Source organism: Lactuca virosa, chromosome 7, assembly GCF_052849685.1.
Source record: "Lactuca virosa cultivar CGN04683 chromosome 7, Lactuca_virosa_CGN04683_v6, whole genome shotgun sequence".
In the NCBI taxonomy this organism is placed as follows: Eukaryota; Viridiplantae; Streptophyta; class Magnoliopsida; order Asterales; family Asteraceae; genus Lactuca; species Lactuca virosa.
The window spans coordinates 123,992,644-124,064,732 of NC_136432.1; the positions used below are offsets into that span (position 1 = coordinate 123,992,644).

The window sequence follows — 72,089 nt, forward strand, 5'->3', positions numbered from 1 at the left end:
ATAAGGAAGAAGTCACACTCAGCAAACTTCAAGGACTCCTAAAGATCGTAGAAACAGGTCTTAAAGGTAAGTCGGTTGTTAACACTCATACTCCTACTCCAAACTCCGCCCTTGTCTTGGCAATCGGGAAAGGTAGAGGGAAGAAGAGGAAGAGCCCTTCGAAGGGTACCAAGGGTAAGAACCTTGATGGCTCTTCTTCAAGTGGAACCAAGAAAGTTTTTGTCACTCCTGCTTCTGACCTAAAAGAGGTTGAATGCTTCTATTGCCATGAAAAGTCGCATTGGAAGCGGAACTGCCCAAAGTACCAGCAAGATGTGAAGGATGGGAAAGTCAAACCCAACCATGCATGTATTTTCACTATTCTATCTAATAACTCACCCTATTCTAACTCTTGGGTCCTTGATACCGGTTGTGGTATTCATATATGTTCTGATTTGCAGGGACTTAAAAGAAGTGACTATGTGGAGCATGGAAAAATAAACTTGATCATGGGGAATAGGAAAGCTTCACCTGTCACCAAGATTGGAGTTTATTCTTTGTTGCTAAGTAGTGGGTTTACTTAAGATTTGAATAAGTGTTGTTATTCGCCAGAAATGGCAAGAAATATTATTTCCTTTCATGCTTTGTACGAACAAGGGTTTACCTTTTCTTTTGATAACGAAATTGGTGGAATAAATGCTTTCTTTAATAATGTTCTTTATTTTAAAGCATTACCTTGTGATGGTGTGTATGAAGCTATATCTGTTGTAGATAATCTAGGAAATAATGTGTTGTGTATAGATTCTTCTAGTAATAATAACTTGGATAAAGCATCATTATGGAATTGTTGTCTTGGACATGTGAGGAAGAAACGCATAGGCCAACTCCAAAAGGATGGAGTCTTTGAGTCATTTGACCGAAAGTCAGATGATAGTTGTGAATCATACTTACTTGGAAAAATGACAAAGTCACCCTTCACTAGTTCTTGTGCTAGGGGTGAAGGTTTGTTGGATCTGGTACACACGGATGTGGGTGGACCCTTCAAATCTGCCACAAGGGATGTTAATCGTTATTATTTGAATTTTACTGATGATTATAGTAGATATGGATATGTCTATTTAATCAAGCATAAGTCAGAGACTTTTGAAAGGTTTAAAGAGTTTAAACAGGAAGTCGAGAATAAATTAGGCAGGAACATTAAGATGCTTCGATCCGATCGTGGTGGTTAGTATCTTAGTACAGAGTTCCTAGACTATCTTAAGGAATGTGGGATTATGTCACAATTGACACCTCCCAGGACACCTCAGTTGAATGGTGTGGCTGAGACGCGCACTCGAACCTTGTTGGATATGGTTCGTTCCATGATGAGTCGAGCTTGCTACCAATCTCATTTTGGGGGTATGCCTTAGAGACTGCCACCCATATCCTTAATCTGGTCCCTACAAAGAAAGTTGCCAAAACTACTCATGAGATGTGGACTAGTAAAGTTCCCAAACTAGACCACATCAAGATTTGGGGTTGCGACTCATGATAAGCTCGAACCTCCAAGTGAGAGGTGTATTTTCATCGGCTACCCACATAAATCCTTTGGTTACCTCTTCTACAGACCTAGTGACAATGTGGTCTTTGTAGCAAGGAGGGGTGTCTTTCGAGAGAGAGAGTTCATAAGCCAAGGAAACAGTAGCAGGCAAATTGATCTTGAAGAAATTCAAGATTCAAGTGGTGAAGGAACTTCAAACCCTAGAACTCAACCTGAGGAGGAAACTCCTGTTGAGCCAATGGATAAGTCTGTACCTCTGAGGCGTTCCACAAGGGTTAGGAATGCACCTGAGCACTACTATGGTTTCCATATTACTACGGAATGTGAGACACTTATCAGTTATGAGACATTGGTAAGTCTGGATGAACCTAACAGCTACGCAGAAGCCATGGCAGGCCCCGAGTCTACTAAATGGAAAGAGGCAATGGACAGCGAGATACAGTCCATGTATGACAATCAATTTTGGAACTTGGTTGACAATGTACCAGGTCATAAGACAGTTGGGTGCAAATGGATCTTCAAGAAGAAGAACGACATGGATGGTAATGTACAAACTTATAAGGCGCGATTGGTTGCAAAGGCCTTTTCTCAAACTCCGGGAGTTGATTATAATGAGACCTTTTCACCAGTTGCAAAGATTAAGTCCATTAGGGTTCTGTTAGCCATCGCTGCATTTCATGATTATGAAATATGGCAAATGGATGTCAAAACCGCCTTCCTTAATGGAAGTTTGGCTGAGGATGTTTACATGAGTCAGCCAGAGGGTTTTGTCAATACAGAATACCCTAATAGAGTGTGTAAGCTCAAGAAATCCATTTATGGATTGAAAAAGGCACCTCGCAGATGGAATCTTTGCTTTGATGAGAAAGTCAATGAATTTGTGTTTTCAAGGAGTGAAGATGAATCTTGTGTCTATGTCAAGGCTAGTGGGAGTATAGTTAGCTTTTTGGTACTGTATGTGGATGACATACTACTTATAGGAAATGACATCCCAACCTTGCAGGAAGTGAAATCCTGGCTTGGGAAGTGTTTCTCTATGAAAGATCTAGGAGAAGCTGCCTATATTCTAGGTATAAGGATTCTGAGAGACCGGAGTAAAAGACTAATTGGACTTAGTCAGAGTACCTACTTGGATAAGGTCCTGAAAAGGTTCAGCATGCAAGATTCCAAGAAAGGAGAGTTACCCATCCGGAGTAACGCCAGACTGAGTAAAACTCAGAGCCCGAGTACTGAGGCTGAGATAGCAAAAATGAGTCGAGTACCTTATGATTCTGCAGTAGGTTCGATCATGTATGCTATGGCCTGCACTCGTCCTGATGTAGCCTTTGCTTTGAGCATGGTTAGCAGATATCAGGGGAACCCTGGCAAGGCTCACTAGACTGCGGTAAAGAATATCCTCAAGTACCTGCGGAGGACTAAGGACTGGGTCCTTACCCTTCGTAGGAGTGATGACTTGAGAGTTCTAGGGTATAGTGATGCTAGCTTCCAGACTGATAGGGATAATTTCTGCTCTCAGTCGGGCTGGGTCTTTACCTTAAACAGAGGAGCAATTACTTGGAAGAGTTCCAAGCAGGAGACAGTGGCTGATTCAACTTGTGAATCAGAGTATATAGCAGCAAGCGAGGCAGCAAAGGAGGCGATATGGCTGAAGAACTTCATTGGAGACCTTGGAGTTGTACCAGCTATAAACGAGCCAATGGAAATTTTCTGTGATAGTGAAAGTGCAGTTGCCTTAGCCAAGGAACCAAGGGATCACGGGAGATCCAGACACATTGACAGAAAATACCATTTCATGAGACATCGAATTGAAGAATGACTCCTCATGGCAAAGAAGGTATCATCGGATGAGAACCCAGCAGATCCCCTCACGAAGGGACTGGGTCGCGTTAAGCATCTCCAGCATGCTCGGAGCATAGGGCTGAAGGATGATATTAGTTTTTGTAGTTAGATAATTTTGAAATTTGTAAAGTGTAATTAACATTTGATGATGAATAAAAGTTGTGTTTATTTATGAGTAAAGTGTTGCTATCTTTTTCAATCGTTTACTATATTTCTTTTGCATGTTTTGACTCCAGAATAATTATGTGTGGTATATCATATTATTCGAATTCTCCACAGTCGGTCATATGTTGGAAATAGGTATGAATCAAGATTGTCATGAGTTAGTTGCAGAGGTCGAAGTTGTTGGACATGGCTACAACACTCATGAGTGTTCATAAGTTATGAGCATTGGATTCAACCCAAGCTCACTGGTATCAGTTCATGGAATTTATCTTGAGTGATCGTGAGACGGTAACATCATATAAGTCTTCAAACCTAGAGATATGACTTGTTGCCTATGAGATGGTTATGCATTGATCGTACGAAACCGCATTGGTAACTCGATGTTATAAAACGTACTTTTGTGTGTGATTCAACAAGTAGTAGAATAAGCATATGAGTCGAAGTTTATCTGTTCCTTCTTGGATTAGAAGCGATATCTGGGCCCGTCGATGATTTTGTTTTGAACTATGTACCGGGCCCGGTCAGAACCGAGTTGATGTGTTCAATTTAGTTCTATGTCAAACAAATCGGAAATCGGGAAACAAGCTGCTGGACAATAAGAAAGACATTGTTCCATGTATTTGTCCGGCTGACCTTGAAAGAGCTACGATTGTTGATCGGTTCCTGAAGTCTTACTTACAGATATAGTTCTTATACTTATCCAAGTGGGAAATTGTTGGATAAGGTGTCTAAGTCCATAACTATATTTGGTATGTACTTGACCCGACCCGGCATGGTCCATTTGGGTTGCATGGCATCATGCATTTGGATAGACTAAATGAGAGAAATAACACTTGTGGTTTATTAATATATTTTCTAATATATTAATAGTATTATTTAATTAGTATTGATCAATAATTAATTTGGAATTAATTAAGTGATCAAAAGATGACTAATTAAATATATGGGTTGATTATGTAAATCATCCATAACTTGTATAGTGGGCTAAAGGCTCCATGGATTATCAAGTTCGGTTAAACCCATAGGATGCTCCATGGGAGTTAAAAACCCATGGGTCATGGAAATGAAGAGTCATGTTACATTAGGGTTTACATGGTGTAACCCTACATATGACACACTATATAAAGAACATGATGCACACCAAAATCGGCTGCACTGGAAAGCATAAGAGAGGGCAAGCCGATTTTTCAAGTGTTATACATTCACTCACAGTTATTCCAAAGCATTTGGTGCTGTGTGAAACATTTGAGGCATCGCACTTGGGGTGCTAGGCTCTCAAGCTTTTCAAGGAATCAAATCAACTACAAGGTATGTAATTCTAGCCATATTTTAAGTTAAAAGTTCCCTATGTATGCTAGATAGGATTATGAACCTTGGAAATCATATTTTGCATGTATTTTAGACAAACATAGATCCAAGGTTTTCTAGGGTTGCATGTACACTTAGGGGTGTTAGAATGCTCATAACCCATCAAAACAGTCATTCTAAAACGACCTAGTGTCGGTAGCATTAGGAAACTTCAAACATGGCCATTTTCATGTGCTAGATAAACCCTCTCCAAATCCACATCATACATAACAAGACGCCGTTCGAATTAGCTCACCAAATAAGGAAACCCATTCAATCTCAGACAACAAACCCGACACAAATCCTTGAATCGCCCCATGCATCTAGACTCAGAAGTATCTATGTGAGAGGTACCACGCTCTTTCTTGGCCCACAATAGAAATAGGGAGCAGGAAGCTAAAGACATCAAGGATATTCCAGAGCTTTATAACCCTCCCGAAGTGTTCCCGTAAAATGTTTCGGAAATATCACCCAGATGCCAAATTGAGTTAGGAATCGACTCGACTCTCGGGGCCATTCCAGTAGCCAAAACCCCCCTACCATTTGGCACCGACACAAAAAAATATCGTCCGATCAATAGAATGACCTAATAAGTAAAGAATCCGACCAAGCCTCTAACCTCAGAAAGCACCCATCCGACTCATAAGAAGGAAAGACTAATTGTCTAGAGGACCACTGACTACTAAGAGTCAAACAAGCCCATCATCAAGGATCGATATCCCCCATTTCATAATCAACAACCTAATAAGCCAACTTTAAGGAACAAGCAAAGGTCGACATCCCACTAGCTCAGAATTCCATAGTAAGAAACTCCCAAACAACCTAAGTATTATACTGGCCAACTACACCACGCACAACCTTACCAAGTCGGTGATCGCGTACTGCAAAAGGTCTCCTCTTGGAAAGGGATGATACGCTTGGGAAGGTGTGTTAAATTGAACCCGAGATACATCGAACCCTGGAAATCCTTGTTGGGATTGGTCCGCCGGCTTATAGACTCCAGCTACCGACTGAACTCAGCAATGCACACCCTATCATTCATGTGTCCAATCTAAAGAAATGCCTATCTGACAAAACTCTCATTATCCCGCTTGATGAGATTGAAGTAGATGAACAAGATCATTTTGTCGAGAAACCCGTTGAAATGACATGGAAGTGAAGCAAACAAAGCAAAGTCGCATTCCGATCATAACGGTCCAAGGGAGTGCCAAGCCATTACTAGAGTTCACCTGGGAACGCGAAGACCAAATGATGCAAAAGTACCCCCATCTTTTACCTAGTTCTTGAAGACTACTTTAGAAGAAATGTCAGGACGCAATTCCCTCTAACGGGCGGATGATGTCACAACTAGCAAATTTAGGGTCCACATGGTGTTTCATGTTTAAAACCTCCTCTATGTAACCTTGCAACATCACATTAGTGAAATTCAAACTACAATGTTATTTGAGTTCATACGTTTATACATTGAGAATCAAGTCAAAACAGCCTTATGAAAGCCCAAAACTCGATCCAATAGCTAAGCCCAATCAATTTTGGACCTTGGTCCAAGAATTCTCGACCCAACACCCTATTGGGCCGAAAACTCTTTCCTTGGGCCCTTTTGGACCGAAAACATATTTTGGGCCTTCCATTGGACCAAAAACTCCCTTATTGGACCAAATAAGCCCGAAATCCATACAAATCTTATTTGGCCGAAAACTCATTTAAAAGCTTTGAGGACCGAAAACCCCATAGGGTTCGGTTAGGGTTGAACAAAAAAAGGAAAAAGAAATGGGGAAAAACTCTTGCCACCTCAATATTGTCCCCCAAATAACCAAGTGTTGGACCATCATGTATCTAGGCAAGTATCACCTCAAGCATCCAATCAAAATGGTCAACCCCCCCATCTCTCCTATTCCCGGCCCAAAACCCCCCCACCACACACACCACACCCATTTGCAATACGTCCCACTCCAAACTCTCTCAAATCCTCTCATTTTTCCCTCAAAATTTTTGAGACCATCTTCAAGGAAGGAGTTCACCTCAACAAAAAATCTTAGTCATTTCGTAAGAACTTCATGTAGCCATGTAATTCTAAACATTTTTATGATACCAACTTCTTGTTTACACACTTTTGTTGTGTGTTAAGTGCTTAGAAACACTTGAAATTTCGAGAATACCTTGAAGAGGTGCAAGACTAGGCTCGAAATCTCTTCACTTTCCTCTCTTCTACCACACGAAATCTTCAAGGTGAGCTTCATACCCCTACATTTTCATGTTTTCTTCAATTTTTAGGGGGGGGGGGATACAAGTTACAACACCAAAACATAATCTAAACTTAACCATCAGCTTTCAACAGAAACATTATGGTCCATTCACGGACTATTTTGACCATCTTAAACTCAATATTTTTCAAAAATGTTCAAGATGAGAATAGTTTAGGTTTATACCTTTCTAAAGGCTACTCGCACACATTCATACGATTTTTCTACAGATTTTTGCGATTTTTACAAAACTGCCTATCATTTCAGAAATGATTTCGGACCAATCTGTGAAGATGAACATTTTCACACTGGTTTGAAACCACTAAAAATTATATTAAAAATTATGAACAAGGTAGACTCATTTTCTAAATACTCAGAGTTTACGGATCCAAATTTCGACTTACGCTGATTTTTCTATAATTTTTCTAAAAGCATGGACAGAAAAGTCCAAAACTAGAAATTGTCTTTATCATACTAAAAGTTCTTATACTTGTGTTAGATGTAAGTTTATATGATATATTCTTTAAAACATATAGACATGTTAACTTATATCTATGTATATATATGATTATATAAATTGTCATGTATATTGTGTTTCGAAAGGTACACACAATTATTTAAAGACATAATTATCTTATTTTGCAAGTAAAAGGGAGTTATAGTTCATGTAAATCTGTTAATGCTCTTGTGAGACTTTCCTTTACCGTACCTACCTAGCGTACACCGTAAGTTCTGTAGTTATAACCAAAGTCTTCTGGATGGAGAGCGAGGTAATTGTGTATAGATCTATATGGGGTTGACACCCCCACACATGAGTTGTTCGCTACAGCTAAACGGGGCCAGTCTAGGGTGACAAATATTGTACTGAAACCGACGCCTGAAGAACATCATGACAGTCATATCAGTCACATCAAGCATGGTTATAGCGACTCAAGTAGGGATTAACAATACGATTTTGGTTTACGGGAAGCTTAAACTTCACCGATTTTATTAAACTATAAAACAACATATCATTGTTTAGTATACAGTCACTTACACTTTTGGTCTTAGGGTTTAAGACTACAGTTTTTCTTACATCAGGAAATATTGGATTTTCTAGGAACGTACACTTTACTTTTACAAATAAAGGATAACAAAGGACATGCATGCACATATTCATAGTTTTGGAACGAAACGAATTTATTTTCATAGAAAATATCGGATTTTCTGAAATTACTACGAGAACTATTCTAAAAAAGTACAAAACCATTTTTATACAAAAATGCTTATGAACTCACCAACTTTTTAGTTGACGCTTTTCAAAACGACTTGTATCCTCAGGGATCCACTAACAGGTAATCAGCTCTGCTAAGACATCAAGTGGTGCAAGCTTATGGAATTTTACTCATTTCGATGTATGTTGTCTGGTTGCTGTGTGTCATTCATATTCAATTGTTATGATATTATACAATGACGTCATCTGCCCCCGGACGATTCCGCCGTCCTGGTACGGGGGTGTGACATACTTTAATAAACTAGTTCAATTTATATAAAAGATAGTTTTATATAAAATAAGATATTTATATTACTAATTATATATATATATATATATATATGTTGGGAATTCTTTATAAAAAAATGATTGATTTTTATGAAGATAAAATATATGCATATATAAACTAGCCATGAGACAAATTTTGTCTTTTTTTGTGCACGCTTTTCTCGAAAATTATAAAGGAGACCAAGCATGTTTTTCTTTTGCCATGCTTGGGACAAAGTTGTCTCTCCTTTTAGTTTATGGTCTCCTTTCACTTTTTGTCCATTATATAAGAGAGAGCATGGAAGGGTTTTTGATACACTTCTTGCAAGTCTTCTTCTTCCTCTTCTTAGAGCCAAATCCGAGAACTCCATGCTCTCTATAGGATTGCGAAATTTCGGAATTTGAAAGCTCTTCTTCTCCTCCATTCTCTTGCATTTTTATGCTAGACAAATACCCTTTGTTGCTTCACCATTAAGCATATATTTGGTATATATTTAAAAGGCTTATGAACAACAAATTACATGTGAATACTAGCATGTTTAGATGGTTCTACTCTTGCTTGGTGGATACTTCTAGAAAACTCTTGTTTTAGAGTTTCATGCCACACTTGATCAACTTCCAACCTCCCTTGAGGATCAAAATCTTCAAAGGTTGTTATGCTTTCCCTTCTATGGTTGTTTTAATCTTTCTAACTCTTGCAAAATGGTCCTCGGTTGGTAAAAATCGTTTTAGTTTTATTCAACATTTTTAAAGCTTCCGTTGTCATTTTTACCGGTTGTGAAACCTGATTTTTGAATGAAAACCCAACAATTGGCATCAGAGCAATTTTTGCAAGATTAGTTAGATTATTTGTTTAGTTGATGAAATCATTGTTTTTGGAAAACATAGATGGTTTTTTCTTTGCAAGAAAAATTCATACATATTTTCCATGACAACTTTAAAATGTTTATAATTTTTATTTTTGACCAAAAGTTTACATGCATCTTTTTGGTCATAAAAGTTGTCTTAGAAGAACAAAGAGTTGTTTTATTTATTTTTGAGTATATAAATATGTATGATGTGCATAAATATCCATGGACCTTTGTGTTGTTACATGTGTTGATTTATTTAAAATGGTTGTAGTTATTTATTTATTCATATGGTATGTAATAATTAAATATATAGTTTTCTTTTGTTAATTTTTGTAAATAATAGATTAGTTTTAGAAATAGTTATTTTTATAAAAATGTAACAAGAATGAAGATGGTGGCCATTTTGAAGATCAAAAGTTTATAAAGTTGCTTTTATTAAATTTTCTTAAACTTTATAAAATTATTCTTTATAAACTTGCTACAAGGTGTTGAAGTAAGTGGGAGCACATGAAGACTTTACAAGATAAAGGTCCCTTATGTTCCTTTAGGAATGGACTTGATAATTTTGTGATGGCTCCCAAAATTATTACTATTTAATGGGTTGGTTTATGCACATATGTTATAATTGTTATGCATGGTTGTGTTGATTTATGTTTATGTTATTATTATTATGTTACGGTTGATAAACTAGTTTTTCAAATGCAAAATAATATTTGAACATAAATAAACATCACAAGGAGTGTGGTTTTAATTAAATTTACCTTTTAACATAAGATGCTAAAAGTAGTTTTACAATAATACAAGCTTTATCGTTAAAACTAGTAACCGATAAAATTTCGGGAGTAAAATTGTATAAGTTTAAAATTGAGATTTATAAACTTATCAAACTCCAAACCTTATTTTATAAAATTATGTTTTATTAAAAGTTTTCCAAATGTTCTAAAGCGATCAAAAAATATAACTTAATACTAGTTATTAATTTAAAATTTTGATCGCGTCAGTTATATAAAACCGTGTTTTATATATAGAACATTGTTAAAAATGTGATTTTAACATGAAATAAGTTTTTTAAAGTATACAATGGTTTATTGAATACTTGCCATAACCATGATATAACATGTTTTTTAAACTAAAATTATAAAAACATCAAAGCCCCCTTACAAACCTCAAATCTATGCAATCATTTTTAAAGAACACTCGCACGTCTCTTGTATGCACTAATGTGATAAAGGATACCTAACCGCTTGGGGTTATCTTTTGATGGACTAGGTGTTTTTTGTGATTTCTATAACTACGTTATAAGCCGATTACACAAGTTTTTCAATTTGGATGATTTGATCGAAAATCTCTTGTGATAAAGGATACCTAAGCAAGAGAGTTTCGACACATTGATGGGATCAAACATGTCTAATTAAATTTTTTATTAGCGATCCCATAAATCTAGGAATTATATGGTAAGATATAATTGATAATCGATATCTACCGGGTTGAATTCGGATGAATGGGATAAAGATTACCTAACCATTTATTTGTTTTGCAACTTGGATCTTAGACTTTGATAATTAATGTTTTTAGAAACTAAAAGGGGTATTAATTATTAAAGATTAGATATTGAAAATACTAAATGAATTTTGTTAAGATTTTGTAGATATATAATCCACTCTCATAACCATGAATTGTCATTTCTTTTTAAATCACTTAATGAAACAATAACATTCAATAGATATAACTTCAATGAATAGGTTCATGTCTTAAGAGACAATCTCATGAGAGATGTGAAATTGTATACATTTAAAGGACCTATTCCTAAACAAATTGCTTTGAGCAATAGACTTGAATATGATACCTAGAAAATGCATCACAGTGATGCTTAAGATGCTTCTAACATCATACTAGGAACAATTATTCATGACTTCTAGGAAGTCTTGGATAATATATATATATATATATATATATATATATATATATATATATATATATATATATATATATATATATATATATATATATATATATATATGTATATATGATAATATAATAGGTTAAGCAATATTCCATTTTGTTGGAATATTGATAATATATATATATATATATATATATATATGATAATATAGTGATATTTTGTTGGAATAGTGCAAGGCTAAAAGAGTCACCTTATGTGATCTAAAATGCCCATGTATTTTGGAATAAACACCATTAAGCCCAAGAAATCCAATAAGGCCCACATATATGGATCTTTTTTCTTTTGTGAAGAAACCGGACATTGGTAGAGGAACTGCTCCTCGTATCTAGAAAGAAAGCGTGAAAGAGACTAGTACTTCAGGTATCTACTGGATAGAACTCATACTTTTCTCTTAACGCTCAAGTACTTGGTACTTAAATGTTAATCTAGTATTGGTAACTTGATTGCAAATATTTATAGAAGAGTAACTAGCTGAGCACAAGCAAGTTGGAACTACACTCTCGAAGTTTAATTTATTATTTATGCTTAGAACATAAATTCCTTGTAATATAAAACAATATTTGTTTTGAAACAATATATGTTTTAAATTTAGCATGTCTAAATATTTATGTCTCAGTTATTTATTTTAATGTTTGATTATTTACTAGATCGTTTTTATAATGATAGTGATTGACTTCTATTTCTGAGACTAGATCTCTTAATAGAATTACAAAATAACTATCAACATTCTATAAATAAAATTAAGTTCTATATGCAAGCACTTTTGACATAAACTTGATTTAAATCAAACTTATCCATGACATTGTTATCTTTATTGTATAAATGAAATCCACATATTCCACCTTCAAAAAAGGGATATTTGAAGGCAAATAATGTAGTGTATTTGACATATGTGAATCTTATTTATATATAAAAGATTCCAAATAATATTTTCACTAAAGTGTAGAGAAAATAATTATTAAGGAACTATACACTTTGGTGTATGACTTCCTTTTCTAATGGATGTCTATAATTGAGCACAGGATACAACCCAGTAGTACCATCTAAAGCCTTTGTGATGATAAAGGGTGAATTAAACTTTACTTGATATAGTTACTTTCTAATCGGTAGAAACGTCCTTCTTTTAACATTTTTGGGATTATACTTCAATCACAATTAATTGTATCTAGAATACAAACACCAACAAATCACATAATTGTAAAATATTCTAAAAGGGCATTTAGATACAAACCCACCAAGAATAAGTTTCTTTATTCCTCTGAAAGTTGAGTTAGCAGAAAGCAAGCTTCTAATGACAAAGCAAGTAGGAGGCACGTGGAACTTGAAGTAGTTCAAGAACCATAGCCTGATGTAACAATTGTTGGCACTAGTTTCAATAAGGAATTATTGAACATGAATAATAACTATTCATAAATACAAATTGTTCACAGTAATGGTATAAATCATCTATGACTTGAGAAATGTAGAATCTCATTGATGAGTTCTTGATGGTTTCTAGTTAAACCATCAACTATCAAAATGTTATATTAGATCTTGGATCTGACAAATGACTTAGAGTCATGAACATTGAGATGTAATCCATGTTTACTAATCAAGTATGGGCTTGAGTAATCTTTCTCTCTATAGCAAGGCTAGAAGGAGTAAGAAATTCTTCTAGAAAGAATATATACATGGATATATATACATATTTAGTAATATTTGTTATATAAGGATTTTCTCATACTCATGTCATTGACAATGGTCCTTATCATACTCATGCCATTTACTATGATCAAACCTTTTCACAATTAGCTATGATTAGATCAACAAGGATATTATTTATTTTAACTTCATATATGAGACATAGCAAATAAATTTCAAGAAAGACCGCTTTCTTAATAGACTTCTACTAGAAGATATCTATATAGCTTAGCCTGGAGGTTTTCTTAATCCATGTTATCCTAAAGAAATGCGTAAGGTTTAAGATCCACTTGTGGACGTAAAGCAAACATCTCAAAGGTTGGAAAAGTCATTTTAATATAAAGAAACAAGGTATGCTTTTATATCAAAATGAAAAAGAAAGTGTGTGCGTGTTTACTAAGAACTAGTGAGACGATAGTGATATTCCTAATCTTTTATGAATGAGGCATACTTAATCATTTGAAATGTCATTCCGACTATGCAAGGTGTTTTTCACCTTGACTCGGAAAGTATTTCTAAAATGAAGGACTTAGGAATGACAAGATACATTCTTGGTGATGTAGCGATTTAATCGAGTATAAATGTAATCAGAGTAATCCAAATATTATGAACACAAAGAGTAAATAAGATATTGTTTATAGCTCACTTATACTTTCGAATACAGAGAGAATATTAGACAGAAAGACTTGGAAAAGTTCCCTCTATCTCTGAGTACAACTCCTATTTATAGGAGAATAAGAAAGTATACAAAAAATACTAAGGGCTAAACATCAAGACTTCGAAACTAACATGCCTTAGTAAATAGATAAGATGACTTTCCAAACTGACTTAAATCACTTCGACACATTACACCATATTTGACACTAACATTCTCCCCATTTGAGCAGTCGTATACCGTTCCACTTCCGAAGCTTGAAATAAGAACCTCTTAACTTTTCCTTTCTTGTCTTTTCCCGAAAAAACTAATCCCATTGGCTTTAAACAAATTTCACCATCACCAAACTTCTTCAAATCTTCTTGACTCTTCACAATTTCTGGAGCAACTTTAACTTCCTTTCCCAGTGCAGCACACAACTCAATATCAGTTAAGGCTAGACAATCATAGTAATTATCTATAAAGATTTTGATGTGACCAAGACCAAGTCTCAAAATCTCTTTGCCTGTCCCTTGAAGTTTCGAAGCGTCCATATCTTTGAGAATTAATGCAACTTGAATAAGATCATTCAAGTTCATCAATGGAAAGTCAGCAACTGAAAAATCACAAACCACATTGTTTGCCCTTAGAACATGAAATCGAAAATTCTGAATCATGTTTCCAAACATTACATCCTTAGCCACACTTATCACATGAACAATCTTGATAAGAGACCAAACTGATGGGTTTTGAGCATTCTAAAACTCATATGGTGTACATGCAACCCTAGAAACCTTGGATCTATGTTTGACTAAGATACATGCAAATAATTATTTTTCCAAGGTTCTTATCCTATCTAGCATGGCATGGGGAACTTGAATCAAATAAAGCTAGTAGAATTACTTACCTTGTAGTTATAGTTGATTACTTGGAGTTTTAGAGCCTAGCACCAATAGTGTGGATGCCTCAAATGGAAATCACAAATCACTACAAACTTGGAATTTTGAGAGAATAGTAATCACCTTTCTTGAAATCGGCCCTCTTACTTTACTCACCACAACTAGTGTGATTTCAAGAACCAAAGCCTCCTTTATATAGTGTGGTGGATTAGGGTTACATCCATGTAAACCCTAATACCCATGTCTTTTCATTTCCATGAGATCCATAGGTTAAAGCTCCACGGAGTATCCATGGACTTTCCATGCAAGCCTAGCCCATTCCAAATAAGCATTAGCCCACACTATATAAATACAAGAGCCCATATTTAATTAGTCATACTTTTGATCTCTAAATTAATTCTAAATTAATTATATATCAACACTAATTAAATAATATGATTTTATATTAATATATTAGAACTTATAATATATTAATAAATCATAACTTATACTATTCTCAAAAGATTATCCGTAAATTGTTCGGGTGAAGTGCAGCCCAAATGGACCATGCCGGGTCGGGTCAAGTACATACCAAATATAGTTATGGACTTAGACACTATCTCCAACAGTCTCCCACTTGGATAAGTCTAATAACTATAGTTGCAAGTATGACTTCAGGAACCGATCAACAATCGTAGCTCTTTAAACTCTGTTGAACTATGAAGCGCCATTTTAGATAAGTGATCATATAATCCTCTGTTGTAGATATCAGTCGGAAAAATACATGGAACATGGTCTTGCTTACTGTCCAACATTTGTTTTCCGATTTCCGATTTGTTTGACATAGAACTTAACTGAACACATCAATTTAGTTCTGACCGGGCCCGTTACATAGGTCAAAACAAAATCATCGAGGGGCCCATATATCGCTTCTAATCCTAGAAGGAACAGATAAACTTCGACTCATATGTTTGCTCTACTACTTGTTGAACTACACACAAAGGCACGGTTTATAACATCGAGTTACCAATGCATTTTCGTGCAATCAATGCATAACCAACTCATAGGCAACAAATCATATCTCTAGGTTTGAAGACTTATATGATATTACCGTCTCATGATCACTCGAGATAAATTCCATGAAGTGATACAAGTGAGCGTGGGTTGAATCCAATACTCAGAACTTATAAGCACTCATGAGTGCTGTAGCCCCGCTTTGTCTAACATCTTAGACCTCTACAAGCCAACCCATGACAGTCTTGATTCATATCTACTTCCAACATATGACCGACTGTGGAGAGTTTGAATAATATGATATAAAAAATTACATAATTATTCTGGAAGTCAAAACATGCAGAAAGAAATAATAGTAAACGATTGACAAGAGATAGCAACACTTTACTCATAAATAACAGCTTTTATTTATCATCAAATGTCAATTACATTTTACAAATTTCAAGATTATCTAACTACTAAAACTAATATCATCCTTCAGCCCTATGCTCCGAGCATGCTGGAGATGCTTAGCCCGAGTCAGTCCCTTCGTGAGGGGATCTGCTGGGTTCTCATCCGATGATACCCTCTTTGCCACGAGGATTCCTTCTTCTATTCGATGTATGATGAAGTGATATTTTCTGTCCATGTGTCTGGATCTCCCATGATCTCTTGGTTCCTTGGCTAAGGCAACCGCACTATTGCTGTCACAGAAAATCTCCATTGGCTCCTTTATAGCTGGTACAGCTCCAAGGTCTCCGATGAAGTTCTTTAGCCATATAGCCTCCTTTGCTGCCTCGCTTGCTGCTATATACTCTGATTCACAAGTGGAATCAGCCACTGTCTCCTTCTTGGAACTTTTCCAAGTAATTGCCCCTCCGTTTAGAGTAAAGACCCAGCCCGACTGAGAGCGGAAATTATCCCTGTCAGTCTGAAAGCTAGCATCACTGTACCCTACAACTCTCAAGTCCTCACTGCCACCGAGGGTAAGGACCCAGTCCTTAGTCCTCCGTAGGTACTTGAGGATATTCTTTACCGCAGTCCAGTGTGCCTTGGCAGGGTTCCCCTGATACCTGCTAACCATGCTCAAAGCAAAGGCTACATCAGTTCGAGTACACGTCATAGCATACATGATCGATCCTACAGCTGAAGCATAAGGTATTCGACTCATTTATGCTATCTCAGCCTCAGTACTAGGGCTTTGTGTCTTACTCAATCTGGCGTTACTCTGGATGGGTAACTCTCCTTTCTTGGAGTTATGCATGTTGAACCTTTTCAACACTTTGTCCACATAGGTGCTTTAACTAAGTCCAATTAGTCTTTTACTCCTGTTTCTCAAAATCCTTATCCCTAGGATATAGGCAGCTTCTCCAAGGTCCTTCATAACGAAACACTTCCCAAGCCAGGACTTTACTTCCTGCAGGGTTGGGATGTCATTTCCTATGAGTAGTATGTCATCCACATACAGTACCAAAAAGCTGACTATACTCCCACTATCCTTGATATAGACACAAGATTCATCTTCACTCCTTGAAAAGCCAAATTCTTTGATTTTCTCATCAAAGCAAAGATTCCATCTGCGAGGTGCCTGTTTTAATCCATAAATGGATTTCTCGAGCTTACACACTCTACTGGGGTACTCTGTACTGACAAAACCCTCTGGCTGAACCATGTAAACATCTTCAGCCAACTTTCCATTAAGGAAAGCGGTTTTGACATCCATTTGCCAAATTTCATAATCATGAAATGCAGCAATGGCTAACAGAACCCTAATAGACTTAATCTTGACCACTGGTGAAAAGGTCTCATCATAATCAACTCCCGGAGTTTGAGAATAACCCTTTGCAACCAGTCGTGCCTTATAAGTGTGTACATTACCATCCATGTCGGTCTTCTTCTTGAAGATCCATTTGCACCCAACTATCTTACGATCAGGTACAATGTCAACCAAGTTCCAAACTTGATTTGTCATACATGGACTGTATCTCACTATCCATAGCCTATTTCCATTTAGCAGCCTTAGGGCCTGCCATGGCTTCCGTGTAGCTGTTAGGCTCATCCAGATTTACCAGTGTGTTATCACTGATAAGTGTCTCACCTTCTGCAGTAATATGAAAACCATAATAATGCTCATGTGCATTCCTAACTCTGGTGGAACGCCTCAGAGGTATAGATTCTTTAGTCGACTCAACAGGAGTTTTCTCCTCAGGTTGAGGGCTAGGGTTTGAGGTTCCTTCACCACTTGACTCTTGAATTTCCTAAAGGTCAATTTGCCTCCCACTGTCTCCTTGGCTCATGAATTCTCTCTCTCGAAAGAATCCTCTTCTTGCTACAAAGACCACATTATCACTGGGTCTGTAGAAGATGTAACCAAAGGATTTATGTGGGTAGCCGATGAAAATACACCTTTCGCTTCGGGGTTCGAGCTTATCGTGAGTCTCGCGTCTCACGAAAGCCTCGCAACCCCAAATCTTGATCTGGTCTAGATTGGGAACTTTTCCAGTCCACACCTCGTGAGGTGTTTTGGCAACCTTCTTTGTAGGGACTAGATTAAGGATATGGGCGGCAGTCTCTAAGGCATACCCCCAAAATGAGATTGGTAGCGAAGCTCGACTCATCATGGAACGAACCATGTCCAACAAGGTCCGATTGCGCCTCTCAGCAACACCATTCAACTGTGGTGTCCTAGGAGGTGTCAATTGTGAGACAATCCCACATTCCTTAAGATAGTCAAGGAACTGAGTACTAAGATACTCACCACCATGATCGGATCGAAGCGTCTTAATGTTCCTGCCCAACTGATTCTCCACTTCTTGCTTAAACTCTTTGAATTTCTCAAAGGTTTCTGACTTAAGCTTGATTAGGTAGACATATCCATATCTACTAAAATCATCAGTAAAAGTCACATAGAACCGATTAGCATCTCTTGTGGTGGTTCTGAAGGGTCCACACACATCCGTGTGTATGAGGTCCAACAAACCTTCACCCCTAGCACAAGTGCCAGTAAAAGGTGACTTTGTCATTTTACCAAGCAAACAAGATTCACAACTATCATCTGACTTTAGGTCAAATGACTCCATTGTTGGATTAATGTCTAAGTCCATAACTATATTTGGTATGTACTTGACCCGACCCGGCATGGTCCATTTGGGTTGCACTTCACCGACACAATTTATATGGATAGTCTTTTGAGAATAGTATATTTATGATTTATATTAATATATTATAAGTTCTAATATATTAATATGGAATCATATTATTTAATTAGTATTGATCAAGAATTAATTTAGAATTAATTAAGTGATCAAAAAGAACTAATTAAATATGGACTCTTATATATATGGAATGGGCCAAGTTCATTTACGTTGGGCTAAGCTTTCATGGATGGTCCATGGAGCTTTTAACCCATGGATCCTATGTAAATGAAAGGTCATGGGTATTAGGGTTTACATGGATGTAACCCTAATCCTCCATATTATATAAAGGTGTCCTTGGCTCACAAAATTGGCACAAGTGTGTGAAAATAAGAGTGGGCCGATTTTAGTGTGCATACATATTCTCTCAAGTTCTTCCAAGGTGTTTTGGTGATTTGTGATTCCATTTGAGGCTTCCACACTATTGGGGCTAAGCTCTTAAATCTTGAAGACATCAAGCTACATCAAAAGGTATGTCATCTAACTAGAACTTTGTAGTATAGGTGCTTCATAATATTCTAGTTAGGATGAAACCTTGGAATAGTTAATATTTGCATGTATAATAGAGAAAACATAGATCCAAGGTTTATAGTGTTGCATGTACACCATAGGAGTGTTAGAATGCTCAAAACCTAACATCCATGACTCCATCCTTTTGGAGTTGGCCTATGCGTTTCTTGCTTACATGTCCAAGACGACAATGCCATAAGGATGCTTTATCTAAGTTAGTGGAAGAGTTAATGCATAATACGTTATTTCCTAGACTATCTACAACATATATAGTTTCATACACGCCATCACAAGGTAATGCTTTAAAATAAAGAACATTATTAAAGAAAGCATCAATACTACCATTATTATTATCAAAATAAAAGGTAAAACCTTGTTTATACAATGCATGAAAGGAAATAACATTTCTCGTCATTTCTGGCGAATAATAACATTTATTAAATCTAATGTAAACCCACTATTTAGCACTAAGGAATAAACTCCTATCTTGGTGACAGGTGAAGCTTTCCTGTTTCCCATGATCAAGTTTATCTTTCCCTGCTCCACATTCTCACTTCTTTTTAGTCCCTGCAAATCACAACATATGTGAATACCACAACCTGTATCAAGGACCCAAGACTTAGAATGAGGTGAGTTATTAGACAATATAGTGTATATACCAGAATGGTTGGGTTTTACTTTCCCATCCTTCAAATCTTGCTGGTACTTTGGGCAGTTTCGCTTCTAGTGCGACTCTTCATGGCAATAAAAGCATTCAGCCTCATTCGGGTTAGCAGAAGGAGTGACAAAACCTTTCTTGGTTTTGCTTGAAGAGGAGCCTTCAAGGGTCTTACCCTTGGTAACCTTAGAAGGGTTCTTTCTCTTCTTCCCTTTGCCATGCCCAATTACCAAGACATTGGCCGCAGTTGGAGTAGGAGTAGGAGTAGTAACAACCGACTTACCCTTTAGACCACTTTCGGCGGTCTTCAAGAATCCTTGAAGTTTGCTGAGGGTGACTTCTTCCGAGTTCATGTGATATTTCATGCGGAATTGATCATAACACGATGGAAAGGAGTGCAAAATGATGTCTATTGCTAACTCCTCAGGGAAGTTCACATCCAGCTTCAGTAAACGGTCCACATACCTTTGCATTTTCTGCATGTGGTCCGTGATGGGTTCACCATCCTTCATTCGGGTTGTTATCATGGAGGAGATTATTTCATATCGCTCTTGACGAGCACTTTGATGGTAGCGGTCCATCAAGTCCTGGTGCATCTCAAAAGGATAATAGTCCTCATAGGACTTTTGGAGCTCGGCTGTCATGGTGGCCATCATGATGCATGCCACTATTGTAGCATCTCTTTCATGTACCTCATATTCAGCAAGCTCTTCAGGAGTAGCAGTTGGCTCGGGTACCTTCAGCTCCTTGTCGAGAACATATTCTTTGTTCTCATACCGAGTGACCATCCTGATGTTTCTGATCCAATCTGTAAAGTTGGACCCATCAAAGATGACTGTCCCACAAATATTCATGAGAGAGAAGGAGCTAGTAGGGTGTCAGCCAAAAGCATTGTTATTGGAAGACATCTGAAAAGAAGAGGGAATAGATTAGATTAGATATAGAGATAGTCCTTAACAAAACACCCAAATGTAATATTAAGGCTAGAACCCAACGCAATATTTTATAACTTAGAAGAGGGATGCCGTAATCTAAGCTATAAGATATTTGAAGGTAGGTGAATGACGATTCACCAATTTCCACCATGAAAAAAGAAATATTTAATTAGGTTTTAATTGGTTTAGAAACTCCTAGATTCTTTGAGATTCATTGAACTTTCTTCAATGACATGTTTCAATCTTGAGTGTGCCCTTCAAGTTTTGTGACTGGGATGCCTAGGATCACAAAACAAGGTGTGAAGTAACCATGCAAATTACTTGGTACCCTTAATGTATTACCCCTCAATCGATGTGCAGGTTAACCACACACGCTCCATCGATACTATGATAAACATTAAGTCACCCTTTACCTACCTTGTTAAGTTCAAGTTAGTGTGCCGGTTAACCACACACGCTCCACTAACGACTTAAACAAAGTGTAAAGTGTAATTTCATGGATTAGCACCTTATTCACATTTTCCTAAAATAACTAAGATTGGGAATTCAATAAAGTTTAGTTACTTTAGTATTATCATTATACTCTTAATGAGAATTTATAAGTCCTTGTCCTACCCGTTCGGCTAATGACCCTCCACCGATCAAGGAAGCGGTGGGTGAGAGTGGACACCCATTAAGTTGCCATTTTATAGGCAACAACCTTATACCCCGCTTATAGACCGGCTTCGTGAATGAGGCGTACTAGCGGTAAGACGACTTGATCTTATACATATATAAATATTATTAAACTTATAATATTATAAAGTATAAGGGTTGAATTTTAACTTTTAAAATTCTAGGGGTTGGAACTAAAATTTTTAATATGACTTTACATGTTCCAAAACTTGAGGGCAAGTTTTGTAAACTTTCAAAACTTTTCATTTCTCATAACTTATGAGTTAATGGTTATTAAAAATGAAGACTCTTCATTTTTTGTAACATATGTGTTCTTTTAATGGTTATTTATAAATGTGACTTTTGGTTATCCATAACTTAAGAACTAGTTATGGACTCCATTAAAACACATAAAGATCAAGAATTAATCTAATCAATTATTAGCACATAATTTCTATGATCTTCTAAACTCATATGTTTATGAATGTTCATATCAAAAATTTCAAGAATCGTAAGTACATATACAAAACATGAAATTTTGATACGAGCTTTTGAACAAAACTTCGATTTTCAAGTTTTTTTTTTTTTTTATTTTTTTTTTTTTTGCATCAAGTATCAAATAAACAAACCAGGCTCTGATACCACTGATGGGTTTTGAGCATTCTAACACTCCTATGGTGTACATGCAACCCTAGAAACCTTGGATCTATGTTTGACTAAGATACATGCAAATAATTATTTTTCCAAGGTTCTTATCCTATCTAGCATGGCATGGGGAACTTGAATCAAATAAAGCTAGTAGAATTACTTACCTTGTAGTTCTAGTTAATTGCTTGGAGTTTTAGAGCCTAGCACCAATAGTGTGGATGCCTCAAATGGAAATCACAAATCACCACAAACTTGGAATTTTGAGAGAATAGTAATCACCTTTCTTGAAATCGGCCCTCTTACTTTACTCACCACAACTAGTGTGATTTCAAGAACCAAAGCCTCCTTTATATAGTGTGGTGGATTAGGGTTACATCCATGTAAACCCTAATACCCATGTCTTTTCATTTCCATGAGATCCATGGGTTAAAGCTCCATGGAGTATCCATGGACTTTCCATGCAAGCCTAGCCCATTCCAAATAAGCATTAGCCCACACTATATAAATACAAAAGCCCATATTTAATTAGTCATACTTTTGATCTCTAAATTAATTCTAAATTAATTATAGATCAACACTAATTAAATAATATGATTTTATATTAATATATTAGAACTTATAATATATTAATAAATCATAACTTATACTATTCTCAAAAGATTATCCGTAAATTGTTCGGGTGAAGTGCAACCCAAATAGACCATGTCGGGTTGGGTCAAGTACATACCAAATATAGTTATGGACTTAGACACTATATCCAACACAAACTTCCTCCTGCTCCTTTCCCAACACAGCATGAAAGGTCAGCTTCATATGTAGAAAGTCTTCTTCATTCTCGAATTTCTCAATAATCTTGTATTGTGTTGTGATGAACATCATTTTCATTGATTGGGAAATCAAGCTGATTCATATATGTGTTCTCTATTGCATAGATCATTCTTGATTTCTTCTCGAATGCATACATTTCATTGTATGACACTCTTGCTTAAATATTTTCATAGTTGTGCAACTTCTTTGGATCACCTTTATCCATTGTAGGAGGATCATTTTTACGAAGTCTCATGATGCTTTGAATTTGACATTGTTTCTCTAATTCGGCTTCTATCTCAGCTTTTCTTTCTTCTTTTGATTTTTCAATAACTATCACTTTTCCTTTTCCTTAGTAGCTTCTGAAGACTTAGGTTTCGAAGAACTTCCTTCACCCATAGAACCAATTACATTGCCTTTAGCAATTGGTCTTGTAGTAACTATAGTCGCCATTGTTGGTTCTGCCTTTGAAAATTTTGGTTTTGTTGTAGGAATTTGAGCTTTGAAAATCTTGTTGGATTAGTGTCTAAGTCCATAACTATGAATGGTATGTACTTGACCCGATTTGGCATGGTCCATTTGGGTTGCATGGCATCAGAACAATTGGATAGACAAAATGAGAAAAAGGATACTTATCGATTATATTAATATATTATAAGTTCTAATATATTAATATGAAATCACATTATTTAATTAGTATTGATCAAGATTTAATTTACAATTAATTTAGTGATCAAAAGGAACTAATTAATTATGGAATTTTATATATATAGCATGGGCCAAGTTCATTTAGGTTGGGCTAAGCTTTCATGGATAGTCCACGGAGTGTTTAACCCATGGATCCTATGGAAATGAAAGTTCATGGGTATTAGGGTTTACATGAACGTAACCCTAATCCTCCACACTATATAAAAAGGTCCCTAGTTCATGAAATGGCACTAGTGTGTGTACACAAGAGGGCAAAACCGATTTTAGTGCAAGTATCCTTATTCTCAAGTTATTCCAAGGGTTCTTGGTGTTGTGTGAACCATTTGAGGTGCAACACTTGGGGCACTAGGATCTTAAAGGTTAAATACTTCAAGCTGCATCAAAAGGTATGTCATTCTACTAGGTTCTTGTATTGTATATACTTCTTGTTATGCTAGTTAGGATGAAACCTTGGAATAATGAATATTTGCGTGTATAATAGAGAAAACATAGATCCAAGGTTTATAGGGTTGCATGTACACAATAGGAGTGTTAGAATGCTCAAAACCCATCAGTGTTATCAGAGCCAAGGCTTGTTTTTAATTATACTTGTTGCAAATTGCTGAAAAAATCGATTTTCTGCTGTTCTGGACAGTGGACTCGCCTAGTCCACAGATGGACTCACCGAGTCCATGCATAAAATCAACCAACTCGTCGAGTTGGTTCATGCATTCGATGAGTTGGACCCCCAGACAACATATTTTCGAGTTTTTTTGGCTGGAATTGGACTAGGAACATTACCCTAAGCTCTTTTTGAACATGTAAACCTGTTTTTGATGTGGTAATGTTCATGCTAATCTAATTTCATATATAATTGTCAATAGATTCATGTTTTGTATTAGTTTAATGATTAGGCTAATTTCATGAAAATTGTTTGATTTGAATTATCTTGTTCTTATGAATTGATTTAGATTAATAGAAAAGTTATGTGATAATATGTTTTCAATCCAAATTGATATAAAAGTTGTTCATAATATGTTTTTTTGTAACTTGTCCTCAAGTTATATGAAAAGTCACATTTATGATTATTAAAACTCATAAGATCTCCATAAGTTATGAAAATGAAGAGTCTCACTTTTTAAATGTTTTAAAGTCTTCCATAACTTGTCCACAAGTTATGGAACTTGAAGAGTTTTTCATTAAAACTACTTTAAACTCATAAGTTATGGAATTGAATATTTTTTTGAATTGTTCAAAACTTTCCCTCAAGTTTTGGAATTTGTAAAGTTTCCCCTCATGAATACTTTAATTCCAAGTTAAACCCTTAGAATTTTAAAAGTTAAAATTTAACCCTTATACTATTATAATATTAATAGTTAATACTTATATATACGTATAAGAACAAAGTCAGTCTTACCGTTAGTAGGCCTCATTCACGAAGCTGGTCTATAAGGGGGTATAAGGTTACTGCCTATAAAATGGCAGTTTAATGGATGTCCACTCTCACCCACCGCTTCCTTGACTGGTGGAGGGTCGTTAGCCGAACGGGTTTGACAGGACTCTAATTCTCCCTTCATTATAAGTATAATGATATATATAAAGTAACTAAACCTTTTATAAATTCCCAATCTTAGTTACTTTAGGAAAATGTGAATTTGGTTCTAACCCATGAAATTACACTTTGCACTTTGCTTAAGTCGTTAGTGGAGCGCGTGTGGTTATCTGACACACTAACCTAAATTTAACAAGGTTGGCACAGGGTGGCTTAAGGTTTTTCATAGATCGGTGGAGCGCGTGTGGTTAACTAGCACATCGATCATGTGATAAAAATTAAGAGTACCAAGTATATTTGCATGGTTATTCGCACCTTGTTTTGTGATCCTCGGCATCCCAGTCACAAAACTTGAGAGGTCACAATCGAGATTGCCACATGCCATTCAAAAGTTCAATGAATCTCAAAAGATCTAGGAGTTTCAAACCATCTAAAACCTAATACCTATTCCGTTTTTCATGGTGGAAATTGGTGAATCGTCATTCGCCTACCGTCAAATATTTTATAGCTTGGATTACGACATCCCTCTTCCAAGTAATAAAATATTGTGTTGGGTCCTAGCCTTAATATTTCATATTGGCTGTTCTATTAAGGACTTAAGTCGACTAACTTGAATTTCTCCCATTGTAGATGTCTAGTTCAGACAATTATGATCTTCCCAAATCTCTTGGAACAAGCTATCCTAATGAAGATGATGTCCCACGATTGAATCATGGAAATCATACTTCTCTTCCTTTACCTCCTCCAATTATTCACCAATTATTCTCCCTGACCCACAAGCTCAAAGACTTGAAAAGTTCAAGATCACTCAAGCTTGCTTGCAATGAAACATAAAGATGGAAGACCTGTGTGCACTCATGTCTTAGGAATGAAGTCACACATTGACAGGTTGAGAATGTTGGGTGTCATTGTCCCAATGAAGTTGGCTATTGACTGGGTTCTTCAGACACTTCCTGAGTCATATAGTGAGTTCATTAAGAACTACTATGTGACAGATCACGACATGACCCTAATAGATCTATCTTATTTGCTTGTTGCTGCTGAGTCAGAAATGATTTGGCGGAATGGTCAAGAAAATATGGGTGGAAGGTCTATTTCTGAAACTTCCATGGACATTGACAATGGTAACATTCGAAGTCCAGAAAAGCTTTCTCTTCCCAATGGAAAGGGATCGGCCTTGGTCAACTCGGTTGACCAAAAGGTAAAGAGAAAGGCTAAGTCTGTGATAGCCCCGTGTACCATTCCCGAAGAGTCTATATGTTTTCATTGGTGAGAGAAGGGGCATTGGTTACGAAGCTGCCCTAACTACCTGAAAGATCTGAGAGAAGGAAGAATCAAAAAGTTTGACTCTGCTTCAGGTAAGTCCATTATCTAACTCTGTTAAGTTCCTAGTTGATGATTCTTAATACAAAATGTTACTTGGTTACATTTTGATGTTTGGCAGGATTAAGCAAAGGGAAGGAAACTTAAAAGAAGAGTATGCTGAATCTAATCGCGAAGATGGATTTCAATCGCATGGTTCGAAGATCGGATTCTTGAGCTACTACTTAGGAGTTATGATAGATTCCTAGGAAATATGTAATATCATAGTTTTCATTTAAAGTTGCATTGTAAGTAAAAAGTTTCTTCCACATTTTATAAACAAATAAAATTTTGTTTTACTTTATTCTATATCTCCTTGCAATGGCATTTATGGAAAATTGATGTTTGTATGTTTCTAACAATATTGGAAATATGAAATTGATTCTTTCTTTTGTGGTAGTGTCTAAAATTACCAAATAAGGAAAGATTCTCATCACCCAAGTTTCAACTGGACTGAAATTTGGAATCATGCTAGTTGTATCGTATGATGAATGAGAATTTTCATCTTTGGAAAATTAAGACTAATTCCTTGTTCACATGTATATGTGAGTCAAGTGAAGGACTAAGGGATCGAGTACACATTCTTGTGCACTGGTCAAGTCCACCACAAAGATCGATAAGACTATTCGTCATGATTTACTAAAGTTTAGTAAAGATGGTTATACTTACAAGTTTAAGTATAATTTTGAAACATTGGAAAAGTTTCGATGTATGGTTGAACGAATAAGAAGACTTAAATTAGGCAGATAGATAAAAGTTTCTCAAATCTGAAAAGATGGGAGAGTACTTTAGAATCATGTTTTATGATCATCTTAATGATTGTGAGACCATATCACAATTCATCCTCTAAGGACACCTTAGTGCATTCTTATGGCTAAGAAGAGGAGTCATGAAGTGTTGAAGTGGTTAAATCAAGAAGATGATTCATACTTCGTTCCAAAACAAGTCTTAGAGTCATACTCCAAGATTGTAACTTGAGTGATATATCTTGAAGAAGGTTTATAACACGTGTCAAATGTAAGAGTAAAATGTGTTCTATTCTTGTACATTTGAAATTGATAAGTTGTGATATTTTGGATAAAAAAAAGACCAACTAAGGCCAATTGTGTGAAGTGTTTGTCTTGATAAGAATCCGCATTAACCCTTGAATGTTTGCTTTGTCAAGGAATTGTTCTTGACAAGGGAAGCTTATATGTCAAGAGGTCAGTGGGAGTCTTAAAGATCTTGGAAAAGTTTCAAGAACTAATCAAGAATAAAACATGTTTGTTATCACTAGCACACGACTTGAGGTTTGTAACCTATCGTGTTGACATATTCCTATTTTTGTGCCCATTCCAGTTAAAGTTGACTATGCATCTGAGTTCTACATGTTCTCAGTTGTTCGCATAACTACTTGGAAGCAATGGCAGGTCCTTGTGCTGCCAGGTGGCAAGAAGTGAAGACTACACAAGTTCCGTCCGTATGAGTTTGGATTTGTCACTAACCTTGTCTTGTGATTATGGTTTTGACAAATTCACATGGATAGGAACACATACACCATAAAATCTAAGTGTCATAAGGTTTCTCTCCGATTGATGAAAATGATGGTGAGGAAACGTTTTCAGTGAGTGGTTTTAAGTAGATAGCAATTGTGATATTTGCATTCTCAAAGTCGTTAGTGGAGCGCGTGTGGTTAACCGGCATACTAACATGGACTTGTGAGGAATGGAAAAGGTCTAAACACTTGTGAATATGATTATAGAATCCCTGTTCATAGTTCTAAAATTGTTTAGACACAAATGTGTGCTATCTTAGGAAAGGTGTATGATTTTGATAAAGTTTTATCAAACAATCTTATATAAGAAATCTGAACTTTGGTAAGAAAGTCAATAAAGTATTGATTTCTAGAAGTCCAGCTAATTTCTTAGTACATGTAAAAGCTAGTGGGAGCATAAGTGTTATGTCAATAATCATCATGTTAGTGGGAGCATGATAATTATAATAAGTGTTGCAAGTTAGCAATGTTAATTATAGAAAAACAAAAGTTTCAATTGGGAAAAAGTTGTTTTGCTATAATTAAGGTAGAGGAAATTATATTTCAAATCTAAAAGCTTAGATCATGAGATTTTAATCAAATTTAGTCAAGTATATATATGAATGTTTTGTTGGAATGGTTCAACATACGGAAATTCTATATATGGGAACATTATTTGCGTTCTAAAATTCGATTGTGATTACGACATCCCTTTTCATAATCTGAATTATGAGAACATGGCAAATAGAAATAGAAATATTATAGCAAAAGACTAGTCTAGTATCATGTCTTTATGTGAGACATCATGAATCTTGTCCCATATGCTTCGGATATAGGATTGATTGCATGTGCTATAATATTCATCTGTTCTAAATTTTTCCAAATGCCTAGGGCATTAAGAGGGAAAAAGTACTAGAATTGGATATGACTAATTTGATTAAGCAATTGTCGAGGACAATCTGAGGTTCACCAAAGATTGGTTGCTCATGGATAGTTGGAAGTATGGTGTAAATTTTTGGAGAGGACCATATTGACATATTCTGAAAAAATGCAACTCTTGTTCAGAAGTGATAGTCAAAATGGGAATATGGAAATGTTCCCATAGGTGGAAGTTATTCAATCTGTGTAAGATTAGAAAACTTAAAGCTAGAAGGATGTTCAAAGCAATGTACTTTGAATATGAGACTTTGGTTCCTTGGAATGATCTCCATTGGAATACTCTGTAATGTCTGTTGACAAGTCTTTGTGACTTTGTGCATAGTCATTACAAGAGGATCAATGCATATAAGTTTAGAATCTGACAGATTTTGGTAAATGGCAGGAATTTAGAATTCTTACATTTACGATAAGGATTTGGGATTGTGAAATGAGAATCACTGGAATTATGTTCAATTGATGTATTCCACAAAGTAAGGATCATAGACAAACATAGTGTGCATACTTGGTGTGTGGCATAACTATAGTTTGGATAAAACATAGTGTGCATGCTTAGAGCATGGCATGACTATTGCTTTGATTCAAGTATAAAGTTGATGATTTGAAACATTATGCAATTAATAATGTGTAATCAATATGGTGATAAATAAAAGTTGTTCTATTTATATTCATATGTTCTGAGACCATATTGGATTCGATTATTCTTGTGTTCCACTTTGCATGTTTTGACTTGAAGAATAACTAGGTCATTCTTCCCGAATGACTAAGTTATTAAAACCATCCACAATCAATAACCCATTGGAAGTAGGTATTAAGGCTAGACTGCCATGAAGTTGGCTTGTATATGTCTAAGGTGTTGGACATATGTTAACACGCTGTCGTACGCGTATTAAACAAGTAAATTATCACTGCTTGTTACACTAAAAATATAGCACATGGAAGCAAGGTCGAATCCTCAGGGACACATCCTAAAAGTCAATGCCTTTTTGCATCAGGCACATCTAGTCAAAACAGAAATTATAAAAGGGGGATTTGAATTAAACTAAAAACTAAAATTGCAATGATATTAAACTAAATTAAAATCAATAATAAAAACGGTTTCAGTTCTGCTGTGACTTTCCTAATCATGTAACTAACCCAAACTTGATTATTTGAGATGCATTCTATCTAAGCTGGTACTGAGAAAAACTAACAAGCTCTAGTAATTTCTCTTTTACCTAAATTAGTTAATCAAAACAAGCTCTTCGGTTACCCCTAACTTTTACTGTCTAATCAAACAAGCTCTTAATTAAGATCAGAAAAGTTGCATTAAGTTCTATGTAAAATTCCCAACAATACCCAATACTTCTCACAAGCTCGGAAGCATAAAGGTGTGATTTTTCAGTTTATAATAAAGTCAAATACCAAACACGGAACCGATTTATTACTTGTTACTTATTACCAGTTGACAAGAAGTACGAATTCTATAAATGATTAACTGGAATGATAAAACCCTAGCTAGGTGATCAGACTAACAAGAATCAAAATCAAGCATTCATTAAGAACAAAACTGAAGAATCTAGATAGAAACACAAACCAAAAACCAGATCTAATGATCAATCACATGAAAAGTACTAATCTATGCAGAACTGAAAACTAAAGTTTAGCCAGACATGACCAAAAACGAAATCAAACTAGATAAAAGAAACATTACTGATCAATCTATATAAACAAAATGTGTGAGATGATTCGCAGTCTTCAGATCTCCAAAAGTCGCTGAAAGAACTCAAAAATCGCCTTCTCAAGTGGGTTTCTTCGTCTGGAATCGTCCAACCCTGTCAACTGATTATGAGGGTTGTATTTATACTCAAGTTGGAAGCTTCCGGAACAAGAAACGGATAAAATGTGATCGCATGTATTGAGGTTGCGATCGCAGGTTTTGAAATAAACGCGTCACGGGCCTTTTTAATGAAGTAGAATACTATTTTGGCACTTTTTGGCCAACCTGCAATCGCATGTACACAACCTGCGATCGCAGGTTTTCATTTTTTGCTTCCAGATGAATTTTTGGCCCTAAACAACCTCGAATCCAACCTGCGACCTAACCTGCGATCGCAAAAGGGCCCCATCCGATCGTATGAAAGCAACCTGCGATCGCATGTTGTGCCTAAGACATCCGGAATTTCGTCTACTTTTCAGATCATTTTGAATCGCGTCAATCGGAGTTACAGTTCTCGAGATATGGTCAAAATACTGACAGGGGGTCAAAGCTGCTAGCAACATCCTTTAACTTTATATTGCATATTCTATCTTCGTGTGATCAATTCTATTGAATGTTTCTTGACCAAATCATCTTCCAATCATTCCTCAACATACTCCATAAGTTCCAAGCTCCATTTTAAGTTCCAAACGCGCATCCAACTGCTCCCAAATCGCTGCTCCACTCGAACTATCTGGAATTGACATAAAAACATGAGCAGTACGGGAATTCTAACAAAATACATGAGTTGAACATTGTTTATCTAAATGACATACAAATGTACAAAGTAGTATGCTAAAATTATAGTGAAAACTACCCTAAAAGATGCATGAAATGACATCTAACAAATCTCCCCAAGCTTGAACCTTACTTGCCCTCAAGTAAGAAGAAGATTAAACATTATAAACAGATGGAAAGATGTAGATAACCTAAAAAGAAATTTAGAATAAAAAGAAAATAAAAGCTTAAACTAAAATAATTCACTCTTTTTTTGTTGTTCACATGATCAGATTTCACAACGAGGAAGCTCCAATGAAATCGCTACCTAGACAATAGTCTCAATAATTTCATATTAACGATTCATATTTCATATTTAATTAGTTAAAAACAGTGTATTTTTTAAAAATCATTTCACGAAAATTCGTTTATAAAAACTTAGCTTGACCAACCCCTCCTTTTTTTCCGAACTCGTCCAGTAAACGCGGTAAGCTCCATTATGGACAGAAAATCTAAGCTTACCCCTATGATTCCACTATCGAGGGATCAATCTCATTATACCACACATCTTCTTTGTCTCGATCAAATCTTCAGATGTAACCTGGTTGCTTCTTGATTTCGACTTAAACTTGACTTGGATTTAACTTTGAATTGCAGATTTCTTCAAGTTGCTTGATATACCATTTCTAACATATATTTATTGACTGGGCATGAATTTTAGTTTGAGGCCCACCATATCTTCAATACTTTAAAAATGATAATAAATTGTGGGTATAACAAGAGTTCCCTCCCAACTTCAAAAGGCGCAGAAATTATAGGGTTTAGTACTTCAAGGAATGATAAGGGTTATCCAATCTAGGTTCTTTTTTGTCACACCCCGAAACCGAAGGCGGAAACGTTCCGGGGCGGAGGACGTCATGCGTAGTATCACAACAGTTGTATCATAGTAAGCGTAGTAAACACAACCATTACATTATAATAAGAATATTTACATTGTTCAGAAACATGGTTTATACATATCAGTATATATAGCAAAAGTAAAAGATGTAAATCCAAAACGCTCCATCTTCTCCAAAAGTCGGCAGAAGTACCTGTCTATTGATGCCCTGAGGATACAAGCAGTTTTAAAGAATATCAACATAAAGCTGGTGAGTTCATAAGCGGTTAATTCTAGTGAAAGAAATGTTTCCTTGATTCTTTGAAAAGTTGTTTCCCAAGAAAGTCCCATATTTTCTTATGAAAGATGTTTGATTTCCCATTAGTTATATGATAAACCATCTATTTATGAAAGATTGAGTTATCCCAAGAAAATCCTATATTTTCCTTATGCAAGATGTTTGATTTTTGATTCTGATATGAGATGTACAAGTATCTACCATACTTGTATCGTTAGATGTAGTTTCCTTGAAGTACCCTTGTTGCTCGCTCAGATTCGTATTAGCCTTATTACATAAATAAAACTAATAAAATAGGTAGTGAACTAGATCCTAAGGGTATTATGAATACCCTCTACTAACCAAATCGGTTATTACTTTGAGGTTAGTTCACTAGTTTCATTATTATCAAAAGTAAATTCTCGCTACCTAGGTTGTGAGTGCCATAACCGTACTTTGACTGGATAAGGCACGAACGGGGGCCAATATCTTTTATGAATTTGTCACCCCTGAACCTAACGGTTCCGCTGTAGCTAGCAGTGAGGGTGCGGGATAGTAAGTCCCATATAGATCTATACACAATAGTCACGCTCTCCCTCCAAGAGATTCTGGTTATAAGTCGTAGTCCTTCACTCACGAATCTGGGGGAGTGTTACCAAGGACATGTCTCAAACTTAGCCTAACGAACTTACAAGTAACAATTTTGAAAATCCTGTTTATGATTTGCGTGAATCCTTTATGAAATAATACATATTATGATAAGGTTCACAAGTTCCTTGCTTTAGATTTGAAAACTGTTTCTACGAGTTGATTTTCTAAATCGAGTGGTGAAACGGTTTTCTGTGTTTGAAAGCATATTAAACATGTAATTATTTTAAACAAAATAATATATTTGAGCACAAGTTTCCTTGTACTTTTGCTTGTATCCCCCCTTGAAAACATGAAAAACTCGGAAAAGTATAGGGGTATGAACTCATAGTTTATCGTAGGATCCGAAAGCACAATTGGTTACGAGTGTTGAGTGTCAACCGATGTTTCGTATGCAAGTGGATCCTATTACCATGTGATAACACATATGTGTGTTAGAATTTGGGTGTTTCATGACTAAACATGACGGGAAACCACCCTAAAGACTTGGAAATGCTTGTCGGGACCCTATATGATCAACTAAGGGAGGTGTACGGCCATATGAGTGGGTGTGCGGCCAGGCTGTGTGTGCAGTTGCACACAGGAGTGTGCGGCCGTACAGAGGGTGTGTGTCGCCGTACATAGGAGTGTGCGGCCGTACACTCCTCATTCGTGTCTGAAATGTCGATTTTGAGGTGTTCTTGTACTAATACCATGTTCAAATAGTAAATGGGGGCCAAACTCTTCACTTTGGAGAGTCTTTAAGGCGTGTGCGGCCACCTTATGAAGGTGTGCGGCCGTACACCTTCAAAGGACGAAGAACACGAAGAACACTATGAGTTTTAGGTTTAGATTCAAGTGTGTTACCACTATAACAAGCTGAATGATGAAGTGGTTCACGTTTTTGAGGCCTTTAGAGTGTTCTTGGATGTAGTTTTTAGAAAGAGAAAGTAGTGAGAGAAAGCCAAAGGAAAGGAATGAGTGAAGGGGTCTCCTCCTTTATATATGAGGGGGTGTATGGCTGGAGGGTGGGTGTACGGCCGCACACCCGTGTGTTCGGCCGTACACACCTCTCATGAGGGTGTATGGCACGATTTTGCTTCAAAAAGACATGTTGGCTCATTCCTAAACTCATTCCCAACTGTACTTAAGCTTAGAACGTATCATTACACCCTTAAATAGTGTTAAATGATGATAAAATCGAGATAATATTAACGGATCTTACAAGTTAAAAGTCTCGGGTTGTCACATTATTCCCCCGTTAGAGGGAATTTCGTCCCGAAATTCGAATATAGAATACAAATCATGAATTTAGGGAAAGAGATGCGGATACTTCAGTTTCATCTGATCTTCGTGCTCCCAAGTGAATTCCGGTTCCCGCTTGGCATTCCAGCGAACCTTCACTATCGGGATGCGACTTTGTTTCGTTCGTTTGATCTCTCGATCCATGATCTCGATTGGTTCTTCCATAAAGTTTAGATTCTCGTTGATTTCAATCTCATCGAGAGGAATAGTAAGAGTCTCGTCGGATAAGCACTTTTTAAGGTTCGAGACGTGGAAGACAGGATGAATGTTGCTAAGCTCTTAAGGTAAACGGAGTTTGTATGCCACGGGACCGATCCTAGGAAGGATCTCGAATGGTCCTATGTATCTTGGATTTAGCTTTCCACGCTTCCCAAAGTGTATCATGCCTTTCCTGGGCGAGAACTTCAACAGAACGTGGTCTCCAACCTGGAACTCCAAGGGTTTTCGTCGTATGTCGGCGTAGCTCTTTTGTCTATCTCGAGAGGCTTTCAGTCGTTTTCGGATTTGGACGATCTTTTCTGTGGTTTCTCGAATGATTTCTGGACCTGTGAGAGTGCTATATGGGACTTGTCCCTTGGCTAACTACGTGTCGCCCACCTCAGCCCAACATAGAGGAGATCTGCACTTGCGGCCATAGAGGGCTTCGAAAGGCGCAACCTTGATGCTGGTATGGTAGTTGTTGTTATAGGAGAACTCGACCAAAGGTAAATGGATGTCCCATGACCTACCGAAATCGATGACACATGCTCTCAACATGTCTTCCAAGGTTTGTATGGTTCTCTCACTCTGCCCATCTGTTTGAGGATGATAAGTTGTACTCATGTCCAACTTAGTTCCAAGAGCCTTCTGCAGGGACTGCCAGAATCTCGAAGTAAACCTGCTATCTCGATCGTAGATGATGGACACAGGTACACCGTGCAGTCGGCCTATCTCTTGGATGTAGATTCGTGTCAGTCTCTCCATTTTGAAGTTTTCTTTGATTGGCAGGAAGTGAGCGGATTTAGTCAGTCGATCGACTATCACCCAAATGGCGTCGTACCCACTCGGAGATTTGGGTAGTTTGGTGATGAAATCCATAGTAATCCTCTCCCACTTCCATTCGGGAATTTCTGGCTGTTGGAGTAGACCTGAGGGTTTCTGATATTCGATCTTTACTTTGGCGCAAGTCAGACACTTGCTCACGAATGTAGCGATCTCCGCTTTCATGTTTGGCCACCAATATAACTTCTTTAGATCGAGGTACATCTTGTCCGAACCTGGGTGAACGGAGTATCTCATCTTGTGAGCTTCGTTCATTACAACCTCTCTGTAACCACCGAAGTTTGGGGTCCAGATCCGGTCCACGAAATAATAGACTTCGTCTCCCGTGATCTCTAGGTTCTTTTCCATTCCCCTCAAGGCTTCACCCGGCATGTTCCCTGCTTTTAAGGCTTCCAGCTGAGCCTCCTTGATTTGCACGGATAAATGGGAATGGATAGTCATGGTCAGTGCCTTCACTCTGCGACCTGAGTACTCTTTTCGGCTGAGGGCATCTGCCACCACATTGGCCTTCCCAGGATCGTAGCGGATTTCGCACTCGTAATCGCTGAGTAGCTCAACCCAACGCCGTTGTTGCATGTTCATCTCCTTCTGGTCGAAGATGTGTTGTAGGCTTTTATGGTCAGTGAAGATAGTGCACTTGGTTCCGTAGAGATAATGTCTCCATATCTTCAGTGCGAAGACCACTGCTCCCAATTCTAGGTCATGCGTTGTATAGTTAACTTCGTGTACTTTCAGCTGTCTCGAGGCGTAAGCAATAATTTTTCCCCGTTGCATGAGCACACAGCCTAGGCCCTGTTTGGATGCATTACAGTAGACAACGAAGTCCTCCGTTCCTTCAGGCAGAGACAGGATAGGTGCGCTGCATAGGGCCCGCTTCAACGTTTGCAACGCAGTGTCTTGCTTTTCACTCCAACAAAAGGGTACGCCTTTCTGAGTCAGAGTGGTTAAGGGTTTGGCAATTCTGGAGAAATTCTGGATAAATATGCGATAGTAGCCAGCGAGGCCCAAGAATTGATGGATTTCTATGGGCGTCTTCGGTGCTGACCAGTTCTCTATCGCTTTGATTTTGGAGGGGTCCACGTGTATGCCTTCCTCGCTTACCACGTGACCTAGGAAGGTTACTTTTCGAATCCAGAATTCGCACTTTGAGAATTTTGCGTAAACCTTCTCCGCCCTTAGAGTTTCCAGCACCAACCCCAAGTGCTGTTTGTGATCACCCTCGCTGCTGGAATAGACAAGTATATCGTCGATAAATACGATGACGAACTTGTCCAAGAAAGGACGGCACACCCGGTTCATCAGGTCCATGAACACTGCCGGTGCGTTGGTTAGACCGAAGGGCATTACTACGAACTCGTAGTGACCATATCGAGTCTGAAATGCTGTCTTAGGAACATCACTCTCATGGACTCACAGCTGATGGTACCCTGATCTTAGATCTATTTTAGAGAAGTAGCTGGCTCCTTGAAGTTGGTCGAAGAGATCGTCGATTCGAGGAAGAGGGTAACGGTTTTTGACAGTGAGCTTGTTCAGCTCTCGATAGTCAATGCACATCCGAAAGGATCCATCCTTCTTTTTCACGAACAAGATCGAGGCTCCCCAGGGTGAGGAACTCGGTCTGATGAAGCATTTGCTGAGCAGCTCATTGAGCTGACTTGATAGCTCCTGCATTTCTGCGGGTGCTAGGCGATATGGAGATTTAGCTACGGGAGTAGCTCCGGGGATTAAGTCGATACGAAACTCGACTTGGCGTTCGCGAGGGATTCCCCGGAGATATTCGGGAAAAACATCGGGAAAGTTGCAGACTTCGGGGATGCTCCCGAGGTCTTTAACTTCCTGTTTCTCGTTAATGACATGGGCTAGGAATGCATAACACTCCTTTCGCAGGAGTTTCTGGGCTTTGATGCACGAAATGATACGGAGGTTTGAACTGAGTTTATCGTCATAGATCATGAGGATATCAGCACGATTGAGACGGATGGCTTTTTCGAAGATTGAGACGGATGGCTTTTTCGAAGATTGAGACGGATTGAGACGGATGGCTTTTTCGAAGCCTGGATTGAGACGGATGGCTTTTTCGAAGCAAAGGATATTAGCACGATTGGAGCTCAACCAATCCATGCCGATGATGAAATCGAAGCTTTTTATGGAAACCGACATAAGGTCGATGGGAAAAGAATGATTGTTTAAGGTAAGAGTACAACCTACATATATATTATTAGTGCTCTCTTTCTCACCGTTAGCCATCTCGACGGTAAATATTTCAGTTAATGGTTGAGGTTTATGCCTAAGAAGATGTTTGAATGCATGGCTAACAAAACTTCTCTCTGCACCAGAATCGAAAAGAATACATGCATAAGAGTTGTTGAGGAGGAACGTACCTGTCACAACGGTAGGGTCAGCCACGGCCTCTTCTCCTCCCATAGATAGAACTCTCCCAGTGTTGCCAGTTGTTGGTGCCTTGGGGCAGTTTCTCTTGTAATGCCCAACTTCTCGACAGTTATAACAGGCTTGACCAACACCAGTTCCAGAGGCCTGATCGGTTGGTTGAATTGGTGTTCTGCAATTTCGAGTCAGTTGGCCTTTCTTGCCACAGTTTTTGCAAAGTAGTTCACGACATGGGCCAGGGATGTGATGATGATCATTGCACTTACTGCACCAAGGGAGGGTGCCAGTATACCTATTGGTAGGTGCTTGAGTTGCAGGAGTAGCAGCAGGAGTAGTAGCAGCGTGGACTGCTACCGTGTGTTACTTGTTTGAGCGTTCCTGCGAAGATTGGCCCTTTTTCTGTCTCCAGAACTTTCTTTTCTCACCACTCCCTTTAGCCGGTTCGGGAGTGGCTGTCATTTCATCGAGATCGACTCCATGATCTATGAGTGTTTGTGCCAGTCACTTAGCGCTGTCAAAGGTGTTTGGCCTAGCAGCCAGGACATTTCCTTTGGTGGGTTGGGTTAGTCCCCAAATGTATCTTTCTATATTTTTGCTTTCCGGGGTGACCATTCCCGGGCAAAGAAGCGCTAGGTATTCAAACCTAGAAGTGTAGGTAGCAATGTCGGAACCCTTCATCTTTAGGTTCTAGAGTTCGTGCTCTAATTTCTGCATTTCGCCCTGAGGGCAGTACTCAGCTATCATGAGTTCCTTTAAGTTCTCCCAACCCATAGCGTTTGCCACTCGTAGGGTTAGGGATTTGACCCGACGATTCCACCAGGTCAGTGCCCTGTTGGCGAAAGTGTAAGCGGCGAACTTTACTTTATTGACCTCCGAACAGGAACAGATTTCGAAGATGGACTCAATTTTCTCGATCCATTGAGTCAGGGAAATGACACCTCCAGTGCCGTTGAAGGATGTGGGTTTTGCGTTCATGAACTCTTTATAGGAACACTCCTTCTGGTGTACCTGACCACCTTCATGACTTTGGGGATGAGTACCACCTCCGTCACCACCAGATCCGCCAGGATTCATCTGTGACATCGCGGCTGTCACAGCAGCAGTAACAGCTGCTTGGAACATAACGGGATCGAACTAAGGGGGCGGTGGTGGTGCCACGTCGTCATTCCTTCTGATAGGTCTTTTACGGGGAGGCATTTTGTTCTAGAATCAATCAGGAAGAAGAGGATGGTAAGTCCTCTGGAATCGAATCAAGAGATATAAAGCAAGATGTATCTCAATATGATGGTTAGAGTGTTCTACTAAGCGATAAGCAAAGAAAGGTTACTGATGCAAGTAAGTTATCGCTAAGAGGAATGAGTAGCAACACTTGGAATGAATTTCTACGAAGTATTCGGCTCTGACTAAAATACTCCTATAGTATTTTAAGTTGTATGGATACGGGGTAAGTTTTAGGCCTGTTGCAACACCAAAGTCACTCCCAAGCACATGTTGGTCATGTCTCGAATAAATATAGATGATCAGACTATATTGACCTAGACATGATTACATAACTGCCCAGATTTAACCACAGTGTTCAACATCCAAAATACTTTTGTTTTGTTCTAGTCAGGATATTGTTTCTGGTACGTAGGTATACTTGTATACTTTTGTAAAAATACTCATATTTTGAAAGTATACTTTTAATTCAGAGCACTATAGCCCCTTAGTGTTTATAGTTGTATACCATGTAAGGTTCGGTATACTTAGTTCACTATAAACAATAACTCTGATACCAATCTGTCACACCCCGAAACCGAAGGCGGAAACGTTCTGGGGCGGAGGACGTCATGCGTAGTATCACAACAGTTGTATCATAGTAAGTGTAGTAAACACAACCATTACATTATAATAAGAATATTTACATTGTTCAAAAACATGGTTTATACATATCAGTATATATAGCAAAAGTAAAAGATGTAAATCCGAAACGCTCCGTCTTCTGAAAAAGTCGGCAGAAGTACCTGTCTATTGATGCCCTGAGGATATAAGCAGTTTTAAAGAATATCAGCATAAAGCTGGTGAGTTCATAAGCGGTTAATTCTAGTGAAAGAAATGTTTCCTTGATTCTTTGAAAAGTTGTTTCCCAAGAAAATCCCATATTTTCTTATGAAAGATGTTTGATTTCCCATTAGTTATATGAGAAACCATCTGTTTATGAAAGATTGAGTTATCCCAAGAAAATCCTATATTTTCCTTACGCAAGATGTTTGACTTTTGATTCTGATATGAGATGTACAAGAATCTACCATACTTGTATCGTTAGATGTCGTTTCCTTGAAGTACCCTGGTTGCTCGCTGAGAGTCGTATTAGCCTTATTACATAAATAAAACTAATAAAATAGGTAATGAACTAGATCCTAAGGGTATTATGAATACCCTCTAGTAATCAAATCGGTTATTACTTTGAGGTTAGTTCACTAGTTTCATTATTACCAAAAGTAAATTCTCGCTACCTAAGTTGTGAGTTCCATAACCGTACTTTGACAGGATAAGGCACGAACGGGGGCCAATATCTTTTATGACTTTTTCACCCCTGAACATAACGGTTCCGCTGTAGCTAGCAGCGAGGGTGCGGGATAGTCAGTCCCATATAGATCTATACACAATAGTCACGCTCTCCCTCCAAGAGATTTTGGTTATAAGTCGTAGTCCTTCACTCACGAATCTGGGGGAGTGTTACCAAGGACATGTCTCAAACTTAGCCTAACGAACTTACAAGTAACAATGTTTAAAATCCTGTTTATGATTTGCGTGAATCCTTTATGAAATAATACATATTATGATAAGGTTCACAAGTTCCTTGCTTTAGATTTGGAAACTGTTTCTACGAGTTGATTTTCTAAATCGAGTGGTAAAACGGTTTTCTGTGTTTGAAAGCATACTGAACATGTAATTATTTTAAACAAAATTATAATTTGAGCACAAGTTTCCTTGTACTTTTGCTTGTATCCCCCCCTGAAAACATGAAAAACTCGGAAAAGTATAGGGGTATGAACTCACAGTTTATCGTAGCATCCGAAAGCACAATTGGTTACGAGTGTTGAGTGTCAACCGATGTTTCGTACGCAAGTGGATCCTATTACCATGTGATAACACATATGTGTGTTAGAATTTGGGTGTTTCATGACTAAACATGACGGGAAACCACCCTAAAGACTTGGAAATGCTTGTCGGGACCCTATATGATCAAATAAGGGAGGTGTACGGCCATATGAGTGGGTGTGCGGCCAGGGTGTGCGGCCAGGCTGTGTGTGCGGTTGCACACAGGAGTGTGCGGCCGTAGATAGGGTGTGTGCGGCCGTACACAGGAGTGTGCGGCCGTACACTCCTCATTCGTGTCCGAAATGTCGATTTTGAGGTGTTCTTGTGCTAATACCATGTTCAACTAGTAAATGGGGGCCAAACTCTTCACTTTGGAGAGTCTTTAAGGCGTGTGCGGCCACCTTAAGAAGGTGTGCGGCCGTACACCTTCAAAGGACGAAGAACACTATGAGTTTTAGGTTTAGATTCAAGTGTCTTACCACTATAACAAGCTGAATGATGAAGTGGTTCACGTTTTTGAGGCCTTTAGAGTGTTCTTGGATGTAGTTTTTAGAAAGAGAAAGTAGTGAGAGAAAGCCAAAGGAAAGGAATGAGTGAAGGGATCTCCTCCTTTATATATGAGGGGGTGTATGGCTGGAGGGTGGGTGTGCGGCCGCATACCCGTGTGTGCGGCCGTACACACCTCTCATGAGGGTGTATGGCCTGATTTTGCTTCAAAACGACATGTTGGCTCATTCCTAAACTCATTCCCAACTGTACTCAAGCTTAGAACGTATCATTACACCCTGAAACAGTGTTAAATGATGATAAAATCCAGATAGTATTAACGGATCTTACAAGTTAAAAGTCTCGGGTTGTCACATTTTTAAGGAATTCAAGGAAATTATTTTCAAAACACTGTTCGTTTTCCATCCCACACTTCCATTGTAAAAATTATCCGACTCTTATGTTGGTTTATATTGAAAACATTTAAAGCACTTGAAAAGATAATTCTTAAAATTGATTGAATTAGACTGTTATTTTCGGTAACTATCACACTTCATATTAACCGAGCTATCGAATGTAAATAATATCCTCATCTCATGTAAAAAAAAATTTAAGATTTTAAAGATTTTTTTTGAATGCATAAAATACAAATCAAAATAACTAGAAATAAAATCTTTTTGGGTTTTTTATTATGAATGCAGAAAAATAAAAATAGAAAATAAAATATTGTTTTTTGGATTTTTCGAATTTTTTATATGCAAATGCAAAAGAATAAAATGCAATAATAAAAATAAAAATTGAAAATTTTAAATGAAAAACAGAAAAATTAATTTTTTTTTAACAAAAATGCAAATTTTTTACACTAACCCCCTCCCCAAGCTTAAAATTATGCATTTTCCTCAATGCTTAGAGAGGAATGAATAGCTCAATAAAGAAATTAAACAAAAATTTGCAGCTATGAAAGAATGTACCTGATAAGTTTGCAGAAATCTGATTTTGACGATGAATGTTGACGAAAAATCTGGATTTCAGAAACTCTGTCGATCCTCTGATTTCCCCAAGCTTGCTTGGGACTGCGACCATCTCTTTATTGAAAGCGGAAAAATAAAAACTAAACATCGGGTTGCCTCCCGGAAAGCCGCCCTTTTTTAAAGTCGTTGGCTCGACTTTGCCTGACCAGATTTATGAACTGGTGTGGTTGGGACTTCTCTGAAGCTCGACTCTTTTTCTTGTGACTCCAGATCCCTTTAAATATGGCAAGATGGGTGCATCTGGAACTTGCTCAACAAACTGGAAAAAATCTACATTGTCTTCAGATAAGTCCTTCAGATGATTAGACTTCTTGCATTTTCTAATATTCTTCTTCTTCCCAAAAATCTTCTCTTCAGATTCTTTAAACTTTCTTCTTTTCAGATTCGTATATGAAATCACATCTCCCACCTTTTCTTTGTCCAAAAACATTTTCCTTTTTAGATTTTTATTTGATTTTTCTTCCGTAGTAGATTTCATCTCAACCTCTTCCACCTCCCCAAGCTTATCTTCTGCCAGCTCCTTGGTTATACTATAAGATGAATTCCTGTCTAAAAATTTTTCTTGCACAGAGACATTACAAAACTCCCAGCAGCCCTCTAATAAAGGACTGTTGGTACCCATATAATTGACAAAAATATTTTCAGAAGGAAAATCATCATTATTAATTTGAAAATTAACAACTTCCTCATCAAACTCCATTGAAATCATGCCATTAAAATATCAATTTTCGTTTTTGTAGTTTTCATAAAAGGTCTTCCAAAAATAATAGAGTTTGTATCTAAAGTGTCCAAGTTTCCCATGTCCAAAGTGTAAAAATCAGCGGGAAAAATAAGATTATCCACTTGGACAAGAACATACTCCAACACACCTTTTGGGTGTACTGTCGAGTGGTCAGCCAACTGTATAATTGTCCCGGTCTTTTGTAAAGTTCCCATTTTTAATTTTTCAAAAACAGAATAGGGAAGGACATTGACTGAAGCTCCTAAATCAAGCATGGCTTTTGGAAAATCAAGGTTCCCCAATTTACAAGGAACTGAGAAAATCCCCGGATCCTTGCACTTTGGAGGCAAACCTTTTTGCAAAATTAAAGAAATATTTTTGCCAGCTTTTAAAATCTCATTAAATTTCAGTTTTTTCTTTGAAATATATAAATTTTTCAGAAATTTAGCATAGCGAGGGATATGTTGGATAATATCTAAAAGTGGGATATTTACCTCAACCTTGCGAAGAATTTCCATAATATCTTCATCATCTCTTTCGCGCTTCGTGCTCCTCAGTCGTGATGGGAAGGGTGGTAGTGGCTTGTATTCTTTCAGAATTGGCTTGGGTAGTGTTGGAGTTTCTTTTCCTTCCAGATTTTCAGATCCTTCTTCAACCAAAATCTCTTCATATTCTTCCTCTTCTTTTTCAGTATCTTTTAAATCTTCTTCTTCGACGAGAACTTCTTCAAACTCTTCCTCAAAATCGTTTTCTGGTTCAGATGCGCTTGGGCCTTCATATGTTTTCCCGCTTCTCAAGGGAATGGCACTGACGTTGTGCTTCATATTGTTTTCTGTGTGCCCTGGTAATTTTCCTTGAGACTCTAGACGACCCATAGAAGTGGCAAGTTGAGACACATGCTGCTCCAGATTCTTAATACTAGCTCTAGTTTCGGTCTGGAATGCTTGGGTGCTCGAGGCAAGACTCTTTACTATATCTTATAAGGCCACACTGGAGCTACTGGGTTGATGTTGCAAGTTTTTATTCTGCAAATTCGAGTTCTGAAAGTTGGGCTGAAAGTGAGAATTTTGATGAAAATTTGTCTGCTGAAAACCCGGTTGCTGAAAATTTCGTTGTTGTTGAATCCGGGTGGAGGCTGAAATTGTTGTTTCTGCTGATAATTATTCTGAAAATTCTGGTGGTAGCCCCCGACAACTTTTACTGCAACTATATTTTCTTGCAATATTGGGCACATGTCAGTAGGGTGATCAGTCTTCAAGCAAATCCCACATTGTTTCTTTGCAGCTGCTTTTTCTTTGGTCAGGAGCAGAAGAGCTTTCGTCAATTCAGATATCTGAGCTTCCAGATGAACATTATTGACTTCCTAGACACCCCTTGGTTGATCTGGATACCACTCGTCTTCATTTCCAGAGTGTTTAGACTCGATTTCCAGCTTTTCGATCAACTCTCTAATTTCAGTTGGTGTCATATCACCCAAAGAACCACCACTGGATTTATAAGGCGTCTTTCCATGGGTGTCAGACCTTCACAGAAACAGTTATAGAGCTGGTAATCACTAATTCCATGTTGGGGGCAATGGACCAACAACTTCTTGAATCTCTCCCAGTAGGTATGTAAAGCTTCTCTTTTTCCTTGTTTGATACCAAGGATTTCTCTTCTGAGACTGGAGACTCGCGTTTTTGGAAAATATTTCTCTAAGAACAACTTCGCGAGCTCTGTCCAAGTGGTGATGGAACCAGATGGGAGTTCATATAACCATTTTCTTGCAGAATCTTGCAGCGAAAAGGGGAATGCCCTTAACTTTATCTGGTCTTCTGTGACAGCATGAGGCTTCATTCCTGAACAAACCACATGAAATTCCTTGAGGAATTTATGTGGGTCTTCGTTTTCCAATCCTCTGAAAGTGGGAAGAAGATGAATCAGCCCAGATTTAAGTTTGAAGTTCTGGGCTTCTGGAAACGTAATGCAAAGGGGCTGTTGGTTGACCTCATGAGTGGCCCACTCTCTAAGGGTCTTTTCTGCTTCGTCTCCACTCAAAACTAAGTCTTCAGATTCGGTTTCTGAAGATTCGGTTTCTGAAGAGTCTGTGATTTCGGATCTGATTCGTTCCACAAGGGAGTGCTGTCACACCCCAAAACCGGAACGACGGAAACGTTCTGGGGTGGAGGACGTCATGTACGGTATCATAACAATGCATAATAATAAACAAGCAACAAAATCTATTGCATTCGTAGAATAATTTTAATACAAGCGTGTTCTGTATAGTTTATAAGACACCAAAATATGAACCAAAATAAGAGATGAGTCTTGAATGTGCTCCATCTTCTCAAAAGCTTCATCGGTACCTATCTACTAATGACCTAAGAATACAAGTTATTTTGAAAGAGTTTATCAGCATTAAAGCTGGTGAGTTCATAAGTATCTAGTGTCATTGTTTGTATGAAAACACTTGTAAGTTTGAAGAAAATGTTTGGAAGTTCTCAATGTAAATGTTTGTAGTGAGTAATAGTATCTCCTAGAAAATCCTATATTTTCTACTAAAATTGGCCTTCTACCAAGGCACCAATGTTCTGTATGTTTGTTCCGCGTAAAAGTATGTATTTTCCCAAGTATGTCTATCGTTAACGAAATATAGTTTAAACATTTATGAATATGTGAGAAGATCACAAAGTAAATGTAATAAGGAAAATAATGTTTTACCTCAGCAGTACGATTGCTGGCTATAAAGTAATAAAATACAGACTCGAGGTAGTATTAAATGTACAATACACCTCGGGGAGTCTTTTTGCCTTTAATCCCTAGTTGTTTAATTAAAGGTTTGAATGTGAACTCGTATGTAACCATGCTGATCGGCGACTGAATAAATGATGACCCTCCGGTGTCATATGTAGTGAGGTGACATTTTGTCACCCCTTGGCCTTATCGGCTGGGACTGTAGCTAGCAGTCGGGATGTGGGAGTGTCTGTCCCGTGTAGATCTATACACACAATGCCCGCTCTCCCTCCAGGAGACTCTGGTTACAAAAATGATACAACACGGTCTTGTTGTATCCGAAAATAGTATGTCACATTCTAGTTATCGTATTCGTATGTTTGTATAGTATATCATATTGTATAATGTTCTCTCTGTACTAGTGTATAGTATGCTCTCTAATATAGTGCATCGTATGTTTGTGATGACTTGTAAACGTACTGACTCTTGTATGCTTCGTTGTACTAGTAATAGTGAGTAGTAATCTCTTAAACTATACCTATTATAGTTTACTAGTAATGTTGTTTGTATGCCTTTGCTACTCAAAGGTACTGAACTGAAATAAAAGCATTTATATCTAAACACATATACGTGATATATAACTAAGGTTTCAACGACATTCGGACAAATAACAAGATACTCTATGTCCACAACAAAACAAGGAACATGAAATAAAGTGAGTTATCAGTCCTAAGCCCTTCAAATCTTATTTATATAAATATATATGTATAGACATGAGTTTGACAATAATATAAGTTAAAAGAAGTTTGTAAAGGATTTAGCAGATAAAAGAGTTTAAAATGTTTTGAAATGTTTGAAATCCATAAGTTTGATAACAATTTGAAAGTAATAGAAAATCTTTCTGTTTGTTCTAGTTATTAATCACATGTGATTAATATAATAACTAGAATGTTTCAAGTTTTATTCCCCCCATAAAAGCATTTAAAATCATTTCAAAGGTTGATTAAGGGGTATGAACTCACCTGTAGTGAGTGGTTTGGATGGAAGTGTTGCGTAGGATGCTAAGTGTCAAGTGAGGACTTAAGCACACACAGATCCTATTTAACATATAATGACACATATATGTATCTAATTAGTGTTTAAACAACTAATTAAGCAAGTAAGGACACCTTAGGAAATGGAAAACACTTTGATTCAAGTGCTAGAAGTAAAAAGGGTTGCACCTAAGGGTTGTAGGGCCTCACATTGGAGTTTACGGCCCAAGTGTAAACCCCCATGAGTTTACTGTTGGATATAGTGTCTAAGTCCATAACTTTATTTGGTATGTACTTGACCCGACCCGGCATGGTCCATTTGGGTTGCATGGCATTGCAATACTTGGATAGACTAAATGAGAGAATAAGGCACTTATCATTATTAATATATTATAAGTTCTAATATATTAATAATAGTATTATTTAATTAGTATTGATCAAGTATTAATCTAGTATTAATTTGGTGATCAAAGTGAGACTAATTAAATATATAGGGTTGATTATGACAATCATCAATTCTTTTATGGTGGATTAATGATCCATGGTTTATGGGTTATGGATGTAACCATATGGAGCTCCATGGATAGTCCATGGGAGTTACAAATCCATGGGTCATGAGAAATCAAGAGTCATGACAATTAAGGGCATTCATGTGTAAACCCTAATTGTGACAACACTATAAAAGGAACCCTATGGCAAGCAAAAAGTGGAGCTAGTGGACCTAGTGTTACTAGAGAGGGCATAACCGATTTTGAGTGCTAGAAGTATTCTCTCAAGTTATTCCAAGTCTTGTGGTGTTGTGTGAAGCATTTGAGGCACAACATTTGGGGTGCTAGGCTCACAAAGTCTTGAAGGAATCCAAGCAACAACAAGGTATGTATTTCTACTAGTTTTATGTTTTATGTAATCCCCATGCCATGCTAGTTAGGAAATAACCTTGAAAAAGAAATTTGCATGTATATAGAGAAAACATAGATTCAAGGTTATTAGGGTTGCATGTACACTTAGGAAGTGTTAGAATGCTCATAACCCATCAGTGGTATCAGAGCCTAGGATTGTTTTCTGTATACTTGATGCAAAACTGCTTAAAAATCGAAAATTCTGCATTCTGACGACTGGACTCGCCGAGTCCATGGGGAGGACTCGCCGAGTCCATGAACAAATTCATTCTACTCGTCGAGTAGAATAGTGCACTCGGCGAGTAGGAGCGTGCTGGGCAGTTTTTTCGAGTTTTGTTGCTGGAAATGGATTAAGATCATTATCCCAATCTGTTTTGGACTTGTAAAATCTGTTTTTCAAAATGATAATGATTATGTTAACCCATTTTTGCATGACTTTTATCAATTTTCAAGTATTGTATATAGTTATATGATTTCTTGAAATTGCTTGACATGAATTTGTGTTCTTATGAGTTTTTAGAAGATCATAGGCATTATGTGTAACCACCATGTGTGTTTAATTCATGATCTTAATGGCTATGATGGTGTCCATAACTTGTCCTCAAGTTATGGATAACCAAAAGTCACTTCTTTTAATTGTGATTAAAGAACTAAAGAGGTTTCATAAAATGAAGAGTCTTCATTTTATGAACCATTAAAACTCATAAGTTACAAATTGAAGAGACTTGGAATAGTTTCAAATCTTGCCCTCAAGTTTTGGAATTTGAAAAGTCTTATACTTTAATACTTTAATTCCAAATTAAACCTTAGATTTTTAAAAAGTTTAAAAATCAACACTTATACTATTATTATAATTTTATTATATAGATATGTATAAGAATATGTCATTCTTACCGTTAGTAGGCCTCATTCACGAAGCCGATCTATAAGGGGGGTATAAGGTTTTTGCCCATAAAATGGTGACTTAATGGGTGTCCACTCTCACCCACCGCTTCCTTGATCGGTGGAGGGTCGTTAGCCGAACGGGTAGGATACGACTTTAAATACTCGTTAAAAGTATAATGAATTATAAAGTAACTATACATTATAAATTCCCAATCTTAGTTACTTTAGGAAAATGTGAAATTGGTGCTAGCCCATAAAATTACACTTTGTACCTTACCAAGTCGTTAGTGGAGCGTGTGTGGTTAACCGGCACACTAACATGGACTAGTAAGAGTGGCAAAGGGTAACTTGACTTTATTATAGATCGGTGGAGCGTGTGTGGTTAACCGGCACATCGATTAGGTAATATTGTTGAGGGTACCAAGTCAATTTGTATGGTTATTCACACCTTGTTTGTGATCCTCGGCATCCCAGTCACAAACTTGAGAGGGCACAATCGAGATACAAACATGCCATTGAAAGTTCAATGTATCTCAAAAGATCTAGGAGTTTCAAATCCAATTAAAAACTTAATTATATTTCGTTTTTATGGTAGGAAATTGGTAAATCGTCATTTACCTACCTTCAACTATTTTATAATTTGGATTACGGCATCCCTCTTCCAGTTATAAATAGGTTGTTGGGTCCTAGCCTTAATATTTCATATTGGGTGTTATATTAAGGACTTTAAATCAACTAACTTGAATTTCTCCCATTATAGATGTCTAGTTTAGACAGCTATGGTCTTCCCAAATCTTTAGGAACAAGCTTCCTCATGAAGATGATATCCCAAATGGCAACCAAGGTGAAAGATCAATCCCTTTGTTGTGCATTAGTGGGACTGGAAATCATACTTCACTTCCTCCACCTCCTCCAATAAATCTCCTTATCCCACAAGTTTCAAGACATGATAAGTTCTAAGTCACTCAATCCCTATTGGCAAACAAAGTCTATATGTGCTTAGGTCTTGGAGATTAAGTCACATATTGACAAGCCGGGAGAGTAGGGTGTCGAGGTCTCAAGGTAGCTGGCTGTTGACTTGGTCACTCCGTGATAACAGATCACGACATGACCCTTAATGATCTTACCTATTTGCTTGATGATGCTGAATCAGCAATGATTTGGAGCATTGGTAAAGCAAAATTTGATTGGAAGATCAACTTCCCAAACTTCCATGGACATTGACAATGGTAACATTGGAAGTCCAGAAAAACTTTCTCTTCCCAATTGAAAGGGATTGGCCATAGTCAACTCGGTTGACCAAATGGTAAAGAGAAAGGCTAAGTCTGTGATAGTCCCGTGTACCGTTTCCAAAGAGTCCATATGTTTCTGTTGCCAAAGGAAGGGCATTGGTTGCGAAGCTGCCAAATTTACCTAAAAGTCCATAAGGATAGTAAAGTCAAATGTTTGACTCTACTTCAGGTAAAGTCCATTGTCTAACTCTATTAAGTTTCTATTCTGAGATTCTTATTGCATGATGTGACTGGGTCACATGTTGATATTTTAAGAATCAAAGAAAAGTTAAGAAACTTAAAGGAAGTATATGCTGATTCTGATCGCGAAGAGGGATTTTGATCGCATGGTTCGGTGATCAGAATTTTGAGCTATTACTTAAGAGTTGAGACATATTGCTTAGGAATAAATAACAACAAGGTTTTCATATGGGTTGTAAGGATAAGTTTTCCGCAAAGTTTTAAAATAAAGAAAAGTTTTGATTTTATTTATTTTAAGTATCCTTCCAACGGCATTTGTGAAAAATTGTTGATTATATGTTTCCATTAATTGCAATATTTGAAAATGGATTTGATTCTTTCATTTGTGGTAGTATCATAATTTACCAAATAAGGAAAGATTCTCATCGCCCAAGTTTCAGTTAGATAGAAACTTGGAATCATGCAACTTGTATTGTATGATGAATGAGAAGTTTTCATCTTTGGGAAATTAAGACTAATTCCTTGTTCACATGTACATGTGAGTCAAGTGAAGGACTAAAAGATTGGGTACACTTGGTTGTGTGCTGGTCAGGTCCACCACAAAGATAGATAAGATTATTCGTTATGATTTACTAAAGTTTAGTAAATATGGTTATGCTTACGAGTTTAAGTGTAATTCTGAAACATTGGAAAAGTTTCAATGTACGGCAGAATGAATATGAAGAATCAAATAAGGCAGAAAGATAAAAGTTTCTACAATCTGAAGAGATGGGAGAGTACTTGTGTATTTTGTTTTATGATTATCTTAGTGATTATGGAACCATATCACAATTGATCCTCTAAGGACACCTTAGTGTGTTTGTTGCCTGAGGAGAGGAATCGTGAATTGTTGAAATGGTTAAATCAAAAGATAATTCATACTTCGTGCCAAAAACAAATCCTGGAGTTATACTCCAAGATTGTAACTTGAGTGACATAGTCTTTACAAAGTTCATAACACTTGTCAAATGTAGAGTAAGATGTTTCCTATTCTTGTAGATTTGAGATTGGTAAGTTGTGATGTTTTGGATAAAACAAAGACCAGCTAAGACCAATAGTGAGAAGTGTTTAACTTGATAAGAATCCGCACTAGATCTTGAATATTTGTTTTGTCAAGGAATGGTTCTTGACAAAGAGAAGTCTTATATGTCAAGAGGATAGTGGGAGTCTAAATGATTCTGAAATAGTTTCAAGAACTAAATCAAGAGTTTTGTTAATCACTAGCCCACGACTTGAGGTTTGTAACCTATCGTGTTGACATATTCTTGTTTCTGTGTCTGTTCCAGTTGAAAGTTGATTATGCTTGTGAGTTCTATGAGTTCTCAATTGTTTGCATAACAACCCGGAAGCAATGGTGGGCATTGTGCTACCAGGTGGCAAGAAATTAAGATTGCACAAGTTCAGTCCCTATGAATTTGGAAGTGTCACTAACCTAGTCCTGTGATTATGGTTATGACAAATTCACATGGATAGGAACACATACACCACAAAATCTAAGTGTCATAAGGTTTCTCTTCGATTCATGAAAATGATGGTGAGGAAACGCTTCCACTAAGAAGATTTTAAGTAGATAGCGGTTGTGATATTTGCATTCTCATATAGTTAGTGGAGCGTGTGTGGTTAACCGGCACACTAACTAGTGAGAATTGCAAAAGGTCTAGACAAACATGTGAGCTATCTAAGGAAAGGTGTATGTTTTTGATAAAGTCTTATCAAAGCAATCTAGTATCAGAAAAATGAACTTTGGTAAGAAAGTCAATAAAGTATTGATTTCTAGAAGTCCAGTAGATTTCTGAGTACATGTCAAAGCTAGTGGGAGCATAAAGTGTTATGCTGGTAATCATTATGCTAGTGGGAGCATGACGATTATGTTAAATATTGCAGGTTAGCAATGTTAATTATAGAAAACAAAAGTTTCAATTCGCCTTGAAAAAGTTGTTTTGCTATAATTAAGGGAGAGGATTTTATACTTCACTCCAAATCTACAAGCTTAGATTGAGAATTTAATCTACTTTAGTCAAGAATATATATGAATTTTATGTTGGAATGGTTTAACATAAGGAAATTCTATATATGTTGCGTTCTCAAAATTCGATTATGATTACGGCATCCCTCTTCATAGTTCGAATTATGAAAACATGGCAAATAAAAATTTTTATAGCATAAATCATGTCCCATATGCTTTGGGTATAGGTTTGATTACATGTGCTATAATATTCATCCATTCTAAATTTTCCAAATGCCTAGGGCATTAAGATGGAAAAAGGAATAGAACTGGAAATGACTAAAATGATTAAGCAAAGTTGTCGAGGACAATCTGAGGTTTACCAAAGATTGGTTGCTCATGGACAATTAGAAGTATAGAGTAAGGACCATATTGACATATTTTGAAAAGAGGCAACTCTTGTTCAGAAGTGATGGTCAAAATGGTGATATGGAATTGTCTCCATAGGTGGAAGTTATTCTTTGAATCTGTGTAAGATTAAAGAACTTAATGCTAAGAAGGATGTTCAAAGGAATGTACTTTGAATTTGAGACTTCATTTCCATGGAATTGTTTTCCATTGGAATACTTTGTAATTTCTGTTGCCAAGTCTTTGTGACTTCTGTGCATAGTCATTACAAGGGGATCATTGCATATAAGTTTAGAATCTAACAGATTACAGTAGATGGCAAGAGTTTGGTATTCTTTCGTTTACAACGAGGATTGGAATTGTGAAATTAGCATCATTGGAATATTGTCAATTGATCTATTTCACAAAGAGAGGACCATATGTAAACATAGTATGCATACTTGGAGTATGGCATAATTGTTGTTTGGAAAAACATAGTGTACATGCTTGGAGCATGGGACAACTAATGTTTTAATTCAAGTATAAAGTTGATTAATCGAAACATAAATAACGAGTAATCAATATGGTGCTTAAATAAAAGGTGTTTTTATTTACACTCAAAGTGTTGGGGCCATATAATATTAGTATTATTCTTATGTTTCACTTTGCATGTTTTGACTTCCAGAATAATTATGTTATGGTATATATCATATTATTCAAACCATCCACAGTCAGTCATATGTTGGAAGTAGATATGAATCAAGACTGTCATGAATTTGGCTTGTATGATTTGTCTAAAGTGTTTTAGACAATGCAATGGTTGCTACAACATTCATGAGTACTCATAAGGGCTGAGTATTGGATCCAACCCACGCTCACTTGCATCACTTCATGGAATTTATCTCGAGTGATCGTGAGACGGTAATATCATATAAATCTTCAAACCTAGAGATATGAGTTGTTAACTATGAGTTGGTTATTCATTGATTGTACGAAAACGCATTGGTAACTCGATGTTATAAAACGTGCCTTTGTGAATAATTCAACAAGTAGTTAGTACAAGCATATCAGTCGAAGTTTATCTGTTCCTTCTAGAAATAGAAGCAATATCTGGGCCCCTCGATGATTTGGTTTTGACCTATGTACCGGGCCCGGTCAGAACCTAATTGATGTGTTCAATTTAGTTCTATGTCGAAACAAATCAGAGATCGAGAAACAAATGCTGGACAATAAGTAAGACCATGTTCCATGTGTTTGTCCGGCTGATATCATGAGAACAGAGGATTATATGATCACTTATCTTAAAATGGCGTATCATCATCATCTCAGTTCCGAGAGACTTTGAAAGAGCTACGATTGCTAGTCGGATTTTGAAGTCATATTTGCAAATATAGTTATTAGACTTATCCAAGTGGGAGACTGTTGGATATAATGTCTAAGTCCATAACTTTATTTGGTATGTACTTGACCCGACCCGGCATGGTCCATTTGGGTTGCATGGCATTGCAATACTTGGATAGACTAAATGAGAGAATAAGGCACTTATCATTATTAATATATTATAAGTTCTAATATATTAATAATAGTATTATTTAATTAGTATTGATCAAGTATTAATCTAGTATTAATTTGGTGATCAAAGTGAGACTAATTAAATATATAGGGTTGATTATGACAATCATCAATTCTTTTATGGTGGATTAATGATCCATGGTTTATGGGTTATGGATGTAACCATATGGAGCTCCATGGATAGTCCATGGGAGTTACAAATCCATGGGTCATGGGAAATCAAGAGTCATGACAATTAAGGGCATTCATGTGTAAACCCTAATTGTGACAACACTATAAAAGGAACCCTATGGCAAGCAAAAAGTGGAGCTAGTGGACCTAGTGTTACTAGAGAGGGCATAACCGATTTTGAGTGCTAGAAGTATTCTCTCAAGTTATTCCAAGTCTTGTGGTGTTGTGTGAAGCATTTGAGGCACAACATTTGGGGTGCTAGGCTCACAAAGTCTTGAAGGAATCCAAGCAACAACAAGGTATGTATTTCTACTAGTTTTATGTTTTATGTAGTCCCCATGCCATGCTAGTTAGGAAATAACCTTGAAAAAGAAATTTGCATGTATATAGAGAAAACATAGATTCAAGGTTATTAGGGTTGCATGTACACTTAGGAAGTGTTAGAATGCTCATAACCCATCATTTACGGCCCATGGGTTTACGGCCCATGGTGTTTACTGCCCATGGGTTTACGGCCCATGGTGTTTACGGCCGTAAACTCATGGTGTCTTGTCCCATTTCATGTGTTTTAAGGTCCTATAATCATCTTGGAAGTGTTCTAGGCTTTGTTTCTAGGCTTAGGAGGGTGTTGTGGAAACTTTGCACCACTTAAATAGAGTTTACGGCCAAGGGAGATTGCCTTGGCCGTAAACACCCTCCTGGTCACGATTTCTAGATGTTTAACAAGTGTTTCAAGTATACAACATGTTAGGGATAGTGTACTTACGTAGTGGAAGCTTGAAAGGGAGGTTAGAGTCCAAAAACACTAGTGTATGTTCTTTGTGTTCTTGGTGAAATGAAGAACACTTGAAGATCTACTCAAAAGAAGAGATTTCATGGATGAAATCAAGAGTAAATCAAGGAGAAGAGATGTATTAACTCATATATGGAACAATTTACTTACATTTTTAAAGATTGGGAGCAAAAGTCTCAAGATCCTTGGGAGAGAATTCGGGTTCTAGGCTTGGAAAAGTGAAAAGTGGCTGAAAAATGACTAAGGGCCATATATATACCATGGAGTTTACGGCCACCATGTGTTTACAGCCATATATATACCATGGAGTTTATTCCAAGTCTTATGGTTTATGGCATGTTTGGTGGGTTACAACTTCAGTTGCCACTTCCATTCACTTATTCTTTGGATATACTAGGTTCAGAATGCTCAAATAGACTCAAAATAGTGCTAGAAGTTAGCAGGAACAAGTCTAACTTTGATTGGATTGAATGGTTTGTACAAGATTGAAATGTCGGGTTGTCACAAGTGCCTTGTGGTGTGGAGGCTTCTGAGGGTGTGGAAGATGATGAACCAAAGAGACCAACTGATCGTTTCTTTCTTGTTGCTTCTTTCCTCATTCTCCTTGCAGTTCGCTCAATTTCTAGATAAAAAACTAAAGGTGTACCTGAACGAAAAATTCTTGGCATAAACTATTAGAAGGCGTCGTGTCCCCGGCAACGGCGCCAATTTGTTAACACGCTGTCGCGTGCGTATTAAACAAGTAAATTATCACTGCTTGTTACACTAAAAATATAGCATAGGGAAGCAGGGTCGAATCCTCAGGGACACAGCCTAAAATCAATGCCTTTTTGCATCAGGCACATCTAGTCAAAATAAAAATTATAAAAGGGGGATTTGAATTAAACTAAAAACTAAAATTGCAATGATATTAAACTAAATGAAAATCAATAATAAAAACGGTTTCAGTTCTGCTGTGACTTTCCTAATCATGTAACTAACCCAAACCTGATTATTTGCGATGCTTTCTATCTAAGCTGGTACTGAGAAAAACTAACAAGCTCTAGTAAAATCTCTTTTACCTAAATTAGTTAATCAAAACAAGATCTTCGGTTAACCCTAACTTTTACTGTCTAATCAAACAAGCTCTTAATTAAGATCAGAAAAGTTGCATTAAGTTCTATGTAAAATTCCCAACAATACCCAAATGCTTCTCACAAGCTCGGAAGCGTAAAGGTATGATTTTTTAGTTTATAATAAAGTCAAATCCCAAACACGGAACCGATTTATTACTTGTTACTTATTACCAGTTGACAAGAATAATTACGTATTCTATAACTGATTAACTGGAATGATAAAACCCTAGCTAGGTGATCAGACTAACAAGAATCAAAATCAAACATTCATTAAGAACAAAACTGAAGAATCTAGATAGAAACACAAACCAAAAACCATATCTAATGATCAATCACATGAAAAGTACTAATCTATGCAGAACTGAAAACTAAAGTTTAGCTAGACATTACAAAAAACGAAATCAAACTAGATAAAAGAAACATTACTGATCAATCTAGATAAACAAAATGTGTGAGATGATTCGCAGTCTTCAGATCTCCAAACGTTGCTGAAAGACCTCAAAAATCGCATTCTGAAGTGGGTTTCTTCGTCTGGAATCGTCCAACCCTTTCAACTGATTATGAGGGTTGTATTTATACTCAAGTTGGAAGCTTCCGGAACAAGAAACGGATAACATGCGATCGCATGTATTGAGGTTGCGATCGCAGGTTTTGAAATAAACGCGTCACGGGCCTCTTTAATGAAGTAGAATACTATTTTGGCACTTTTTGGCCAACCTGCGATCGCATGTACACAACCTGCGATCGCAGGTTTTCATTTTTTGCTTCCGGATAAATTTTTTGGCACTAAAAAACCTCGAATCCAACCTACGATCGCAAAAGGGCCCCATGCGATCGCATGAATGCTACATGCGATCGCATGTTGTGCCTAAGACGTCTGAAATGTCGTCTACTTTTCAGATCATTTGAATCGCGTCAATTGGAGTTACGGTTCTCGAGATATGGTCAAAATACTGACAGAGGTTCAAAGCTGCCAGCAACATCTTTTAACCTTGGATTGCATATTCTATCTTCGTGTAATCAATTCCATCGAATGTTTCTTCACCAAATCATCTTCCAATCATTCCTCAACATACTCCATAAGTTCCAAGCTCCATTTTAAGTTCCAAACGCACATCCAACTGCTCCCAAAAGCACTGCTCCACTCGAACTATCTGGAATTGACATAAAAACATGAGTGGTACGAGAATTTTAACGAAATACATGAGTTGAACATTGTTTATCTAAATGACATGAAAATGTACAAAATATGATGCTAGAATTATAAAGAAAACTACCCTAAAAGATGCATGAAATGACATCTAACAACATAGCAAGAGTTGCTACAACATTCATGAGTGCTCATAAGTTCTGAGTATTGGATTAAACCCACACTCATTTGAATCACTTCGTTGATTTTATCATGAGTGATCATGAGACGATAATATCTTATATTCTTCAAACCTAGAGATATGAGTTGGTGACTATGAGTTGGTTATACATTGATTGTACGAAAACGCATTGGTAACTCGATGTTATAAAACGTGCCTTTTAGTATGATTCAACAAGTAGTAGAATAAGCATATGAGTCGAAGTTTATCCATTCCTATTACCCTTGTAGGGATAAAAGCGATATCTGTGGGCCCCTCGATGATTTAGTGATGACACCCCTTAGTGCTTGGCCAAGCCTAGACTGATTTGATTTGTTCAATTAGTCGGTCGTCATAAATCGGAAATCGGGAAACAACAAATGGACAGAGAGAATGATAATAATCCATGTCTCAGTCCATATGATATCTAGAATGGAGGAATATATGATCCCTTATCTAATGGACAAGTCATTGACTAGGTCAGAGTTCGACAGCGACTTTAAGACCTACGATTGCTAGTCGGGTTTTGGAGTCATACGCAATAATAGTTTTAAACTTATCCAAGTGGGAGACTGTTGGATTAGTGTCTAAGTCCATAACTATAATTGGTATGTACTTGACTCGATTTGGCATGGTCCATTTGGGTTGCATGGCATCAGAACAATTGTATAGACAAAATGAGAAAAAGGATACTTATGATTTATATTAATATATTTTAAGTTCTAATATATTAATATGAAATCACATTATTTAATTAGTATTGATCAAGAATTAATTTAGAATTAATTTAGTGATCAAAAGGAACTAATTAAGTATGGACTCTTATATATATAGGATGGGCCAAGTTCATTTAGGTTGGGCTAAGCTTTCATGGATAGTCCATGGAGTGTTTAACCCATGGATCCTATGGAAATGAAAGGTCATGGGTATTAGGGTTTACATGAATGTAACCCTAATCCTCCACACTATATAAGGAGGTCCCTAGTTCATGAAATGGCACTAGTTTGTGTACACAAGAGGGCAAAACCGATTTTAGTGCAAGTATCCTTATTCTCAAGTTATTCCAAGGGTTCTTGGTGGTGTGTGAACCATTTGAGGTGCAAAACTTGGAGCACTAGGCTCTTAAAGGTTAAAGACTTCAAGCTCCATCAAAAGGCATGTCATTCTACTAGATTCTTGTATTGTATATACTTCTTGTTATGCTAATTAGGATGAAACCTTGAAATATTGAATATTTGCATGTATAATAGAGAAAACATAGATCCAAGGTTTATAGGGTTGCATGTACACCATAGGAGTGTTAGAATGCTCAAAACCCATCAAATCTTTCCAACAACCTTTGTTTATTCAGTTGATTTTACTGTTTCTCCTTTACCAACATCTTTCTTTTCTCCCCCTTGCACCCCTGTAACAACAGGCGGGGCATTTGTTGGTAAGAGATTGATTAACTGAGATAATGGAGCCAACACCTTTTGAACTTGAGCCTCGAACAAACAAAACTTCTAAGCTAAAAATCCCGGAGTTATAATAGAGGATAGGGCAGATTTCGAAATAAGCTCCTTTATTTCGACAATCATGGCATTAAGTTTAACAAAGCTATTCATATCAGCAGTTACTTTCTCATCAAACTTGGGAACAAAAGATTGATGTGTTTGAACAAATATAGTAACAACATCAGCAATAATGTCAAGTTTCTCAAGAATCGAAGAATATTTTTGATCCAACTCACGGAGGTCTGTAGAGACACTCACTTTCATCTCTTCAAGCTTTTGATTCACATTTTGACGAACAGTTTTGACATCTTGCACAAAACGAACATGACGTTCCTTATGTTTCAAATCCTTGAGCTCATCATTAAAAGTCGAAGACGAAGACTTCACTCGTAACTCATTTTTTTATCCAAGACATCAAGCTTGTCTTGAATTCGAGACTCAGATTCTTGAATTAGCGCATTCAACTTATTCAAAAGACGAAGCTCTTGTGCTTTTATCATAATGTCAACTTCAATACCGGATACAAAATTCCTACCCCGTGCATCTGCTTGTGATTGCAACAATGTGTTGAGTTTTCTGTTGAGAATTTTAAACTGCTTCCCCAACATAAGCATATGGTCTGGTATGTTGTCTTCTTCCGGATCAAACTCTAAGTCAACAAATGATCCCCCAAACCCTCCATCATCAGTATCATCATCATTGGTTGGTGTAGGTGGCATAGTGGATTGAGAAGAAAATAGAGAAGTGATGGGATGATTCATAACAAGATCAAAGGTTGGTGAATGGTTGTTGTAGAAACAATGGTGATAAACGGTGGTAACGAAGTATTGGTAGGAATGACTGAGGTTTCGAAAATACCTTGAGTAGAAACGGGGTTTCCATTGTGTGAGACTCCTTCACCCATATTGACATTTACATCCATATCAGATACATGTGTAATAATGTCTGAGGTTCGAACCTCCTCATAAGATGACTTGCTTAACGAATCCTCGGGTTGTGTGACTAAAATGTGCTCAGGAGTTGATACTTTTATTGAATCACCACGAATAGTAGTTGTGTCCAGTACAGAAGTTTCCATAGAGCTACTTGAAATACCTATCTCCTGAATATTCGATTTGATAGGAGATTTCTTCTTCGATGAAACTTCACCCAAAGGTGTTTCAGGAACTTCATCTTCTTCCATAGAATCATCTCGAATAATCAACTTCTACTTCTTTCTCTTCTTCGAAATGTGCTTAGCAACATCCTCAGCCCTTCGCTTCTTGGAGGATGGAGAAACAGGAACAGGAACATCATGAAGAACAAGACCTTTCCTTGTGACATGTGGCTTTCGAACCATAGAAGGAGAAAAGGTAGACGATCTTTTAGGAGATGTTCATGATCTATGTGCTTTCTTTTTAAGACATTTAAATACCCCAGTCTTCAATGGAACAAGTTCCTTTGAAAGTGTATCAGCTTTAGGCTCAACATGTTTCTCTGACTTTTTCGAAACTTGGTACTTCAAACAAACTGAACATCGCAATCGATCAAACAGAATTTTTCAAGGCAACGATGAGCATCTTGAGTTCTTCAGGGTACACAGTAACATTACCATCCACTTGATAATTGTTACTCTGGATCGTCATGATGGGTTGAGAAGATGCATCATCAGTAGTGTTTGATTGAAGAGCAGCCATGATTAGGGTTTATGTGAGATCTTTGAAGAACAAAGAGATAAGAGAAGCAGTAATCATCTTTGAGTAATTTGGGAATGTGTAAAGTTGGAAAGAATACCCAATTGCCCCTTTTATATGTAACCCTAATTTTAATTTCAAACGGTTACCATCAATAAGCATAACATGTGTCCCTTGAAAATTGTACCACTAGTTGTCATACAAGCCATGTCAGATAAAGTGGGGGGAACAGTTTCCGAGAAACATGCACAGTTACCAAACCGTCACTTCAAATGTCTTTTCGACTGTATGTATGGATAAGAACAAAACCTTCGAAATGGAGGTTGGGCTCATTCGTTTTTGGGTTTAAAATGAAGTCATATGCCAGACTTTCAAAATCATCAGCCTGAGTTGGTAATACTGAGAACCTCAAGGATTTCGTGAGTGCAGTGTGGCAAAGTAAAAGATAAGTATAAAAAAAATGTTTGGATTCTGTGATGTCAAAAATAAAATTTCGACATAAAAGAAGATACATCCCGGGCAAAGATGGCTTCGCCAATCATCAAGAGAGATGATCAACAGCTTGTGTGGTTTCCCGTGAATTACAATCGAATACTTATTGAGAAGTATCAAAGGGCTTCTTTTAGTTTGGCTTAAAGGGTGGTTGAAAATTTCGTTACAAAGCATACTCAACATAAGTATGACAATTTGTAAACGAAACTACCTGTTTGACCAGTGTAGTCAGTGACAAGTAAGCTTTCGAAAAGTTTATTAAGTAACGAAGTGTAAGAAAAGATACTCAAAAGGAAATCATAAGCTTGAAACCAAAATGAGACCTCAATCTTGTTGGGAAACAAATGTCGTGGGTTTCGAACATTTGATCAAGATTACTATTCAAGAAAAGATTATGATTTTGAGTATCGAATAGAGGTACTGAAACAAATGTTTCGTCATATCTGGAACAAAGTTCCCCGTCAATTCTTTAGAATGGTTGGATATTTTTAGGGTTTCACTTCCATCACGGTCTCATGATGTTAGATCATAAACACAAAATTTTGATATGTCTAGATCCCGATTGGTTTTTATCAAAAATCTCTTGGACATTTGTCATTGTGTGTGAACGTGTAAAAAATTTAGGTTTAAAAAGATGGATGTTTCGAAACAAGTGTACATGTGCTATGTTTGGACCAAGCAGTAAATTCTTAACTCATTTGAGAAGAGTAAGGTAGCTCAAGGACTAATGTGAAGATAGCCTAATTGGGAAGAAATTTTCGTAATGAAAACTTCATTAAGGCTTTAAAAACACACATTGAGTCAAAGGAGGCTTAGGTCAACATGTTGCAGCATGCTTCTAGGGACAACCTAACTAGCACAAAACAAAACAAAATCTTTTTGTTCTTTTTGATTTTTTCGAAAATTGAAAGACAAACCAAAACAAAATCTTTTTGTTCTTTTTGGTTTTTCGAAACAAACAACAAACAAACAAAAACTTTTATGTACAAAACTCAGAAAAATTTGTGATTAAGTGATGTGTACAAAATGTTGAAATCGAAGTGTGTCGAAGCGCTGAACGTGAACAGGAACCTCTGAACGACAAGCTATTTTCTTTATGTGATGATTCAGCACCTCTGAATCATTACTCATGCACCTTTTTTTGTTGTTCTTTCAAAATCAACCCAGGAACTGAATTGCCTTCGATCATTCCTAGACCTCCCAAACTTCTTACAAATGATTTTTTGTCTAATGGCTTTGTGAAAATATCAACAAGTTGATCTGTGGTTTTCACAAAGTGAACTTCGATATTGCCCTCCTCAACATGATCTTTTATAAAGTGATAACGAAGAGCAATATGCTTGGTTTTCGAATGTTGCACAGGATTTTGTGACAAATGCGTATAGCACTTTGTGAATCACAATATAACGGAATTTTCTTCATGTTGATTGCATAATCACGCAATTGGCTCTGAATCCATATGATTTTTTAAGTGCAAAGTGCAGCAGCAACATACTCTGCTTCTGCTGTGGAAATCGAAACACATGTTTGCTTGTTCGATTGCCAGCTTACTAACTTCCCATCTGGTAATTGACATCTGCCACTTGTGCTTCTTCTATCGAGATTGCAACCTCCTAAATCAGCATCTGAAAATGCTTGTATGAAGAATCCAGATTTTGAAGGATACCATAATCCTAACGAAATTGAGCCTTTGAGATATCTAAAAATATTCTTCACCGCTGTTAAATGTGGTTCTCTTGGATTCGATTAATATCTGGCACAATTACAAACAATAAACATAATGTCATGACGACTTGCTGTAAGATAAAGTAACGATCCTATCATGCTTCTGTATAAAGTAAGATCAAGAACAGGATTGTCAAAAGAAGGTGTTAGCTTTGTTCCAACCGCCATTGGTACTCTTAATTTCGTGCTATTCGTCAAACCAAATTTTTCAAGCAGATTTTTTGTATATTTTTCTTGATTGATAAAGATTCCTTCTCTGCTTTGACAAATATTCAATCCTAGAAAATTATTGATTTTTCCCATCATGCTCATATCGAATTGACTTTTCATCAGATTTTCGAAGTCTCTAGACAAAGCATGGTCGGTTGAGCTAAAAATAATATCATCAACATAAATTTGAACAAGCATAAGATGATCCCCAACTTTCTTTCGAAATAGTGTGGGATCAACTGATCCTTGTTTAAATTTTCATTGTTTTAAAAATGAGGTAAGAGTTGCATACCATGCTCTTGGCGCTTGTTTTAACGCATATACAGCTTTATCTAAAATATAACAATGATTAGGAAAATTTTCATTTATGAAACCTGGAGGTTTTTCAACGTATACTGTTCTTCAAGTTCGCCATTGAGAGAAGCACATTTGACATCCATCTGATAGATATCAAAATCCTTGTGTGCTGCATAGGCCAATAATATTCGAACAACCTCGAGGCTTGCGATAGGGGCAAAGGTTTCCTCATAATCGATACCTTCTTGTTGCGAATAGCCTTTAACTACAAGCCTAGCCTTATTTCAAACAATTTTACCTTCTTTTTCTGTTTTATTTTTCAAAATCCATTTTAACCCAACAATCGAAACTTCTTTAGGCTTAGGAATTAATCTCTAAACCTTGTTTCTTTCAAATTCAGACATTTCAGATTGCCTTAACTGATTTTCGTTCGATTTTCGAAATAAAGACATTAAACATGCAAAACTCCTGATGAGCATTAAGTACCTCATTCTTTGTACGAAGTTGAGCTCTAGTTATCACACCATCTTGAGGATTTCCAGTCACTTGTTCTTTTGGATGATTTTTTGTCCACTTCTCCAATGGTGGATAAGCTGGATCCAAATCCAATGGTGCATCTTCAAACATTTCTTCATTCTCTGAACCTGCAACAAAATTATTATCTTTAAAATCATGAAAAATTTTATTTTGATTATTATTCGACACATTTAGCTCCCCCTCGACAACTTCATTTTCGGTTTGCTCCCCCTCAACATCATCATTCATTCTCCTTTTCTCCCCCTCGAAAGAATTCTCCCCCTCAACATGAGAATTCGAATGTAAGTGCTCGCCATTCACTTGATCATTTAGCATACTTTCGCTAATACCAGGAGAAGGTGATGTCAAGTGTTCATCAACAACATCTTGAGTAAATGTCGAACAATCAGAATGCTTTGATGATTCTAGAAGTTGATTATCTTGAGCATTGATTTCAGCATCCACAGCCGTATCTGGCACACCAAAAATTAAATCATAATTAAAATCAGATGAATTAATACTTTCAGATTCATCTTTTGATTCATTAAGTATTGGTTTTTGTTCGAAACACTTCTCAACTTGTTTGATATAATAATCATCAAACGTAAGATTGAATGTTTCTTCAATTTTCCTTGTTCGTCTATTCAACACTCGATATGCAACCGAATTTTGAGAATAACCCAAGAAAATTCTGTCATCAGCTTTAGACTGGAATTTCGAAAGATTATCCATTAAATTCATGATAAAACACCTGCAACCAAAAACATGAATGAATTTGACATTAGGTTTTCGGTTATTGATAATTTCATAAGGAGTAATCTTAAATCTACGATGAATGAATGATCTATTTTGTGTAAAACATGCAATAGACACTGCTTCAGCCCAAAGATATTGAGGAAGATTCGCATATGTGAGCATTGTTCTTGCAGCTTCACAAAGAGAACAATTTCGCCTTTCAACAACGCCATTCTGCTGAGGTGTATAAGGTGAAGAAAAATTATGCGAAATGCCTTTGTCTATTAAAAATGAATCAAGAACATTGTTCTTAAATTCGAAACGATTGTCACTTTTGATTTCGAACTTTCTTCTTCAAACTTGTTTCCATCTTTTTGATAAAATCAATCATTATTTGAGCTACTTCTGATTTTAACCTGACAAAATAAACCCAAGTAAATCGAGAAAAATCATCAACAATATCTAAAATGTACCGTTTCTTGTTAAGAGTTTCAACAGTTGATGGTCCACAAAGATCAATATGAAGAAGTTCCAATGGTTCAATGATTTTCGAATCAATGATAATGGGATGTCCTTGTCAACGTTGTTTACCTTGTTCGCAAGCTGCATATAAAGTATCATTGTCAAATTTTAAAACAGGTATACCGCGAACAAAGATCATTCATAACTAATTTATTAAGATTTCGAAAATTCAAATGCGAAAGACGTCGATGCCAAAGCCAGCTAACATCTGATGAAGCTTTCGAAAGTAAGCACACTGATGGAATACCAACAATTGGCTTTATGTCTAGTGTGAACATGTCTCCATTTCTTTTGGATTTAAGAAAAACTTCTTTTGTATCAGCATTCGAAATAATGTTTCCTTCCTCATTAAACACCACTTGATTTCCAGTGCCCACAACAAGTTGCAAAACACTAATCAAATTATGTTGAAGACCTTCAACATAGGCAACCTGGTTGACAATAAACTTTCCATTTGTGACTTTACCATATCCCTTGACTTGACACTTTTGATTGTTACTAAACTACACAACACCAACATTTTCCAGACTTCGATAATCACGAAGATTCTCTTTCCTTCCAGTCATGTGACGAGAGCAACCACTATCGATATACTATTTTTCATCATATTGCTCGTCACATAAAACCTGCAATCAGTGGAAAAATTTAGGTACCCAAGGCTGTTTGGGTCCTTTGTGATTAGTCTGAAATACATTGTGAAATGAAGATCCTATAAGCAAATTACGAACTTTAGATATAACACTATCAATTAAGTCCACTTCATTTGGTAAAGGCTCATAAATATAAGTTTTCGAAACTTTAGGCTTTTAACTGACGTTTACCTTTGCCTTCTCAGTTTGTGGCTTTGTTGTCTTTTCTTTCGAAACAGGACGCCATGCCTTAACTGAAAATGTCGAGTCTTTTGATGAGGAACTAACATTCGATATTTTGTTCAAATACTTTTCATAAGCATTTTTGATTTGTTGTTGAGAGTATTTTCCTGTTTGATAAGACTTGCCTTTGCCTTCAAGCCAATGATCAATATTTTGCACATTTGATCCGCCCTTGGTATATGAGACGTTAAAAGCTTGTTTTGCTGGGGAATTCGGAAAATTTGGTTTTTATGGTGTAAAATTGGCTTTTTGTGTTGAATGAACTTGATCAAACCTTTGTGTGCCAACCTTTGACTCAAAACGTTGTTGAGACCTCTTCAATGAAAATGATTTGGTTTTTGGTGAAAATGATTTTGAAGAACCATTATTCAAAAATCTTGTTTGATATTTATCAAAATGAGACTTCTAGTATTTCAAGTTGATTGAGAAAAATGCGTTTTAGACAAAGCTGGATTTTTCTTTCTGGCTGAACTTGTTGAAGACATTGGTTTAACCTTTTCAGTGCTTTTCTTTTGCAAATCATTTTGTTTCTTTCGAGATTCAATAATTTGCCATAAGACTTTCTTTCTTGCTTGTCCCTTTGAAATTCCATTTTTTTTCGAAAAATTGTCAGTTTGATCCTTAAATTGTTTTGAATTTATTTTCACATTTTGTGATTTGACTTCCAATCTTGTGTTATCCTCTTTTGAAAATTTTGATTTTTCAACCCATTTTCGTTGATGTTTTTGTCTTTGAAAAATGTATGAATTCTTGGTTAGATTATTTTTTACAACACTTTGATTTGAGAAAAAACCTTCTTTTGAATTTTGCTGATTATCTTCTTCTATCAATTTGTTAAATTCCGGTTTGATGTTTTCAAGATTTCCAGTTGTAAAAAATATTTGATTTGGAAAAATGACATCATCCGTGCACTTGAAATTTGGATACACAACCGTATTTGTTTCGAGATAATGAGCAACTTTTTCTTTCAGTACTTTGTCAAATTCTTCTGTTTCACCATACACTTGATCAACAAAAACTCTTGGTATTTCGTTTTCTTTCGAAACATCGTTTCGTGTGGTTGTGTTTTTCGAAATTTCATCATGATCCTCTTCATCCTCACTACTATCAGTTTGACTATCTTTGATACTTACATAATCAAAATCACAAACTTTCGAAGTTGAGGCTTGATCAGTGTCAGTCTTAGCTAACGAATCATTATATTTTCCTTTGCCTTTACCCAAAGATGTGACATTAATGACAGATAACTGAGAACAATCGACATCTACAATCTCACTGATTTCACTAATATTATCAAAATTATCTTCAATATCAGCAAAATTAGATAGATTGTCAGATTTCGAATTCTCAGTTCTTTTTAAAATTTGAAATTGTTCGTTTTTGGTTAAGGTGTCATTCATAATGTCAACTAATTCATTAGCATTCAAACATTCATCAATTTTCACAATTCCATATGTATATCTATTATCTGGAACTTTATCAAAATCTAAAATATTCCTCTCACAATCATAAGAAGTTTCATCTACTTTTTCTCTCTCGTATGCTAGAAATGGTAGAAGCTTCCTATGTCGTTCTCTACTTATTTCATAGGAATGAAGTAATTCAGTTAATTTTCCATAGAGTCTGTTAGCAGAATTACAATATATGTTTCTTTGTTTCAATAAAATCTTATTGTCAGTGCTAAGATTATCTCTATCTAGCATAATATTTCTAATTTGCAACTCTAAACAATCTATCTTAGTCTTCTTCATTTCCAAGATTCTTTGAGTTTCTAGTAACTGAGTACTAGCTTTCTTAGCTTCATTGCTACCAGAAATAACAAGATTATTCACATAAGTAACAGAAGCATCAAACTCAGTTAATACATAATCATATGCAGATGAAGGTATGTTAAAAGATTGAAGTAGAGAACATACATTTGCAGTCATTGGTGCATTATCTCCTGACTTCGAAACAAAGCATGTACCTGTTACTTTCTCCTCTTCAACATCCTCGTATCTTGCATACATGTCCCCATGGGTTGGATTTCTCATCTCTTCATCATCAGACCCCGATGACCATATCTGATATTTTCCCTCATTTTCATCTTCTCCTCTAGCCACAAGTGAAATATTTTTCGACTTTTTCTTGAGTTCCTCCAGCTTCTCAGAGTACTAGGCCTCATCCTTCACTTTATTCTTCTTTTCTTCTTTCTTTCTTAGTATACAATCAATAGCCATGTGATTTGCTCCATGACAATAATGACAATCTATCCCTGAATCACCCTTCAGCTTCTTCTCTAGTTTCGAATCCTCCGCCTTTATCTCTTTCTTCTTGAACTTCTTCTCCTGACTAACCTTCCCAGAATAACTTCCCTTCGTTTCTCCAAACTTCATCTTCGCATTAAATTGTTTCTTGTAGAACTTCTTCACTTTGTTGTTGGAGTAAAATGCAACAGCTTCATCGTCCGAGTCAACAATAAGACCTTCTTCCTCAGAACCTTCGTTATCAGCAACTTCCATCTCACTTTCTCTACCACTAGCCTTCGATACTAGAGCCAAAGGACCACCTAAACTAATCATTGAATCTTCTTCCAATTCATTCACCACAATTTCATGAGTTTTTAGCTGATTATAAACATCATTCAGAGTAGAAAAATCGAAGCCATGTTGTGTCTTAATTATCAAGCTTACACTCCTCCATTCCTTACGAAGACCCATAACAAAAGTAATGTTGTATTCCATGTTAGTCCTTTTGATTCCATACCATGTGCACTTGTAGATAAGCTCGTTCAGACGATCGTAATACATTTCAATTGTTTCTCCATCTTTCTACTTGAATTCTCTTAATTCAATCAGACACTGTTTGACCGAGCTGATTTTAGTCTTTTCACTCCCCTGGTACTTTTCCTTCAATGTATTCTAGATCTCTTTTGAAGTTTTTCAAGTGCGAACATGATTATACACCATAGAAGTAAGAGCACCACGAAGCTCTCTCATGCATTTCTTCTCATAATTCTTCAACCTATCATCTTGTTCAGTTACACTCGGAGTTGATGAAGAAGTACCTATGCTTTCAACAGAAGAATGTGGAATTACATCATTAGTAATACATTTCCAAAGCTCTTCATCTATGCTATTCAAGTAATCCTCCATCCGATCAGCCCACTGATCGTAATACTCTGGAATCAGCATTGGAATCTTCGTTGACGACCCGAGAAGATGAGAATATGACGACATCGTGTTCATGTTGAAATTCGCCATGAATGTACGCATGAATTCTCAGAAAAACGTCAAAAATTTTGAAAATTAACGGATGAATTGAACAGAAAGAACAAGAAGAACACTCGATTAAAGAAGCTAGTTGCAGAATCGAATCACAACTGAAGATCAAGTATGATTTTCAGTATCAACGATGCGGAAGTTTTTGAATCAGAGATACGACTCAAAAATGATTGATACAGAATGAAAATCAAATCATTAAAGTATGATTCCTGCTCTGATAGCAATTGGTGTAGTGATTTAATCGAGTATGAAGGTAATCAGAATAATCAAAGTATTATGAACACAAAGTGTAAATAAGATCTTGTTTATAGCTCACTTATACTTTCGAATACAGAGAGAATATTAGACAGAAAGACTTGGAAAAGTTCCATCTATCTCTGAGTACAAGTCTTATTTATAGGAGAATAAGAAAGTATACAAAAAATACTAAGGGCTAAACATCAAGACTTCGAAACTAACATGCCTTAGTAAATAGATAAGATAACTTTCGAAACTGACTCAAATCACTTCGACACATTACAACATATTTGACACCAACACTTGGAATGTAAAATCTATAAGAGATAGATAAAGATGAATGTTAAAAGTTTTAAAATTCTTTTTATATGAAATGTCAATATCTTGAAAGAAGTCAAGATGTAAGATTCATTTGGGAGATTTTTGACACTGTGACATGACACCATTTTTTGAGTTTGTTTGAAATGGACCTAGCACATAGGTTGAGGTAGCTGAAATGATTTATATTCTATTTGCTTGGCAAATGAATCCATCATTTATGTCATATCATGAGATACGAAGTTGAATACATGGTTAAGTCACTAGATGACTGTGAGAACATTCTAAGAGTACTTAAGAAGAGCTAAGAGAATGTATGTGAGATAATCAGTTTAGAATAAAATCTTAATGTTATGAGCTATGTATGATTTTGATTTCTAAATAAATATAGATAATATGAATTATAATTGGATTATGACTTCATTATGGAATGAAGAGTAAGTTTTGGTTGGAATGAGATCCAACCAAAACAAAATAGCACAATCTACTAAATAAGAATACACTATTTTTCAAAAGTTGAAATCAAATATAATTGGATGAACTAGATTATTGAAAAACCATGTTGAATCCTTCCATTCAGGGATAAACTAGAAATCATTTGTGAGTAATAGAGTGTATTAATCAAGCTAAGAAACTCTATGTCATATAATAGAACCAATTATATTCTCCAAAATATTTAACTATACTTAGAGTAATGTCAAATATGGAGATGATTGTATTCGCATAATTCATACAAATTAAATTTCGTCGAAACCATTAAGAAGTATTTCCTTTTAAGCTAAGTATGAGTGGTCACACTTCAGCCATAAGACCTTTATTATTCTAGTAATGGGATTTTGATTTGAATTTAGTATTTGGATATTTGAACATTGTAAGAACAACTATTACATAATGTTTTGATATACTGGGATATGATCATTACCTTAATACTTGTTTTGTTCTATATTAACATGCTTAATCCAAGAATAATATTCTGAAGGTTTATAGTCGGTCATGATTGTGGGAGCAATTATGAAGCAATACTAATATGAAAAGGATTGGTTGACTCTCACCAAATGAAAGTAGGCAAGAAGTTGTAACCAAGTTTCATAGGTACGTGTCAGAGAACTAGTACTAAACGAACCCGCATCAAGATCGTCTCATAGATCGTAGTAATGAGTGCTACTTGATGAAAAGGTATTATCTTTGTATCCTTAAAACCTGAGATACATAGTGGGACTTAAGTGTAGGGAGTGTTGTGCTTTGATATGACCAAATGATGTTCCTTGAACGGGCAGTTATAAAAGTCATATTCGGGTATGGTGTGAACTATGCAAGAGGCTTATGTAGTCAACATGGGATTTGTTCCTCTTATGTGTTGAGAGTTAGACATCTAACACACATTACCCAAAGTTGAATTACAAATGAGATTGATTTCGAGCCAAGGCTCATGTTCAACAGGATGTCTGTAACAAAGGGATAACTGATAAAATTACCTTAATACATTATTTGAAGCTTATAGCTTTTGGGAATTAGATGTTGATGAATGGCATTCTTTGTCATATGTTATTGGGGGAAGTGAAGTGTTGGTAGACGTTAACTATTTTCTATATCAATCTATGATGAGTCTTGTGCAAGTGAGAGCTTGAAAGATCGTATATGCCCAAGAGTCATTATAGAATGATATTGCTAATAATATATGATCCTATAGGGTCACACCATATAGCAAGATACCGTGAATTGATTATTTATTAGTATAATTTAATTATTAATAAATATGATAGGTCATAGATTTGTGGTTTGGGCTAGGCAATCATCTGTATAAGTCATATAGGGTCTTGATCTTGTAATATGTGTGTTTGTGTCTGTTTACGGTTAAGTTGGTGTTCACGGTCGTGGACTAGTTCACGACCGTAAACGTGTGTACGACCGTAAACTTGTTTACGGCCAGTCAATCCCTATAAATAGTATGTGTCAGAGTCTGTTAGATGTGACGTATCCATAG

General features: G+C 36.6%; 1 protein-coding gene and 1 non-coding gene across 2 annotated transcripts; one reads left to right on the top strand and one right to left on the bottom strand.

Moving 5' to 3' along the window:
- Positions 1–43,363: 43,363 nt before the first annotated feature.
- LOC145127106 (uncharacterized) lies at positions 43,364–44,254 on the bottom strand. The gene has a single exon (XM_079062359.1). The coding sequence runs from the start codon at positions 44,252–44,254 to the stop codon at positions 43,364–43,366; it is 891 nt and encodes a 296-aa protein (XP_078918485.1).
- Positions 44,255–44,937: 683 nt separating this feature from the next.
- LOC145128087 (small nucleolar RNA R71) lies at positions 44,938–45,044 on the top strand. Its single transcript, XR_013716689.1, has one exon. It is a non-coding gene; the product is annotated as a small nucleolar RNA R71 (small nucleolar RNA).
- The last annotated feature ends 27,045 nt before the right edge of the window (positions 45,045–72,089 follow it).

Excerpts from the sequence above, each read along its gene's own strand:
- LOC145127106 (XM_079062359.1), bottom strand. The coding sequence starts at position 44,254 with ATGGGTCGTCTAGAGTCTCAAGGAAAATTACCAGGGCACACAGAAAAC.